Source organism: Rhododendron vialii, chromosome 4a (genome assembly GCF_030253575.1).
Source record: "Rhododendron vialii isolate Sample 1 chromosome 4a, ASM3025357v1".
NCBI lineage: Eukaryota > Viridiplantae > Streptophyta > Magnoliopsida > Ericales > Ericaceae > Rhododendron > Rhododendron vialii.
This window is the reverse complement of record NC_080560.1, coordinates 3,156,281-3,215,125: the sequence shown is the minus strand read 5'-3', so window position 1 is coordinate 3,215,125 and position 58,845 is coordinate 3,156,281. Positions and strand designations below refer to the sequence as shown.

Sequence of the window (58,845 nt, the reverse complement as noted above, 5' to 3'; positions counted from 1 at the left end):
AAGTCACATACTGCACAAGTGGAAACGCGAGCGTAAATCACATCTCAAATAACTAAAATCTATGAGAGCGAGAATTAAAAGTATGAGTGCAGTGCGAGAATTGAGAGTGGGAGCGTATGATATTTTGAAGACCAATTACTAGTATGTAAACGAGGAAAAAAACAACTCCATCAATATTTTAACGGCGGTTGAATCTTCTCCAATATTTGTCGGACCCATTTTATTAACTGCTCCGCCAATAATGTAGATCTCATTGAAACGAAAAAAAAAAGTGATTTAAATTATGTCAATTGGAGACCAATTAGTATGTCACCGGAGTTTTTAAAAAAAAATCAATAATGTTCTACGCACACTAAATCAGAACCTTCAAAATTCAGCTTCAATTTGTTTTTAAAATTCCGCCCACGTATATAGTTAACATGATTTTGTATCAAAAGTATGTGTTACGTGATTTACAATATGAATAGAACCGATTATTTGATTAGATCTCCGTGAAATCGCCAAAAACCCATGTTCTTCATTACTTGGCGTTTAGCGATTGCGTTGAACAATTTGAATCGGTAGTGCGGGAATGGTGGTGCAAGAAGAAAATATCCATCTATGTACGGTGAATTCGCATCTGATGACCCTGCTCAACTAGTTACATTCTATTTTTGAACGGCCTAGTGGACAAAAGAGTAATTTCAGACGGAATCGTGTTTTTGTTGTATGTCTATTCATCAGCATCGAGATATTTTGAACGCGATTTCGTATGGAGTTGTATTTCAAAATTGAGTGCCCATCGTTACTCTAGAAAAAACGAGTATTACAAAAGAGATCAAATGCCAAATTCTAATAATACTAGGGGTATATACATTAACATTATGACATAGATACGAAAGGGACAAACATGAACCTTTTTTTTCGTGCTGTATCTAACTTGGTCCATTTGTCGATTACGTTGGTTTAACGAACAAACATGAACATTATTTAAAATAGCTCGATGTAATATCCTAAATTGCATATTCGACTGAATCATCCCCGATAAGGCCATAGTTAAATTCTTTTCTCATTGACCATATCTTTGCAAGTTGATTTAGGATTTGAATAATGCCCGCCAAGGACAAGCCAAGAACATTTATTACTGCTAAAAATGTCATTGACGGGTATTAATTATCAAATACGTCCTTAGCCGTCATTTTCCCAAAGTCATATGCGAACTTCACATTTTGTTGCAAACATGAAGATTGAGAAGTGGACAGAACAAAGGATGGGGTGCGCGATTTGAAAACTCGGCACAAATATACCAACCGACAAAATATTCTTATACTGTACCTAAACGGATGAATTCGACAAAAAGTATATAAACGTAGGGAACCATAGTCTGTGTAGTGCAAGGGTGTAATCGGTAATGTACATTTTGAATCGCGCACTGAGGTGCACAACACCGTGTTGCTCACCTCCGAGCCGTCGGATGCACGATCCGACGACTCGGAGCTCACACCACTGCACGTCACCATACCCCAATTCGCACTGCAGGGTCCCCGATAAACGTAGTAGTAAACTTTGTAAATGTTAACAGCACTTCGGCTTAAGCTTGATTAAATGCATCTGTATTTATATTATCTTATAAGTAGGCCTGTATCCACTTGCGCATGAGGTTAAAATGGTAAAGATAAACAGTTTACTTGAAAGAGACCCAAATAAAACTTGGGTCAAACAAGAAAAAGAAAGCCCATTTACTTTTGTGCAAGTTACCAAAGTGTGATAGGCATGGCTCCGCAAAATCAGGGGAGCTTCATTTTCGGATTGAAGCATCAGAATTGCATGACTGGTGTGGTGATCAACATCCGAAGTACTCCTCATTCCTCCCGCATGAAAGGTGTGAGAGTTCGATTCTCCTCAAGAGTGCGAGTGTTTGATATAGCGGTTAATGTCCTTTGGACTTGGTCCGTCCGCTTGCCTTTTAGCGATATCCTTCTCCACCCTCTTAGGAGTAGGCTAGACATCTAACGAGTGGGGGAAAAAAATGTTCAAGGAGGAGTTACCGTATGCTCTAGTTCATTTGGTTGTCAATGTGAACCCATTATTTTGTGTCATTAGTATTTTTATGTAAAACCGTAGGGATGTTAATTGGTAATAACCATAGAGTTATTTCTGTCAAAGAACATTAATAGGAAAGTTATAGTATAGAGCCGAGGTTTGCTTGCGCTCTCGATTATCGCTCTCGCGAATTGTAGTACTTTGAGATAATTTTAGAAGACATTTTCATATTTTTGCTCCCGCTTACGCGCACACACACATCATGTGACTTAGCTATAGACAAAAAATTGGTTTTCTCTTTTTGGAACATAATCATAAATAATGTATATATTCCTTTTCTCCCATTTTAATATGGGTAGTTGAGTAAAGCACTTCAATGCACCATTCCCCATCACCGGATTTTTAGCGGTTCTCTGGTTCCCTAATTTAAGGCCCCATTTGATAGCCGGACTATGCTTTAGGATTGGACTATCGATTTAAGGGTTTTCCAAACCCTTATTTGATAACCGGATTATTACTCTATTGGCATGAGCAGTGAGCTCCATAGGGCGTATTAGCAATATCCCGTGGGACTTGGTATTCATAATTCAATTCCAACTCCTTCTCACTACCAATTCCTTTTTATTACTAATTTCTTTTATCAATCCAATCACATTATCTAATCTCATCTCAAACAAACATGATATTAATAATCTCATCATCTAATTCCATCACAAACAAACATACTCATTATCAATCACTTCTCATTAACAATCCTTCTTATTATCAATCTCAATCCTAATCTCATCTCCTTCTGAATCCCATCAATCTATCACTGTTATCAAACGCGGCCTAAGTGCACTTCTCTAATACTTAAAGAAAAATAAGACATAACTACCCTCGAATTTGATTAGTTTAATGCATTCTATAGAATGTCGATACGGCAAAACTCCTCTGGGTACTTTTGTCAAATGACGGTCAATTAATATCCTAATCAAGGATTTAATTCATGTCGGTCCGCGTTGTTCAAAAGAAGTGTAGTGAGCGGGTCCCACAAAGGAGACAACGCTGAAATGGCCGAAATGGACCGGCTGAGGACGGCAGGACTAGGCCGGGCTCAACTTGTGCTGAGAAATGGGGCCGTCTCGGATCCGCGAAAATTTATTTGGTGGTCTTGGGGCACCATACGCCCTTATACTTGGTGAAATCTGGTAACCAAACTCTTTGCATGAGCTTGAAGTGCGCTTGTATGGTCTGAAGAGGTTTATTTGTCTTGTAATTTAGCTACTTTATTTAGTTGTGGGTTCGTTGCGTGTTATTTTATCTGGTTCAATACTACCTCACCACACTTTTCTGCAGGGTTCAGTATATGATATGGTGAATAAGGGTGTTGGGGCACGTGGCCCAGCCCACCAAATAGTAATTAATCTCCAGATCCGCTGTATTAGTAGTGTCTAATTTTCATCCTCTTTAAAATTAGGTAAATATCCACATCACCACAAATCAAAATAAAATGACCAATATTACCAAAAATTATCTTAAGGCGGGACATCGCCAAGACTCTTTCTCCACTACGAATGTGTGGTGAAAAAGAAGCATAGCCTTGGCGTATTGAATAATCAATAAAATTTATTTGGAGGTCTTGGGTACCGCCGGTGCCTCTTGATTCTGTCCATGTCATTGTGAGCTCTAAAACATCTCGATCGTTTTTATTATTGGAGGGAAAAAAAAATGCATGCTTATGAAATGGAGATCTTCAATCTTTGTATTCATAATCACTTGACGCGTGGCACTTGCTCGATACTCCTCACCATATATTATTAAGAACAACTCTTTGTAATTGCAATATTTTAAGATTTTGTTAAAGAAAATTCACTATTTTCCTGTTGGTTAATAAGTTCAATTTTCTTAATAAGCATCGGTGGTCTTCATCATACTTTTTTTTACTCATAAACGTGACAAATATTGTAGATTTTCTATTATCTCCATCAATAATGTCGGACGTCGCCTCAAATACTTTTATATAAACTTTACTTCATATCTACGTATGTTTTAACGGGGCGGTTTCGGGGACACTTAAAAAAACTCTTAAACCCCCCCCCCCAAGTTCCTGATTGAATTTTGATGATCCGAGCCGCTCAATGTAATCAGAACGTGATTTTAAGGGTGGCCGTGGAAAATCAGCAAAAAAAATGACCGGGAAGGGCTTCATCCGAACAGTTTTTTATTAAACTTTATTGAACGGTTCAATAAAAAACTGCTCAAATCAAGCTCTTCCCGGTTAGTTTTTTTGCTAGTTTCTCTCGAGCACCCTTAAAATCACGTTCTGAACACATTGAGCGGCTCGGATCATTAAAATTTGATCGGGAACTATGAAATTAAGATTTGAAAGGTTTTTTTAAGGGATTTTTTAAGTATCCCCGGAACCGCCCCGATGTTTTAATGTTATAAATCTCACATGTCCGGACGCTTTATATAATGTATTCGATCTCCTTGGTTATCAATCTTGATTGATTCCATCAGTTACTCTAATGTGACCATTAGGTTATTCTATATTTCTTTGATTCCAATATTATTATGCAGGATTTAATATTCTACAAGAATGCAGGATATTCCATAAAACTTAAATATTTATATGCTAACTATATACGGTAGATCCCAGTATTATTATACTCAATTGATTTTAAATTATAAATTTGTTCATGCGAGTCCCAGACGGAAGATTTTGATGAAAATCTAGAAATAGGCTAAAACAGTAGCCCAATCTCCCACTTGCCTATATGGGAGATTAGTGTAATTGTAATTAACGTCGTTAACTGCATTTAACTTTACCTGAGTGTTCAAGTAAAACTAGATTTAAGACCGATTTCCATTCTGCAAATGACGAATGAAAATTGCTTCCTCGGTTTTATTATAGGTACGGAAAAAGAACCCGAATAACTAAAAATAAGACTTATTTGAAAATTTATTTTTTGAATTAAAGGTGAAGTCTATTGTATTATTATGAGAGAATGACCAGTCTCGTATAACTAAAAGTAAGTAATTAAAAAATAAGAACATTCCCCAAACTGGGTCTAAAGTCTTATAATTGGGTAGCAAGACACGATGTTTCAGTAGGAAAATAGTTGTTAAAGGACAATATTAAGGTATTTCAATCAAGAAAAGATATAGTAAATATCACTACTACTCTACAGTCCTATGATCAGTTGTCACAGCTAAGCCACTTCATCATGCATCTAATGTGGAAGAATTGATCCAGAGTTTGCCGATCCAGAATTGATCCACCTCTCCAAACCACCATCCGCCGCCCCTCCTCTGCCTCTTCCGCGCGTGCAGTCCGATGTCTTTTGGATGTAATGGCTTGCAGATCGTGATTGCCGGAGGCATCCTCCTCCCACCAAAGTGGGAGATCTAGGTGGGTGGCTGAAGTCTGCTCCGGTACGATAGACTCTGTCCGGTTTCGTTACCGGTTTTTTTCTTTTTTCTGGTTCTTTTCTTTGGTATCCCCTGTGGCTATGTGAGATTTCTCCTATTTGTAGGGCTTCTATCACCCCTATGTGGGTGTTTTTGGTTATTTTCTGCAGTGCTCCGTTTGTTTGGAGCGATGGGTTTAGTTAGAGTTTGGTGTAGTCTTTCAACTGAGTTCTCTACTATTTGGTTTCTTGATCCCTTGTTTAGAAATAGAGTTTTCTCTTGAATCTATAATATTACCTGTTATCGTTGTGACAAAAAAAATGCTTCTTTTACTTGCGAAAACAAAAAACAAAAAATAAATGCAAAAAAAAAAAAGTTTTATTGAACAATAATTCTAAATGTGGACCAGAGGAGACAGGATGTGAGGCTCTCAAACGGAGTGCAAGGGCCCAAAAAGGAACGGCCTAACCCTTTTAATAATTCAGAACAGGGACCCTTTCGTTGACCCTCTCTCGATATCTAGGGGAAGCTTCCTGTTTTTGAAATGCAAACCACTGAATAGCAAGAAGGGGTTTTCGTTTGATAGCCGCATCTTCGATAATTTGCACGCGCCTCGACTAATTTCGAGGTCTTGAAGTTAACGACCGGACAAATTTTCAGTAGCCCCAAGGTTTCGAATGTTTAGCCTTCATGGAATTCGAACTTGCGACTTGTTGGGGACAAACCCTTCAATTGCTTTCTCGTACCCACATGACCAAACCCATTTTGGGACTATGAATAACATGACGTTATTGAGTAGTGAGTATAAGATTAACTAGTCAAATAACACCGGCATCGTAGGAGAATTTTTACGCAGTGTCTTTGAATAATCAACACGGAAACCAGTGAGCCACACTCGATTCCGCGCGCGCGCACACAGAGTTAGTATTTGACATGAAATTCTGGAGTACACAAAGGACTATAGTATTATATTATTTTTAGTACTATAAGTACGTTTAGAAGTCTTCAATTTTCTTGGAGAGAGAACTTCAGTTTCGAAATGGGAATCGCACAGTGAAGTTGTTTGATTCTTGTGTTCACACTGTAAATCTCATTAGTGGGGTTAGTAATGGGGATATGCTTAACCTGAACAATTTAGGCTGGGAAGGTTTTGTTCGTGGCTTGTTAGATTGATGGGTGTGGTTTAGGTACAGTCGTGCAGTAACGGTACCTCAAAGTTTTTGGATTGTTAAGCTCGTGAATGAGCTCGAATTCGACTCAAACCTAGGTAAGCTTGGCTAGAGCTCGGTTTGTCAAATTTTCAATGAGTTTGAGCTCGAGCCTTGAGTTCGCCAAAAACTTAACCGACTACTCTGGACATTCTAAAATTCGGGTCATTTACGCCCCCTTGGCCTTTGACCACGGTGATGGGTATTGGGTTGACGGTTGTGGTTAGTGATAGCCGTGAAGCAACAGTACTACTGAGTAATGTTTTGGAAAGCGTTTTTTGTCAATGCCAACTTGGTTGAGCATGAAAACTTTCTTTTGTCAAAATTCATTTTCCATCTCACCAAACACCCAAAAAAAAAAACCTGAAAAGCGTTTCCAAAACAAATGGATTGGAATTGTTGAATGGACAGCTCGGATGGTACACAACACGATCCTGTGCACCACCCGCACAACACCATCCCTTGGTTCTTCTACCTCCCCCTTCCAAGTCACAAGTTAGTGTGATATTCACATGTATTGCTAACCTACACAATCCCGGGATTGCACGACTCATTCGATACGAGAAGTTAACTTTTAGTCATCATACACCAGCACTCGCTAGTGTTCTGTGTGAGATCCATACACAGTTCCATCAAGACACAAAGAGCGTGGCAGAAATGTGGCTAAGAGAAAGTGTTGGACCCAGGAGCACTGAATAATCTTACCTCCATATGCTGATACTTATCTCTCATGTCTTCCATCTTCGCAACCTCTACATTTAGTTCCAGAAAGAAGCACAACGAAAGGAAAATCTAGTGTGAATCACTGGTTATGAAAAGTCCCATGTACCCCTAGTTGACAAGGGGGTTGATTTTGAGTCACGAAAATCAACCGCTTCATAAAAAGAGGGGATAAATATCTCTGCCCACTACGTTTGCGTTCTGCATTCAAAAACCTTCGGAACCATATATGGTACCTAATCAGCTCAATCTAAAAAACGTATGCTTGAGCACAAACCGCTTTCTCTGATTTCGAGATTTCTATTTCAATACACGAATTAGTTGCAGAATGGTGTGCATCAAAATGCTGCACCATGTCCTTACAAGATATCAGCTTATGGTCACATAACCAACATAACAATGAAGAAATCGAGGATCCACCACTGTTCCGCAAGTCACATCTAGACATGCGAAACAACTAAACGGCAAAAACTGAAGCTATACCATTACTCAGACTACGCCTGCTGCCAGAAAAATGAGCAGATGGTGGGTTAGGGCTCTCATAATCCTCAGTCAGTCGCCATTAAGATGTCACAACTCAGTGCGGTATGGACGCATATCAAAATGTCTTCATACTTATCAGGCCCTTAGAGGTTAGAAGAATCCCAACTCGCAAAAATTGCACCGACGATTTTATCATGTAATGGTACCCCGCAACAAGCAATGATGCCACGATCGAGGCCTTCAAGGTACATTCCCTTTGAGAAGTCCAGAGGGCGTCCCCCTGCATCGGTCACCACACCCCCAGCCTCTTCAACAATGAGAACACCAGCAGCGTGGTCCCATATCTTCTCTTTGTATCCAGCTGTTGCAAACTTCATGAAAATTTCAGCATCTCCCCGAGCTATGGCTGCGTATTTCACCATGCTATAAACACGCAAGGGCTTCTTTCTGCCATCACCAGCCCAAGCAGAAATATATCATTGTTAATGTGTCTGACTATGAACTATGAAAGGGCCTGAAGGTATAGACAGTCACGGGCGATAAGAAACAACTTTTGAATGGACAATGGGAAATAGCACTTAAACTTTTAGCACCTAATGAGAGGCCAAAAGGAAAACATAGAATTTGAATGGCTAAAAGACAAGGAAATGAGTGACAATGAGAGGCTTAAAACGGAGTGTGCATATCACTTCCCTAACCATATTCTACAGTTAACAAGTGAAAGCAGTAAAATGACATTAGACAACAATAAGGTTGCTGCATCTTTGGAAAGGCTTCTCAACCTCACCAAGTAAATTCAAAAGCAAGGCGTGGAGCAAGACTATTTACAAATAAATCCCAGCTCGCAATATCTAAACTTCTACTGACGTTAAACTGAAACCAAAACATCTACACAGCTTAATTAGGGAACTGAAGGAATGAAATGCTGTTTTGAATTTGAGGAAATGAGAGCTTTTTTTTAAAAAAAAAAAAAAAAACTTCTGTTAAGAATATAGGTTAAAATTGATTCTTCATTTGGCAGATCTGTTTTGCACATCCAATCACCTAATCTCTCTCAGCCAATGACAATCCAGTCCCGGGTCCAGTCTCTATCTAAGTCGATAAAATTCAAACCAAAACTTTCAATTATCCAAGTAAACAGTTGTAGAATCTAAATCGAAAATTCTACCATATTTTTGTCCAAGTAGACAGTTAAAACCTCTAAAATGTAAAAAGTGAGACGAAATGTCAACACACCTAAGCCCAACGCTGTGAGCAAGTCCAGCGGTGAAGGAGTGGTTTGAATTCGCTCTCTCCATTGGTTCACAAAAAGTCGCCAGTGCTGGATCATCAATGGAAGAAACCTGAATACTTTTTGCAAAGTTTGGCCACTCAAGCGTCTCATCGCCGTGGATTAATGGCTGCATCCATGCTTTGCCACAACCTCTCCTCGTATACATCACACATCCTACATCCCAAGAATGAGGAGAGGGCAGCAATGACTCTGTCATAGCTCGATAGTGTTCGTGATGGTAATTTAGCCATTCCTTCCTCATTGGGTAATTAGGGCACCCAAGAACTCCAATAACAACTTTTCCATCCTCAATCAAGGCTAAAGCAATGGCATACTGGTCCCCACGGACAAACCCTAATGTCCCATCAACAGGGTCAAGGACCCAGTGCCTTCCTTTAGGGCCTCCACTTGAGTTGCATCGGCTGATGGCATTAAGAACTTGGGAATTCCCCAGAGTCTTGGCTGGCTTTTTAAGACCAAACTTTGGAGCTTCAGCTAAGCATTTGTTGACAGTGGTTACTACCACGTCTAACAGACCGGCTGAATCAGGATTGGAAAGAGTTTCGACATCTTCTTCGGCAACAATGGACACGTTTTGGCTACCAAAGTGCTCGGATAGTATCCAGCTAACCATTGCTTGCACACTCCAATCTGTTTATGAAGAAAGAAGCATTAAATGATTAACCGAAGTAGCCCAGAAGCCTATACACATTCACATTAGTATTAAACAAGACCAAGTAGATACCGACCAAGAGAGAAGAAGCTCTCAGTTTGTAGAAAGTAAACCAGTAACTTGTGCTCAGAACAGATACCATGGTTACCGGTCTAGAAGTATTGAAAAACAGATCTTTCCCAATTCAAGTTAACTATAAGTTCTATGCGTGGGTATCAGCTATTGAATTGGATAATGAACGTACCCACCGACCTCCCAAAAACCTTGCATAAACAAGCAATATGAACCCAAAGGAAACCTTATCGTACACCTAATCCAACATTAATCACTGATGGAAAATATAATTGAAATAGATAGAAAACTAGATATTAAGCTGTGATTGAGAATATTCAATCTAAAAGAAACGAAACCATACTAAGTCTCGCTTAAAGCAGAGTTAATTCCAATTCACAAGCTAAAATAAGTCACGGATTTAGAAGAATGGTCTCTAATTTCACTTTCACAATCCTATTACCTTGGTGGTTCACTGGATTTGGGAGACATCCAACCAAACACCAATGTGGCAGTAGCTGAAGTATCCCCTAAACTACTCAAGTCAAGCTTGGGTGAGTTACAGAAGCAGTTTGAACAAGTTGAATAAGCTCCGCTATGCGCAGCCCTACAGCATGTGGAGATGTATAGGGATACAGATGATGCGAGAGAAATATACTTGCCCCAGGGGAGTCAAGACCACACAAGACCTCTGATACAACATAGGAACTTTTGGAGTCATTATACCTACTAACTAATTCGAAGTCAGTAGAGACCCTCCAAAATACAGTACTCCACTCACCTCATTCGCCAAATATATCAAACTAAGCCATTCTGCACAGGCTACAACAATTCACAATCAATTAATAACCCATAAATTCCCAAGAATGGCCAAATAAAATTGAAATACGCTATGGCAAAGACAAGAGAAACAGGACTAACGTTAAGCCTGTCCTTCGTGGCCACATGAAGTAGCTAAAGAAATAGAAGCAAGAGCTTTGCAATACTTCGATATTAATGGATAATGTCAATGTATTTCTAGTTACATTAAATATATTCCTTGTTTCAAAATGTAGTTGACTTTGCTTGTTACATTGCCCAAGCATATCCAATTTCAAAGGGAGAAGAACAAGATCATATACACCAGTGAAACACATCATCTCATACCTAAAGGCTAAAACCCGAAGCAATACAAACACCAAACATTCAAATCAAAGCATATCCTCTGAACAACAGGTAACCATTTAGAAAAGAGGAACAAACTGTACCAACGGGCAAATCATCGTCCTTGGATTTAAGGTGATGACCGCTACTACAAACCAAACCCTCTTGATTATAATCCAATACTGAGAGGATATGACGAGCAATGGCATTTACAATTTTTTTTTTTTTTTTTGGTAAATGTCCAATTTTATAACCAACCAACTCAAACAACGTTGGGATTAAACCCACAATACAAGAACCTATACAAGGTAGAAAATGCCTAACAACAGATGCCTCAAATAAAACTAAGACCCAAGAGCTCTATAGGGGGCCGAAATATCCGAAGGTTCAAAAGGGGGGATGAGGGTTCACACGCTGTTTAACCCATCATAAAAGCTATCACAGTACACCTATAAATAAGTTTGGACATCGGCAGGACCGAAGGATAGACAGGACCACGAGTACTTCACCGAACAAATAAAGGCTATATCCGAACGTACGACACATAAGTTCGCTCGGGGTCTTATCGGGCGCACAGATACAAACTTCCGTTTGTTCGGCCAGGATGTGCTTCGGACGGGATATCCTGCGCTCGGATAATTCCCATGCCGGACGAGGGTCCCGCCGAACCTAAACGATTGTGGAACCTTCCATAAATATCTACTGATAAGAAAGCTGTCCTCTCAGACATTCGAAGTGACATCTCTGAACGATGTGACCATTCTGACATCAACCCATGTGGTTCTGAAAGACTAGGGAAGTGGTGTTCATTAACTGGCCCTGCTAGAAGGCGCCAACCGAGCAGAACGTGACACGTGGAAAGCATGGCCAACTTGCTCAGCACTTCACCTCTTTGCCTATAAATAGAGAAGCATGACCATTGAGAGGGGGATCCAAAAAATCTAATCTAAAAGAACACTTCTTTCTCTCCAACATATTGTTCTTACTAAACTTCTTCTCTCCACCTACTGACTTAATCATCGGAGCTTCTTCCCGGAGGAACAGCCCCCTCCGGTTCTGCAGATACATCAAGACCGGCGTTAGCATTCACGGTCCCACATTCGGGGGTGGCCGCACCAGAAGGAGCACGAAGAGATCACGCCCCCACAATTGGCGACTCTGCTGGGGATGAATAGAAAACAACTTTCGGGGTGTTCTTTGTGTTCTTCGCGTTCATAATCCGTTGAGGGCCTTTGTTCATCTCAGATCCTGTTTGTTCTTCATATTTGCACGGAACAAATGGCTCAACATCTCCCACCTCCGGGCCCAGAGAACTTAACCCTTGGGTTGGAAGGCTACGGATCTATCAACCTTGAGCCCCGTCAAACGGCTAGGGCGGTTCCACATGTAGCCCGCCAACTTTCTTTCCCACCGACCGAGTTGGATATCGCCTTGGCCGAACAAAAACGTCAGGCAGCGGTTATTACTATGCTGCAACAACGGCTAGAGGAGCGGGACGGGGGGTTGACCGTAACCCCTGCAAACGAACATCATGCCGAGCCCAGTCAACCAAAGAGATCCCACAAACGAAATCGACCGTCTCGCCCACCCCAAACGGCCGAACTCGCTGTTACCGAACGACGAACTGTCTTTGAGCGCCTCGATCAGGGGGTTTCACGACCTCGGCTGACAAGCATCATTCGAGCCGAGAGTACTAGATCCTCGGCAACGGGCTCCACAGCGGGAACCAACAGGGGAGGCGAGTCTGTCCGAACAAAACACCGTTCCGAACGAAGGATGAGTCAGAAAAGTGGAAAGAGGCCCGTGGACTTAAATGATCCACCTCGGCGACCCCATACCAGTAGCAACCGGGAATATTCATTTCAATCGCGACATGATTCCGAACGTCACGATGGGCGACACTCCGCCAACTCTGGCAGTCGACACCGAACAGAAAGCAGAGGAAACCGTTCGGAGCACGATAATACGATTGTCCTCTATGATCAATTCACGGGCCTGCCAACCGTGTACCAACCCATCGACCCGGCTCTTCAACCTCGGCACGCCCCATTGACGAGCTTGAGGGAGGCACAGGCGCCCTTAATGCTAGCTGCTCCACGACCGAGGGAAAAAGAGGGGCACCGTCGGCGGGAAAGAAGAAAGACTCCGGAGCGGCATACTGATGTTCTTCCCCCTGTCGCCACACAGATCGCAGCCGAAGGGCAGGCCGAAGACAATTCGAAGCTCGGGAAGGCAAAGGCTTCCCCCTTCGTGGATGCTATTCAACAAGAGCGGCCGCCAGACAGATTCGTCATGCCGAAGCTGAAGTGCTATGAGGCAAAAGAAGACGCAGTCGCGTTCGTTTGTCGCTTCAGGCAAACCATGAGCCTCCATAACTTTTCTGACGCTCTTATGTGTAAAATCTTCCCGCTCACTCTCAGTGAACCGATCATGTTATGGTACAACCAGTTGAAGCCCAAATCCATTTCTTGCTTTAACGAGCTAGAATTGGAGTTTAGCAAACGCTTCGTCACCAGCAACATTCAACCGAAGACATTATCGATGCTGGTGAACATACGAAGAACGGCGGGAGAAACACTGCGACTCTATACCGAGCGTTACTGGGAAGTCTATAACCTTATTCCCGACTGTGATCAAGGGGTAGCAGCCGAGTCTTTCATGAATGGATTGGACCCAACCTCAGCAATGTTTCGTGACCTCTCACGAAATCCACCTAAGACAATGGGGGAGCTCATGACAATAATCGAGAAAGATTGCGTTCACGAAGAAGCAATGGCCGAGCGACATACATCAAAGGCTGAACCTGCCAAGACGATAGGGCCGAAGAAGCAGGTATCGAACGTTCGCCAAGGGCAAGGGAGCCAGGGTAGCTCGGGCCAGGCCTCGAACAAATCGAACAACAAGGGCCGACCCCCGCAGCACCCTCAGCCACAATCCTGGACACAAACGAAAAGAGAACCCCGACCGGACGAATACGTCGCCGAACGTACGGTATTCACTGAACCTATTTATAAACTTCTTAACATCATTGGCAAATTGCCGTTCTTTGTTTGGCCAACGGTACTCTTAGGCACCGTCGGGAGCGGACCGGGGATGTGCACGTATCATAAGGAACTTGGCCATTACACCACGCAATGCCCACCTTTCAAAAGGTATCTAGAAGAGTTAGCAGCTGCCGGTCACCTCAATCAGTGGATCGACGTTCAGCAAAATCCACTTCCTCCACCTCCCCCTCTTGTTGGCAATCTCGTAAGCGTAATACAAGGACTTGTATCCGAAGGAAGGGCGGCCGAACTTCGTTCAGAAATTGACAGGGCTGTCGCCTCTGCGTCAGTTTGCAACGTGGGAGCTTCGGGAAAGCGAAAATGGGAAGATCCGAGCTTCGGCGGTATCATAACTTTTTCTTCCGACAACTTAAAAGGAGTACAACTTCCACATGCAGATGCCCTCGTCGTCACTATTGCCATTGAAAAATCAACCGTACAACGGGTATTGATAGATCAGGGAAGCTCGGCCGATGTCATGTTTTTCTCTACTTATCAGAGCCTCGGATTATCTCCCGCTCAACTTCGGACAACGTCAGCTCCCCTTGTCAGTTTTACGGGAGCCCCGGTTTGGCCACTCGGCCTGATTACCCTCCCTGTGCGAGCTGGATCACGTATCCTGGAGATCGAATTTGTGGTGGTCGCTTCGCCAAGTCCGTACAACGTCATTCTTGGCCGAACCTGGCTACACAAAATGCAAGCGGTTGCTTCAACATATCACCAGGTGGTAAAATTCGTCGGATGGAACGGACGACAGGAAAGCCTGCGAGGCGATCAAATCCAATCCAAGAAATGCTACATCAGCACTGTAACGAACAAACAGAGCTGCATGGAGGTACAATGCGTGGCTGCCGCTCCTATCCCAGTGATTGAGGATGTTGGTGTACTTGCCGAACAACGGTCAGCCGAGGAGCTAATACGTTTTTCCATTCCTGGGGAAGAAGGAAGATATTTTCTGATCGGGAGTTCATTGAGCACGGACGAACGTGAGGAGATCTATCAATTCCTGATTTGAAACATAGAGGTCATTGCTTGGACACCACAAGACATGCCGGGCGTGGATCCTTCGTTCGCCATGCACTCATTGAATGTAGATCCGAATAGGCGACCGGTTGTGCAAAAAGTTCGACGCTCGTCGGCCGCACACACCGAAGCTGTGATAGCAGAGGTGAATCAACTGTTGGAAGCTGGCGTCATTCGGGAAGTGCTATACCCCACCTGGCTTGCCAACCCAGTGGTAGTCCCGAAGAAAAATGGGAAACTAAGGGTCTGTGTCGATTACACGAACCTCAATGACGCCTGCCCCATGGATCGATTTCCACTTCCTCGGATCGAGCAGATGGTAGACGCAACGGCAGGATGCGAGCGCTTAAGCTTCATGGACGCGTATCGGGGCTACCATCAAATAGCTTTGGATCCGGAAGATCAGGAAAAAACGGCTTTCATCTCGCCTCGGGGAACCTTCTGCTACAAAGTTGTCCCGTTCGGCCTGAAGAATGCAGGCGCCACCTTCCAACGCTCCATAACGAAGATGTTTCCTGGCATGCTCGGCGTAAAAGTAGAAGCTTATATCGACGATTTAGTTTGCAGAAGCATATTCGCTCGGGATCACCTTCGGGATCTGGGAGAGGTCTTTGCTGTTCTAAAACATAGGAAGCTACGTCTCAATGCCGAGAAGTGTGCGTTCGGCGTTAGCTCGGGGAAATTCTTGGGGTACATGGTGAGTCGCCGAGGAATCGAAGCTGATCCTACCCAAATTTTGGCTGTGCAGAGGCTACGAGCTCCAACTACAATTAAAGAGGTACAGCGGCTCACGGGGATAGTTGCTGCCTTGAACCGTTTCATTCGACGTTCGAGCGATCTCTGCCGCCCATTCTTCCGAGCAATCACAACAAGCCGACGTAGATTTGTATGGACAGAGGAGTGCGAGCAGGCTCTGCAATCTTTAAAGCAATACCTATCTCACGCTCCTTTGCTCGTCAAGCCCCTGCCCGATGAAGATCTCTATCTTTACCTTGCCGTTTCCGACCATGCAACGAGCGCGGTTCTTGTTCGGAGAGAGGGGATGGACCATCAACCGATCTTCTATTCCAGTAAAACGATGACGGATTCTCAGACGAGGTATCTGCCTATGGAAAAGTTAGCATTGGCTCTCGTTTCTGCTAAAACGAGCCTCCTGCCCTACTTTCAATCCCATAGGATTGTGGTCCTCACTGAGTTTCCTCTCAAAGCTGTTCTTCGGAAAACGGACACGTCGAGCCGAATCCTGAAATTCTCTCAAGACTTGGCCAACTTCGACATCCAATTCGAGCCTCAGACAGCTATCAAAGGGCAAGTCTTGGCCGACTTCTTTGCCGAACTCACTCCCGGCTTACTAGACGAGGCCAATGCCCTGGCAACCGCTACTGATGAAGCTCGGATTCAAGAAGAAGAGGTTTTGGAAGGGACGTCCGTCTGTCAAACCGAACCACTCCGTGCTCGGTATTCCTTCGGACGCAAGAAACCCAAACGACAATGGAAGCTCTTCTCCGGCGACGCTTGGCGATTGACCGTCGATGGAGCTTCTAATGTTCATGGAGCTGGTGCAGGCATCGTCCTTGTCTCACCCAGCGGGACTGTTCATGAAAGCGTGGTTTCAATTGGGTACACGGCGACGAACAACGAGGCGGAATATGAAGCTCTAATTGCAGGCCTCCAACTTGCTCTTCGGCTGGATGCGGATTCGGTTCATGTCTTTTGTGACTCTCAGCTCATCGTGGGGCATTTAAACGACGATTATCAAGCCAAAGATCAACGTATGAATGCTTACGTGAGCCACGTCTTAGCTTTGTTCGGAAGATTTGGACGCGTAGAAGTGGAGTGGATCGCTCGGGAGCATAACGCCCATGCTGACGCCCTTGCAGGTCTTGCTTCAGTCTACAAGACCTCGGGTAGTCGCACCATCACCTTTGACGAGGTCCCCAAACCGAGCTTCGAAAAGCCGTCTGAATGGGTTATGGCCATCGCCCTCGGCCCAAGCCAGCTGGATTCTGTGGTTGCTTACCTGAAGAATCAAGTCCTACCGACGAACAAGCGCGAAGCGTACAAAATCCGTTGCCGAGCCGCCAATTTTTTCTTGGGACCGAATGACAATCTCTACCGACGGACTTTCACTGGCCCCGATCTGCGTGTCGTCCACGACGACCTTGTGCCAGCCGTTCTGGAGGAACTTCATTCGGGTAGCTGTGGGGCTCACTCAGGAGGACGGTCCCTTGCACAGCGTGCCCTGACACAAGGCTATTGGTGGCCGAAGATGGTCAAACAATCCGAAGAATACGTAAAGCTCTGTGTTCGGTGTCAAAAGCAAGCATCTCTCATCCACCAACCTGCATTCCCCCTTAAAATGATCACCAGTCCGTGGCCGTTTGCGGTTTGGGCTTTTGACATAGTTGGCAAGATGCCGAAGGCGCCTGGAGGATTTGAGTACATGCTCACTGCCACAGATTTGTTCACCAAGTGGGTAGAAGCTTCCCCCATGATCAAGACCACCGCCGGGGACGTGGAACGCTTTATTTGGAAGCACATTATCTCCAGGTTCGGCGTACCGTACGCCATCCTTTCTGATAATGGCTCCCAATTTGTTGCCTCCGCTCTCAAAGCTTTTTATGCGAAGCGCCACATTACCATCCAAAATTCCTCGGTGGCATATCCTCAAGGTAATGGACAAGCCGAAGCATCGAACAAGACAATCACTCGGGGGCTGAAGCGCCGTCTGGATCGAAAGCTCGGTAAGTGGGTGGAAGAGCTTCCACACGTCTTGTGGGCCTATCGAACAACACCTCGGCGGTCCACCGGCCGTACTCCGTTCGCTATGGCCTACGGTATGGAGGCTGTCCTCCCTTTATCTACTATGATCCCTACAGTTCGGACGGAGAATTTTAACCCTATCGACAACAGTGCTTTTGTGGGTACCGAGTTAGATTTAGCCGAAGAACTACGTGACAATGCTAACCTTCGGCACGCCGCGTACCAGCAAGAAGTTGCAAGGGGCTACAACCGCAATGTTCGTGCTCGACCATTCAACGTCGGGGACTTAGTCCTTCGGATGGTTACCGAAGCGACCAAGTTGACCAAGCTGAAAGACCCCTATGAAGGACCTTACCGAGTGGTTGAGAAGATCGGGCATGGAGTCTACAAGCTTGCTGAAATGGATGGCACGCCAATCGCTAATCCATGGAATGCCCAAAAGCTTAGGAAATTCCATGGCTAGTGTTGGCATCTTTTGTACAACTTTTTGCTCGGCCCATACGCCTTTGAGCGTTATGCACTTAATATAAATTCGTCCAGTATTCTGCTTTATTTTTTCTTGTATATGGGGTATTTCATCTAGCCCCGGTAACATCTTTTGTTCGGGTGAAATTCTCGAAGCCCATGCTAGTTTGATTGTTTGGTTTACGTTCTCGAAGCCATTTGTTTATTCGGGTGAAATTCTCGAAGCCCATGATAATTTGTTTGTTCTCGACGCCATTTGTTCGTTCGGGTGACACTCTCGCAACCATGATCACTCTTTCGGTTCAGTTTTCCCATCCTACTGCCTTATTCTATTCCTCTAGTAATACAATAGGGCAGGGGGCTACTATATGGGTAAACCTGAGTTCATCTCTTATTAACTTCATCTCTTATTAACTTCAGTCACATAAACAGTCCTTCCGAATGGAAATACTTCGAAAATTTCTGAGTTATGATGTATATGATGTATATACCGAATAAAAAGACTTGGCAAATATTTATATACTTAGAAACAACATCCATACCGAACGAATAGACGACTGTCATTCAAAAAGAAATTCTCCATGTTTTAGTTACATTCAATGTTCGGCAGGGTTCCCATTGTTCGGAGCCAACCATATTCAAAAATATGCAACAAAAAAAAAAAACAAACAAAAAAAAACACAGAACTAAACAAGAACAAATCTAATCCGCTGCAGCGTCGGCTGGGGCTGATGGGGTTGGAGCGTCGGTTTGGGCCGGTGGGATTGGAGCGTCGGCTGGGGCTGGTAGAGTGGTCGAGTCGACAGCATCAGCTGTTGTCTCCTCTGCTGTAACTTCGGCAGGGGCGAAGGGTGGTATTTCCACCAGACTCCTCCTTTCGTCGCCAGCTTCAACGCCTGCATCGTCGAGACCCATGTTGTAGTCGAGCATAAAGCTCTCTTTGTGCTGGGCCTCCTTCATCTCATCCTGCACTTCAAGGATTTGATCGGTTACGTCTTCTTCGGCCTGGGCGTATCCTTTCTCGTACTGCCCCTGCACCTCTTTCTCCATCTCCTTCTTCATTTCTTCCCTCCCCAAGGCTCTCCCCTCGGCCAGCCCCTCATCTTTTCCCTCGGCTCTGGTCTGCTCGGTAGACTCCTGCAGCCCCTTGATGAGGTCGTTTTGATTGGCGACCTGGACCTCGAGGCTTTGCCTCACGAGCTCGGATTGCTCCAAGCCCTTCTTGTACTCCTCGGCCAGGGCCTTGTTGTATTCCACCGACTGCTTTTGCAGTTTTGACTTCTTGTCATATTCGGTGAGATGAAGCTGGGCACTCATTATGGACTGGGTGGCCTGTAAACAAAGCAAAACGAAAGTCATTCCGACGAAATAAGGCATTTGTGCAAAAACAAAACAAATTTGCAAGTGTAAAAGCATTTACTTACCCTTCCTACGTGATAGTAGTATTCACTCAGGGCTGCTTTCAGAGAGGGGGGATTCTGTACATCCCTCGGCAAAGCTAGCCCCGAGTGGAGAGTGAAAGCCAGGGAGGGATCCTCCCTCAGGCTATCCGATTTGAGAACCTGCTTCTTGCCGGGTGTGATGAAGCTTGGCACCCATGGGGTGTCAAGGTCGACGGCAGTCACCCTCCCTTCTCCTTCTGCGGCGGCTTCCTTCGGGTGCTCCACTTCTTGGCCCTTTCCCTTAGTGGCCGCCCTCACCCTCTTGCTCGCAGGTGGTTCCTTCGGGGAAGGAGGAGCACTCAGTGGTCGCTTTTTAGAGGGTGGGGGAGGTGGGACTTTCTTGCTCGGGACCGAGCCCGAAGCGGCTGCACCTCCAGCCTTCTGCAGTCGGGCCTTCTCCCTCTCTTTTTCCTCCAGCTTCTTCTGGAGAACTTCCTTGATATTTCTCGGAGGCATAACTTCTTGTTGTTCAAGGAAAGGCTCTTCTTCAGTCGGAAGTCGGATTGACCCTCGGAGGGGTTTGTCGAAGCTCGGTTGGAGCTCTTGTGGGATGTCCTCGGACTGCTCAGGCTCGTCAGTTACCTTTCGTCGGATCCGACCGCCGTAGGTAGCTGTATATTTGAGGATGGTTGAGGCGTCTCTTTCCTCCGCTGGGATAGTGAGCAGGGAGTCGGCAAGACCGCAACCTTTGGCCGCCCTTAACAGTACCTTGTTGATCTTGGTGGTATCTGCCGAAGAAAAGCATGAAATCGTTAGTTAAATTTTGACAACTGAAATCAGAGCAACAGAAATAAACATTTGAAATAACAGACAAGTGTTCTTACTCGGCGTTCCTCTGCGTGTGGCTATTTCAAACTGACCGTATTCGTGTTCGGGGAATTGGAAATTTCCTCGAACCTCGACGTAGTCAGAGGCCCATTTCTCCGAGTCGTACATGCCCTCGGGAATGATCTTTTGCATCTTCCTCCGGGAGCAGAGGTAGTATCGAGAGTACCGAACGTTTCTCGACATCATATAATTTTCAAAAAAATGAAAGGCTTCTAGGCGGAACATCTTCACCTCAGCAAGGGCGATTACCGAGTGAATGATGCGGTAGGAATTGACGCTCAGCTGGCACGGAGTGAGATTGAAACGATGAAGTATCTCTCTCAGAACTCTGTGCATCGGGAACCGAAGGCCCCCTTTTGAGATTGCCATCAAGGGGACGGTGACATGTTCGTCACTATATCTTATTCGGTTCCCTCGAACTAGTGAAATGATAACGTCGTCGGGGATGTCGTAAACGGCTCGGAAGGCGTCCAGGCTCGTCTTATCTTGGAAGCATTCCAAATAAGGGCAGGGGTCCTTCCCCGTTCGGTCAGGGATCACATCCGGGTCCATCGGGACGATCTTCCTCTTCACCTTCGGCGGATGCGACGAGGATTCCCCAGCAAATCCGGCCCCTTCATCCGCTCGGCCTGACGAAACAAGTGGAGTTCCTGGTCTCGACTCGATTTCGTCATCTCTTTCGGCCTCTTCTTCCTCTTCTGCTTCGTCATGAGGATTCTCGGATGACGACTCACCTATATCTATAATATCGGGGTCCGGCCCCACCGTTCGGAGAGGAGCCACCATGGCGGGGTAGTCGACTCCTTCCACGCCCTCGGGGATCCTTCCACTTGATCCCGTTCGGTAGTTTCGGGCGAAATCTCTTATAGCTTCGGCTAACCCTGGATCGGATCTACCAAAATCCGAATCTTCGGAATCCACCGACCGATAAGATTCGCCCGAAGAAGGTGACTTTGCAGACTCCATACCTAGAAACAGATAAGTGCATGGGATAAAACCGTTAGCGATTTGCACGGCCAGGAATCTAAGTGCCTACGTTCGTTGTTCTGTGTCGTTAGGAGAGATCCCACCTCTGCTCAGTTATTTCCCGAGCGATATCCCCTCGGAAGAAATTCCGAAGGAAGAACTTATACCGCTCAGGGAAACAATTGGGAAACAGAGATTGAGAAACTTAACAGGGCTTGTGAAGCTTCTTAAAGACTGCCCCTTTGGAAAAACCTCACGTTTGAAGGTGTTCACGTGTTCGGAAGAACACGATTTGAAGGTGTTCACGTGTTCGGAAGAACACATGAACACCTGGGTTATCAGGCGATCGTTTCAGTCCAAACGAAATGAAAAAGCCAATAAAAGGGGGTAAAAACACTCAAAAAACACACGAATCATATCACGGGATGAAAGAACTCGAGAAATACCTGAGAAATCAAGAGAAATCTGTGATCGAAACCTTCAAATCTGCAGATTTCTGGCGATTTTGGTCTGAAACGGCGCTTGAACAGAGATACGATCGAGATGGAGAGAGAGAGTGATTTTCTCTCTCCTCCCCTTGCCCTTTTTATACTGAGTACAGGATTCGAAGCGGTTTCTCACCCTGACCGTTGGATTTGGGCGGGAGACTGATGTCCCGCTCGATGAACGACGCGTGGCGGGTCTGAAGCGTGCAGTATCACTACCCAGTGAAATCTCGACACCTGGCATCATTTCAAATCGACGGTTACAGAAGCATTTAATGAAAGGCTGCGCGCACATCTCGAAGCGTTTCAAATAGTTTCTGTCCGTTCAACTTTGACGGTTCGTCTGGTCGATCGCTCTTCGGACTTATGGTTCTTCGGATTTATGTCTTCGTTCGGCCAGGTTCTTATTCAACTCCTCTTTCATTTCCGAGCAAGGAAAGAGGGAGTTGAGGGGCTATTATAGGGGGCCGAAATATCCGAAGGTTCAAAAGGGGGGATGAGGGTTCACACGCTGTTTAACCCATCATAAAAGCTATCACAGTACACCTATAAATAAGTTTGGACATCGGCAGGACCGAAGGATAGACAGGACCACGAGTACTTCACCGAACAAATAAAGGCTATATCCGAACGTACGACACATAAGTTCGCTCGGGGTCTTATCGGGCGCACAGATACGAACTTCCGTTTGTTCGGCCAGGATGTGCTTCGGACGGGATATCCTGCGCTCGGATAATTCCCATGCCGGACGAGGGTCCCGCCGAACCTAAACGATTGTGGAACCTTCCATAAATATCTACTGATAAGAAAGCTGTCCTCTCAGACATTCGAAGTGACATCTCTGAACGATGTGACTATTCTGACATCAACCCATGTGGTTCTGAAAGACTAGGGAAGTGGTGTTCATTAACTGGCCCTGCTAGAAGGCGCCAACCGAGCAGAACGTGACACGTGGAAAGCATGGCCAACTTGCTCAGCACTTCACCTCTTTGCCTATAAATAGAGAAGCATGACCATTGAGAGGGGGATCCAAAAAATCTAATCTAAAAGAACACTTCTTTCTCTCCAACATATTGTTCTTACTAAACTTCTTCTCTCCACCTACTGACTTAATCATCGGAGCTTCTTCCCGGAGGAACAGCCCCCTCCGGTTCTGCAGGTACATCAAGACCGGCGTTAGCATTCACGGTCCCACATTCGGGGGTGGCCGCACCAGAAGGAGCACGAAGAGATCACGCCCCCACAAGCTCTGTTTGAGATGTTCCAATGGCTACATAGCCTTTGGTTCTCAAAAGAGTTGGGGTACTGCTTCCACGTGCAAACTCTAAGACGAACATTATCATCAATACAAGCTAAAACTTCACTTGAGCTTCTATGTTGCAAAGGAAATCCAAGCTAGAGGTTGTTATATTTATAGCAAAATAATGTTAAAGATTTTTAACTGAGTGAAACATATACTTACGTTTGCCACATTTGACATTTCCAACCATACCCAATTGGAAACAAGTAAAAATATCATCATTCAAACCTCAAAAACCAAAACCAAATCAATCTCAAACATCCAAATCAAATCATACTCTCTAGCACTAAAATCAAGAGCCCAATTCAGGAAAAGGAAAAACAGAAACAAATAAACCTCATTTTTTTTTCAAATACCTGCAACAGTGACAGGCGAATCATCGTCCTTGGACTTAACATTATCACTGGTCGCAGAAACCAAACCCTCTTGCACTCTCTGACACAGAGAACAGGCCAAGTGAACAACTCTCACGGCCACATCCAACTCTTCCGAGTAGTTCTCGGCCTCCATGAGATCAAATCCGCCTGACCCAGATGGGCAATCCGCGTTATCAGGGAGACCCTTTTCTGGATTTGGTGACTGAGACTTGTATCTACATGGTTAGGTCATGAAAGTCGCTTCCTTTCGCGGGGTGGCACAAACGATTCCGCTTCCTCGACAATGGCCCGCAAAGTACTAGGTGGAACGAGAAATCAAATACAATAAGCATTCTATCTACTTTCAAAACGAAAAAAAGAAAGAAAAGCAATCTATCATTTGTGTATTTATTTTTGATTGCCTATTTTTTTGGCATTTGGTTTTGGTAGGGTGTATACTCCATGATGAGACATGATGAGACGTATTGTACTCCGCAATATTGATGACGCATTACATTGTGCCCGAAAGGTAAAGCACTCCGTCGAAAAGTCTTAAAAAGACAACTAGACACTGTCCTAGGACCGAGGGATTGTGTTGTGCAGTTTCATGTTGCACAGCGTGCTGCGTAACTTTTGGTGAGGCTTTCCTGCATCGTTCTAACGATCAGAGACGTTCACCGCGTAGAGCTCGTTGAGTTATACATGTGCACCAAAAATAAGCTCGATCAAATATCGTTAAGTACATCATCGGAACATATATAACTTGAAAAAAATGAATTCTAATTGATATGAAACACTGGATCAAAACCACTAAATCTATTTTTTTTCAAGTTATATATGTTCCAATGAGACACTTAACGATATTTGATCGAGCTGATTTTTGGGTGCACTTGTAGAACTCGACGAGCTCTACGCGGTGAACGCCACCGATAGCCGAACCGATGCCGGAAAGCCTCGCCGGAAGCTACGCAGCATACTGGGTAGCATGAAGCTGCAGAGAACAGTCTCCAGTCCGCAGACATGAGACTTGAAGAGTATAAAGAATATTAAGGGCAAATTTCACTGACCTCCCCTGAGGTTTCTGAAATGACATTGTCCTCCCCTTCTTTACCTGACAATACGAAGGGACCCTCCCACTGTTACCTGCCCGTTAGAAAATGGATGGAGAAGGTGATGTCATTGTATTATACTTTTTACAATACATATACTATCCTCACCAGACTCTTTACCTCTCTCATTTATAAAATATAAAATACAAACATCTCTACATTTTGTGCTCGTTTCACTTTGAAATTTTGCCCTTATTTAAAAGGATTCATATTTGTTAATTTTCTGTCAAGTTTTTGTGAATTATTGGTTCATCTCGATAAGATGAATTGAAAAAAGTAAAAAATTAAGACTTTTACCAAATATTTTGAGAAATTCAATATTTTTGGTAAAAATAATAATTTTATACTCTTTTGATTCCTTTCGTCGAGACAAATCAAAAATCCACAAAAATTTAACGCAAAACTAGCAAATACGAAAAAAATTCAAATATGAACAAAAACCAAAAAGCCTAAAAAATCCCATAAACAAGCCCGCACAAAAAAAAATTGGTGGGTTTGTTTGTGGGATTTTTAGGCTTTTTAGTTTTTGTTCATATTCAATTTTTTCATGCAGGCTTGTTTATGGGATTTTTAAGCTTTTTTATTTTTGTTCATGTTTGAATTTTTTTCGTATTTGCTAGTTTTGCATTAAATTTTTATGGTTTTTTAGTTTGTCTCAACGAGAGGAATCAAAAGAGTATAAAATTATTACTTTTATTCAAAATATTGAATTTCTCAAAATATTTGGTAAAAGTTAATTTTTTACTTTTTTTCAATTCCTCTAATTGAGACGAACCAATAATTCACAACAGTTTGACAAAAAATTAACAAATATGAATCCTTTTAAATAAGGATAAAATCTCAAAATGAAACGAGCATAAAGTGTAGAGATGTTTGTATTTTATATTTTATAAATGAGAGTGGTAAAGAGTCTGTTAAGGGTAGTATAGGTATTGTAAAAAGTATAGTACAATGACATCACCTTCTCCATCCATTTTCTAACGGACAGGTAACAGCGGGGGGTCCCTTGGTATTGTCAGGTAAAGAAAGGAAGGACAGTATCATTACAAAAACTTCAAGGGAGGTTTCTGTTCGTATCAGAAACCTCATGCCAGTGAAATTTGCCCGAATATTAAAGATACGACACAAGCATTTAATACATACGTTTTTTTGAAAATGTTAATACATACGTTCACATCCATAAGAGTGGAGGGTCCAGGGATTTTTATTTATTCATTTATTTTTTAATTGGCCTTTTTCCAAAGCTAAAATACTTTAACAAAAAGTTTATTTAATGAAAGTCACGACACACACATACTTGCACACACACTCATAAACATGTTGCTCTTTCCATTCCAATTTGATTGTTCAATTTTAAAAATTCAACTTTTTTAAAATACTTTAACAAAAAATTTATTTAATGAAAGTCACGATGCATAGATATTTGCACACACTCATAAACATGTTACTCTTTCCGTCCCAATATGATTGTTCAATTTTAAAAATGGTCTTGCTATTGTCAGCCCACCGGGCTGACGATAAACAAGCTAGAAGACAAGGAAAACACGTATTTCTGTGCACTTTTTACACCATTTAATATACATTCATACATTCACTATTGTCAGCCTATTAGGCTGATTTTAAAATTTTCCTTTTAAAAATTTAACTTTTTAAGAGAACTCAATAATATTACACAAAAAGATGCAACTTTTAACATTTGCCCTTGAACATTTTTAAAATTGAACACTATTCGTCATTTATTACCACCTCCGTCCCAATTTAATAATTATTTTTGAGAGTTCGTGCCACTTTTTAATTGATTATATTTTGTAATTTCTACTAATATTTTACCGTAAGTAATTTTAAAAACATTGTATTACATAACTAATCAAGATCTATCAAATGGAATCCATATTAGATATAAAATCCATCACCAATTTAAAAATATAACTAAATTTTTATCCGGTTATAATAGAACGAGGGATTATAAAATTGGGACGGAGAGTATTAGTTAGTGATTCCTTATGTGGGTGATGAGATGTTGCCACCGTTACACTCATTCTTCTGTTGTCGCTAAGGGCCTATTTGAATGGGGGCTACCGAAGGAGTATTAGTAATACCCCTCCTAAGATCGTGAGCCCATGGTTTGAGAACACATTTTGCCGGGATATTAGCTAAGCATCGGATTCTCTTGTATCCCATAATACCCCTGGCGGGGGAATTATTTATGAGGAGGTTCTAAGATGTTACTGTATTACATAATATCACCGGATAATATCCCCTCTCTCTTCCATTTCAACTATAAAACAATCTTATCCTTTCATTTTATCCCTTATCCAAATCAAGTACTATTTAATCCTTTTATCACATCAATGTGGGTCCGCCTTTCTTATATAATACCCTTTACTATCTCATCCCTCTATCCAAATCAAGTACTATTTAATCCTTTTATCACATCAATGTGGGTCCGCCTTTCTTATATAATACCCCTTACTATCTCATCCCCCTTCATAACTAATTCCCTTAACCCTTATCCCGCATCCAAACGGCCCCAAAGATTAGAGATTCTCTATGACCTCCTCCACTCTCCCCCGCCCACCAAACAACATATCGGTCGATGAAGTATTAAAAAGTTCTGCCACATTTCTTTCTCACATTTTGTTTTTAAAAAGAGAGAGTTTAGCTGCTCCATCCTAAGCTTTTAGATTCGATTTTTCATGCTAACAATTCTTAGAGTCACCTCACCTCTACACATAAGCGTGTGAAAAAACGGCTGTGGAAAGTACTGTAAGGATTAGTCCGAGGTACACGCAAGCTGGCTCGAGACACCCTGTATTACAAAAAATGAAAAAAGAGTTTAGGTGTTGTGCCACATGGTGTTACTAGTAGTACTTCTCTTGTTTTGTTTTTGATAACAAGGGATGAAGTCAGAGCCGATCAAAACAAAAGCAAATCTCTTTGCGCGCCCCCCCCCCCCACACCACCACCGGCCGACCCCACCCCCCTGAACTAAAATGCCCCCGCAAAAATTCAACCACTCAACCCACGGCATTTTTTTTTATTTACTTAATACAGTAACTTTTATATCTTTTTTCATTTTTATTTATTTAATATTATTTAAGTGTTCCAATTTTCAATCCGGTTAAATCGATGCAAAGATCTTGTTTTTTTTAACATTTTGTCTTCAATGATCATAATGAAATTTTGGCTCGAAGGCCTTTCAACAAGTACCCTAAGACTTATTATTTAGTTTCAGGTCTCTCTTAGGGTGCTCATTGAAAGGCCTTAGAGCCAAAAATTAATTACGACCATTTAGGATGAAATGATAAGAAAAATAAGATTTTCGCACCGGTTCAAACGAATTAAAAATCGGAACACTTATTTTTTTACTCTTTATATGTATTTTTAAATTATTTAATATTATACCCTAGCAATAATAACTTTTATATCTTTTTGCATTTTTATTTATTTAATATTATTTAAGTGTTCCAATTTTCAATCTGGTTGAATCGATGCAAAGATCTTGTTTTTTTTATCATTTTGTCTTCAATGATCATAATGAAATTTTGGCTCAAAGGCCTTTCAACAAGTACCCTAAGACTTATTATTTAGTTTCAAGTCTCTCTTAGGGTGCTCATTAAAAGGCCTTAGAGCAAAAAATTAATTACGACTATTTAGGATGAAATGATAAAAAAAATAAGATCTTTGCACCGGTTCAAACGAATTAAAAATCGAAACACTTATTTTTTTTACTCTTTATATGTATTTTTAAATTATTTAATATTATATGTGTGAATAAATTTTTTTATGTTATTGAAATTTTACTCTTATTTTTTTACTCTTATTAAAATTTTATAATTCTTTTATGTTATTGAATTCATTAATTTTGTTTTTATTTATTTCTTTTATCTATTTTATTTCTAACCACTTGTTTAGATTTCTTTTTATCTTTTTATCTTCAACTATAACCACTCATTTAAATTTTATTTTTATCTTCAATTACAACAACACATCCAGTAAAACAAAAAACTATTAAAAGTAAAACAAAAAAATAGTAAAAGTTAAAAGTTAAAAAAAAACAAAAACAATAATTAAATCTTTTAAAAGAAAAAAAACTAGTAAAAGTTAAAAAAAAACTAAAACGGTAATTAAAGTATTTTGAAAGTATTAAAAAATTAGTAAAAGTATAAAAAAACAGTAATTATTTACTTTTAAAAAACAAAAAAAAAACTAATCAAAGTAAAAAGAAAAAAAAATCGAAAAAGGAGGGAAGGAGGGGCAAAGGGGGGAAAGGTGGTGGGGCCGGGGGGAGGGGGTGTGTCGGGAGGTGCGAGAAGAGGCTTTCAAAACAAAAAAGGTATGAAGTCAGACACCCTCTCCAGTGGTCCCTCTTGTCGGTGGCGGGAGTTGAGCCAGGCAAACTTTGGGATTACGTCTCCTCTTAACATGAAGTACTCTCTCATTACCTTGATTCCACCTCGAGAACAAAAATAAAATTGGATTGATTTTTTCTTCCAGACTTTTGGAGAAAATTTTGAAGGGAACTGATTTTCGCGCTTCAAGATTTACTGCAGGCGCTCCACTTTTTTGTTTTTATATTGTGATGTTGCTGGCAACATCAGTGTATATTTTGTTTTTACACTGTGATGTTGCCGGCAACATCACAGTGTAAAAACAAAAAAGTGGAGCGCCTGCAGTAAATTTTGGAGCGCGAATATTAATTCCCAATTTTGAAATAGAAAGTCTAGGTACCACGAAACCCGACTGCTGACGTGGTGGGGGACCACTCTTTTACTGGCAAAAAAAAAAAACGTGCCCTCAAACACCCCAAATCCTAAGAGGGTGTTTGGAAACTTATTTTTGCATTTTCGGATTCTCATTTTTTCATTTTGAGTGTTTGGCATCCCATTTTGAGAATGGATTGTGGGAGAATGGATTTTCGATTTTTGGATTTAGAGGCAAAAACCCAAAAGTAGGTCTAGAGGTGTTTTTCACATTTTTGCATTTTCGGATTCTGTGGTCAATTACCAAAATACCCACTTTCCTCTCTTTATTTTCGACAAAGTAATAAAGACAAAGGGCAATATGGTAAAAATCTAACCCATAATTCATTTTCGACAATCATCTACCAAACACTACTACATTTCAAAATACATTCTGCACAGATCTTTCAAACATTCCTACCATACTAAAAATACATTCTGGTCATAATCCAAAAAACTGAAAATGAAAAGCCAAAAAGTAGGTTCCCAAACACCCATAAGTCTCATGCAAACGGGGAGAGAGAGAGAGGAGCTGGACAGGTTCAGAGGGGCTACCACCGACGACGAGATGATTTTTGTTTATCACCAAACTATTTGCCCTTGTTATTACCTACTCTATATAAGTTACATGCTTAACATTAAGAGGAGTGTTAGGGACAAAGAAAATGGGCAAAGAATTGACCCTTAAAGTGTACTTAAACGGCTTAGATTTACTGCACTACTCTATATAAGTTACATGCTTAACATTAAGAGGAGTGTTAGGGACAAAGAAAATGGGCAAAGAATTGACCCTTAAAGTGTACTTGAACGGCTTAGATTTACAGTAAATCTAAGCCGTTCAAGTACACTTTAAAGGTCAATTCTTTGCCCATTTTCTTTGCATGTAGCATTTCTCTAACATTAATTCCTTTGTCACAGGATTACTTGCCATCACTCAGCCCCAACTCAATTATTCCACTCTGAGTTCCATCTGGTTACCTACCTAGTTGTCGGGCAGGCATTTAATGCATGATGGTGACCAGGCTGACTAACGAGGTATAGTGTGCTCAAAATTCAAACTCAATTGCGTTTGTATAAAGTAAATTTAGACCCCATGAATATATGGAGAAAATGATGCTAATTCATGCTGTGTTTGAATTTGGATTTGAAATTTTTTTTAAAAAATAGTAGGGGTAATAAGTAGAGAGAAATAGAGAAAGAAATATTAAAAGTAGGAAGTATTTTTTGAAAAATGCTTTCTGAAAAGCAAAAAGAGCAAGGCAGAAAGATTTAAAATGGAGGATCTAGTCATTACTTATTGGTTGGTTTTTCTGCCAAGTGAATCATAGGAACGATCAAGATCTTCCATATTCTTGTTCTGTCTTTTAAACAAAAAAAAAATTACATACACTTTTAACACTAAAAAAAAAGTGTGGATATAAAAAAAAAAGAACATGAAAATCACTCATCGAATTAATACGTAGGGAAGTAAAAACTTGTGTGCATAGCCGTCATCTAAGCTTTTTCTCATGAAGAGAGTTCCAATTGAACTCCTCAACATTCAACCTTCTATTTATTGCCCTTTGCCATGCCATGATGACCCAGGGTGCTGTACCCAATTGGTGGTCCATTTTTTTGGGCAGCCCTAAACTATATTCATTGACTTCTACTAGCTCCTTCAAATTTTCGAATCATTTTAGGGGATAATTATAGTTTCATGTTTGGTTCTGCTTGTGGTTTCTGTAAATACTATGGGTACTAGTACTCACCCAGTGGGGAAAGGAATTAATCCCAGACCAAGGGGATTTTACTTTCTAAGTCTAGCACTCGCCCTTATAATTAGGGCAATTCCTGTGTGTCCCTTTTGCAATATCATTTTGATCGCCTATCGTCTCTAGTCTATACCTAAATTTTGTTATTCACACCCATATATTTTTTGTCAATCAATAGAAGAGATTATTACATCATACTCTATATGAAGTACAAAGTACAAACTTGGAACACGCTATATCAATTGTGAAAGTTCACGAGAAAACTAAACCCAATAACTCAACCAATACAATAAATAAGCCCATTATAAGATAGGAAAAGCTCCTAAGGAAAGAACACATGTACACAGGTGAAAAGACTCGAACTCATAATCTCCTAAACTCCTAGTGAGATGCAAGAGTCTTGAGACCAACTAAGTTAACTCTAGTTAGTTTATTCAGACCCCTACCGAAGAAGTGGAGTTTTTAAAGTAATTCTCAAATACATGAGCACCTCATGAAAGGTTTTTGAGCCCGTTCCAGAAATCTTCTTATTTTATAAGTATTTATTTTGGAACTTCTTAAACAAAAATAAATAAATACTTATTTCACATTTTCAAACTCAAAAATAATGTAAATGAAAAATAAATTTTCAATTTTTTTTGCACCATATTAAAGATCTCAATGAAATCTATCAAACGAGATCCATATTGATAGAAAATTTATTTGCGTAAGCACATGATTTTTAAGCTTCAAATTATTTTCTTAAAAAATAAATACTTATTTCCCTTTTGTGAAACATTCCTCATCATTGAATAAAAAAATAAGTACTTAAACCCGTTCTGAAACGGGAACTACTATAATTTGTAGAAAAAAAAATTGAAAGGTAGCTAAACTTGTGCGGCCAAATATGTACTGTACTATTGAAAACAAGTAGTTACCTTACTGGCTACGGTAGTGGCACCGTCCGAAAGCCAACAGCTGCTCACTTTCACAAACCTCTCTCAATCACAAAATTACTCAAAAACCTCTCTCAACCACAAAATTACTCAACACCCAACAGCTGCTCACTTTCACAAACCTCTCTCAAATCTCAATCACAAAATTACTCAACAGCCAACTGTAACCAACACGCGGCGTTCACCCACATGATTATCTTGCAAGGCTAGTAGGCACCCCTCTACATATACATGAACACATATTTAATCTCCTAAAATCTAGTTAAGCTCAAAAGTTCTATAACCACACCCGAAACACGCACCCAAATACACAAATACTCAAGTAATTCGGGTGTGGTCGTAGAATTGTTGCTAGCTAGTTTATTCCCCGCGCATAAAGTTTACACACAGTTTTAAAACACATCTCCAGACACTTAACGGTGCGTGACGTAATTTTTCGAACTATTCAATTTATGGTCTATAACTTTAAGCCAAATATTTGCCTCAATAGAATCGTTATTATAATCTAACGGTTTTGATCATTAAAATGAGAATGTACGACTACTATCTTTTAGAGTGTATCTGGCTCAATAGAACTGTCATTATAATTTAACGGTTTTGATCATTAAAGTGAAAAATGCACAACAATCTATTTAGGGTGTCTAGCTAAATGGAATCAGCGGTGCTACACCCACTGTACGATTTCATCGCTCTCTCAATCTCACTGTCGTTCCGGCAATCAATGGTCTGGATTTTAAACAAACTCCGTTCACATTTGGACGATGAGATTGAGTGCGGTGGGGCAACGGGGAGGAGTCGGTGCAGACTTTTCAAAACGGAATAGCACACCCATAGGGCCTTTGACGGCATGCCTTGTATATATATATATATAGTGAGATACTAGACCGTTACTTACAAGGAAAACTTCATTCGGTTGAGGGCGGGCTATGGTTTGTTTCTGCTTTTTAGTGGATCAGAAGAGGACGATGAGGCGGAGCAAACCGGTGGCGGGGACCTGTTCGCGGTGCCGCTGCGGCGCGAGCGTGGCCGACATGAGGACGGCGACGAGGTTTTGCTTCGTCCCGATTTATTGGAAGTCTTGGAAAGCTATTGTGTGTACTTTCTGTGGAGCCGTTCTTAAGTCTTACAGATAGAAAGTTAGGCCAGGCCCAGGCACTTTTTGCTATAATCTCCATTTCCGTTTCTCTTTCTCAAAATTTCTCTGCATCCATATTTGTATACATCGTGTATATTATGTCACATAATACATACAGTATATTCAGGTTTTGGGGATTTTGGAAGAATCTTTGTTGACATGGAATCCATGATGAATTGGGGGGAAGGTATCTGCCTACAGATTTTTTATTCTTGGTTTTTGTGCAAGTAAAACCCAACCTGAGATGGCTGTTGTTTTTATGAAGATCCTAGTTTCTTTGAATGATAAAGCTTAGTAGTGTAACTGTTCAAAATGCTATGCGCTCATGTTCATTCTCGCTCTCTCAAGTAATTCGAGATGTGACTTTGAGACGCTTTCACGCTCCCGATCACGCTTGCGCTTGGGAATTATGTGACTTAGGTATTGGTGGTTTAGGCAATACCCTTAGTTACATATAATCCTTCAAAATGCCCTACCCTTGCGCTTTCAATTCTCGTACTGTGCTCGCGCTCTCAATCTTTTCTTTGACGGATTTTAGTGGTTTATGATGTGGTTGAAAGACGCTCTCATGCTTGCTCTCGTCACGCTCGCACACACAAGTTTCATTGGATCAATAGGCTTTGGTTTAAACATCATCTTCCTCAATTTGTTTACACACACAAAAGGTTAAAAGGCTAATTATGTCACGTGTCCTGATATCCCTGTTCAAATTTGGATGCATGTCGCTAATTTTCTTTACCTAACGTTTGAGGGAACACAGTAGTCCCGGCAGCATATATAGTAGGCTAGTCAGAGTTTATGACTGTGTTTTAGGACAACTATTCAGTATCCTTGGAGCATCGGCACGTGATCTTTCATACTCTCTTTCCCGCAGATTAATAAGAAGTTTAAAAATTTAGTAATGGACTCCACACCAATGTGTTCAGGAGGAAGAGGACATTGAATAATTTTCTTTAGCAGATTTTGGGAAGGTCGAGTTGAGTTGGTTTCTATCCCGTTAAAAGGGAGGTAGTGGGAGAAGGAAGAGATGGAAAGAAGGGTTTCGATGTTTTGGGGGTCTTAGCTAACCCCGCCCTCACACAACCCGTAGGCCTTGTTGTTTCTGAACAAAGACGCAGAAACTAATCTATCAGCTTTGCGTATAATGTCCTATTGTCAATTGAAGATTCATCCCCCTCCGAGGGTCTTATCTAACCGCCCTCACATCACCAGTAGGCCTTGTTGTTTCTGAACAAAAGATGCTGAAACTAATCAATCAGCTTTGTATAAAGTCCTATAGTCGAATGAAGATTCCTCGCAATCCTTGTTGTTTCTGAACAAAAAGATGCAGAAACTAATCTATCAGCTTTGTGTATAATGTCCTATTGTCGAATGAAGATTCATTCCCCTCCAAGGGTCTTAGCTAACCCCACCCTCACACCACCCGCAGGCCTTCTTGTTTCTGAACAAAAGAAGCTGAAACTAATCAATCAGCCTTTTTATAACGTCCTATAGTCTAATGAAGATTCCTTGCAGTTGCGTTGTTATCGTTGTAAATGTTACTACACACACTGACATGAAGGGAATGAAGTGACTCTTCAGTAATGATGCCAAGGTGGTTTATTTACTGGAAATGAAAAATACTCCGCAGAACAGGCTAGGAAGGAAAAACTATTATAGACATACCTTGATACCAATCATATACTGTATTTATCTGAGGGTGTCAATTAATTTCCTGTTTAACTTTCTATTGATCATTATGAACTCAAAATTGAAGAGTGGTGTGCAGTATCTACGCATTTTTGTGTCTCACAAGAAACGTTTGACATTTGTGCAAGATTATATTTATATTCTGTTCATTAGTTCGACGACCATACAGGTCAACCATACATTTATTCTACGTTCCATGTATAATCTCCTAGGTACTTCCAACTTACGGAGAAAGTACGTATTCGAGAAAATGTAAGGTATCATTTCTTGCAAACAATTCCATTTCCACGAGACGAACCACCGGTGCAGTCCAACTTGCCGTTATCCATGTCCCGTTGTTCCACCAGACTGCCTGGCAAAGATAAGCAAGACTTGCAATCTGCAGAGAGAAGCGAAGTGGTTCTGTACTTGTCCTCGCCACCTACAACAGGCATTGACACACCTTTTTTAGCCGGGTTCTTAAAATCAGGCTGGTAAGTTACACCGAGCACGCCTTCAACATGTGGAGAAAGGCTAAAGAACTTAAACTGCACTTCCAAGTGAGCAAAACAGTCATTAGAAGGTATTTGGTATTTATGCATCTTGTCGTCCTCTTTGGTTACCGGCACCACTTTAACTGCAATCTCCATTACATCTGGTATAGAGAAAATCGCATTGTTCTTGCTTGATATTCTTTCTAGTTGAAAGTTATTGCCCGGGGAGTTCCATGAGGAGAGATGGTTTTCACGTAGGAAAACCTCACTGCCGTCGTAGGAGAATTTGAGATGGTCTGTGGTGTTGTCCCAAGTTGTTGCCTTGGTGGCCTCAAGTGTGAAAGTGTGTGAACCAAAAATTATACCCAAGGCTTGAATCCATGTGTAGTCCTTGGCTCGGCCTTTTGGTCGGAATCCAATGAAGCGGGCGTTGATTTGGAGGTTAGTGTCGGATACTAAGCAGAAGTGCTCGTTGCTCTTGCCCCTGAAGTAGAAGATAACTCCATCTCCACCGACGAAACGAGGGTCATAGCATAAAGCTCCATAGCCATTGCAGTTTGCTACTCGGCCTGCAGTTAAAAGTGCACCATTTGCAGTTAAAAGCGCACCATTTAGAAAACTGTCCCAAAATATCACACGCGTAAAGCACAAACACAGATGTGCTCCTATCAATGAACTAGAAAATAATCGATCAAAATAAACGTAGTGCTGCAAACAAATGTAGTATTTCGTAGTTCATTCGATTTGTCCATAGACTTGTTAAGATTCCTTACTTTCACACCGAGTACTGCAGGGGCGAGAGTTGCAGTCGGCGAAGCAAGCTTTAGCTGTTGGATCGGTTGGCTTCAACATTGGGCATTCAGGTGGGCACGTCAACAACTGGAGAAAACACCGCGACCCTGGTCTGATGCAGACAGCCGTCTGAGTTTTTCCCGCATGTATACATGTCGAACCACACACAAAGAACAGCAGAATGATCAATGACGAATTTCTGCCTAGTACTACCTCCTCCATAGCTCCCCTTGATTCCAATGGCAGAAGAATTGTAAGGTGGCCCTGAATAGCAGAACTTGTGCGGGCTTACATAGCTTGAACTCTTTCTGCTCTTGTTTATAAGTTTCAGAAAATTGACAGTAGTTTTCATATCTTTATTGGTAGTTTTTCTTGTTTTGTAAAGTAAAATTTAACTGCATTTTACAGTTGGATGTTAAAGCTCCGTTACGCAATCTTCTTTGTCAATGCTTTGGGAGACAAATGCAATGGGGGTAGTACTTATTTTGTTAAGGCAGAACGCTTACTTTACTTGGCGATACCGAAAGCGTGTTAGAGTTGTGGTCAAGGCTTGTGTCCTGTGGGTGTGCTTTCTCCTAAGTAGGAGTAGCAAGTTTGAAACTTCACATGTGCTATTAACTTCTTTGGAGTCAACTCATTCCGAGCTTTGGCCTAGTTTTAATAGGGCTCTCTCAAGTGGATAATGGGATTGAGCTCCATAATTAGAAGGGGTGCATGTAAGTTAATCCGGGCACTCGAGTTATAAAAACAAGAGTGGTAGTTGACGTTGACAATGTGCCTTAATGTCAACCAAAGAAGAGTGTTAACCTTACACTTTACCACAGTTTGAAGTAAATGGACTGGCAAGGACGATCCCTTCAAAAAAAAGAAAAGGAAAAAGGACTGGCTAGGATTTCAAAAACAAAAACAAAAGGACTTACTCTCTCAATCCTCTCTCTCGCGGATTTTAATAGTTTGAGATGTATTTCAAATACACTTTTCGCGCTTGCGCACCCACACGCTAATTATGGGACTTGTCATAACCTAATTAGCAAGGTTATGACCCATGTAGGGTTGCAAATGAACTGAGCAGCTCGCGAGCTCTGCTCGGCTCGACTCGTTAACGCTCGGTGACTCGAGCTCAAGCTTGAGTTATCGACATGGTTAGTAAACGTCCACTCGGCTCGTTAAGTGAGGCTTGGGTCGATTAAAGGCTTGTTTAGTAAATGACTTTCACTCGGCTCGTTAAGTGAGGTTCGGCTCGATTAAAGGCTTGTTTAGTAAATGACTGAGCTCGGCTTGTTAAGGGTTCGGTTCGTTAAGGCTCAAGTTGAGCTCAAGATCAAGTTTTTGACTTGTTCACTAAAAGAGCTGAGCTCGCGCTTGACAAAGCTTGGCTCGTTTACCGCCTAAGACCCATGTAACCAGTTTTATGCACAGTTGGGCTCACAAATTTAGTGGGATCGATACAGACACACAGTTGGTCTCCAAGAAAGGGCCTATGATTCTTGGGCTACAATTTTCAAGCCTCGACCCGTCTACAAGCCAGGCCCATTTAATTTGAGCCCCGTTTGCAATTCCCTCCAATAATTTCCCTCCACTGAGTCAACTCGTCGACACGCCTTCCCAGACAATTACCAGGGAGGAAAAAAAACCCTAACTTCCAACTCATAACTATTGTCCTTCAAAATTCCGACTCAGCGAATCCTCTCCGATCCCATCGGTACGTCCTTACTTCTCTCGCCCTCTTCCATCATTCTTACATGAACAATTTTGTCTTTTTTTTCTTGAAATAAAATTGGGGTTGAAAATTTGTCCGTACCTTTATGCATAATTGTGGTGGGTATCTCGGTTAGTTTTTCGTGGGTTTGGATCAGTGAGTTTCTCTAAATAGCAGATGGGTTTGTGGTTAGAACATTGATTCGCGTGTTTTTTGAAGGCCTCATTGGAATTCTTTTGTAGTTGAGGTTTGTGTCTTTTTTAAGAAGGTGGTTGTAGAAGTTGCAACGAAGGGTAATTCTTAATGGGTTTTTGGTGAAGTTGATAAAGAACTATATACCCTTTTGATTATTGGTAGTTTAAATTTTTCTATGGGTGTGGTTACGGTTGTTAATGGAGTTGTGAATGTAGTCTTCTTGAATTGAGCTGTCCAGCAAGGGGGAATGACTCGGGAGAGATTGATGGGTACCTCGGGTTCAGAAGGGTCTGTTTTAAAGAGGTCATTGAGAAAGAAAGTGGGCGTACGTAATTATGATGAGAATTTGATGGATGACCTCATGGAGAAGCATTTGGGTGGTTCTTTGAGGAAGAGGAATCGAACAAGGGAAGATATGGAGAAAGAAACCGAAACCGAGGCCATGATAGCCCTCTCTTTAGGCTTCCCGATTGATGCGTTGCTTGAGGAGGAAATCAAAGCTGGGGTAGTGGGTACATTAGGTGGGAAGGAGCAGAACGATTACATTGTTGTAAGGAACCATATCCTCGCTAAGTGGAGAGACAACGTACGGATATGGCTTTCAAAAGGACAAATTAAGGAAACCGTAAGCAACGAATATGAACACTTGATTTGTTCAGCTTATGACTTTCTTTTGTACAATGGGTACATAAATTTTGGGGTTTCTCCGTCATTCACATCTCATATTCCAGAAGAGGCAAATGAAGGGTCTGTGATTATTGTTGGTGCGGGACTTTCTGGGTTGGCAGCAGCAAGGCAGCTCTTGTCATTTGGTTTTAAGGTGGTTGTGCTTGAAGGTAGGAACAGGCCTGGGGGTAGAGTTTATACTCAAAAGATGGGGCAAAATGGCCAATATGCTGCTGTAGAACTTGGTGGGAGCGTAATTACTGGTATCCATGCCAATCCTTTGGGTGTTTTGGCTAGACAACTTTCTATTCCTCTTCACAAGGTTCGAGACAATTGCCCTTTGCACAAACCTAATGGAGACCTTGTTGATAAGGAAGTTGATTCCAAGATTGAACTCGTTTTCAACAAGTTACTTGATAAAGTAACGGAATTGAGAAAAATGGGTGGGTTTGCAAATGATATTTCATTGGGTTCGGTTTTGGATACACTTCAGCGATTGTACTCCGTGGCCAAAAGTGCCGAGGAAAGACAACTTCTTAATTGGCATTTTGCAAACTTGGAATATGCAAATGCTGGATGCCTCTCGAATCTTTCTGCTGCCTATTGGGATCAAGATGATCCTTATGAAATGGGTGGTGATCATTGCTTTCTTGCAGGTGGAAATTGGAGATTAATTAAGGCATTAAGTGAAGGGGTTCCCATTTTTTATGGAAAGACCGTTCATTCTATAAAATATGGAAATGATGGGGTTGAGGTGGTTTCTGGGGATCAAGTGTTTCAAGCAGATATGGTCTTGTGCACGGTTCCTCTTGGGGTTTTGAAGAAAAGGAGCATCAGATTTGAGCCCGAGTTACCAGAAAGGAAGCTTGCAGCAATTGATAGGTTAGGGTTCGGGTTGCTTAATAAGGTTGCCATGGTATTTCCTCATGTATTTTGGGGCGAAGACCTGGACACATTTGGCTGTCTTAACGAGTATAGCCATAGACGAGGAGAATTCTTTTTGTTTTACAGTTACCATACTGTTTCAGGGGGTCCAGTGCTTGTTGCACTCGTAGCAGGGGATGCTGCACAATCTTTTGAATGCACCAATCCATCCGCTTTGCTTCATCATGTTCTAAGCATCCTCAGAGGTACTACACATGTTTAGACTGCAGGTGACAAAACCTCGGTTTTTAATAAGTTGTCAATATCAGTGGATGCTGTATTTTTGTAGTCTGGTTTCCTAATATGGAACTTAAAGATATAATTTTGAATTAAGCATGGCGATTATGGTTGGATATGGGAAATCTGAATAGAAGAATAAGAGAGAATAAAGGAGAAGGAGAGAATAAAGGCAACCGGGAAACAATATCAACTCTATATGTCACAATTTAATCAAGTCCAAGGAACTCCATTATTTATGGCCGACCTACAGGCAAAACAAACTTCATCTGAAACAAACAATAAGGGATTAAGGGGTAGAATCCTAGCAAATCTGGACTTCCTAAAGAAGTTAATGTTCCTGAATAAAATTGTAGATTTTCCATATCCCAACATAACCGCTGAGCATAATTAAAGATAAAGATAGCAGAGAACTCATGCTATACTGCTATGCACGGCACGACAAAAATTGAAATTATTTAATGATTTGAACTACAGTGTAATTAGATGCATTGATCTTTGTAGCCCTCCTCACATCAAGTATCGTATGAGAGGTAAGTTTACACACAGGATTTAAAGGAGTTGAAAATAGCTTGTCTTGTATTGCATATTCTAAGGTATTTTGTAGTGTATAGATTGTGCCCTTAATTTTTTCATTAGTGTATGTTACAATGTTCTAAAAGCTAGGTGCTAGTCGTGCGGAAAAGGGGCGCCTAGCGCCAACTAGTCGGCCGCCAAGAGCCTAGGCAGGGACTAGGCGCCGACTAGTTGGCTGCGTAATCTAGGCATTGGACCACCGTCTAGTGCCTAGGTAGGGACTAGTTGGACTAGGTAGCCGACTTTTAGAACTCTGGTATGTTGTTGAGGTCTCATAACTATTCAAGAAAACAAAGTAAAACTTTTACAATCTGATCTAAAATAAAACAATCTAGTTCATGAACTTCCAATAATTATATCGTCAAAGTCTAAAATAAGGTGGTGTATGATCATGACTTGGAGAGGATTTCTAGAGAATTCAAAAAAAAAAAAAAGAAACCAAAAAAGGTACTCAAATATATCCATTTTCTATGTGCACTTTCTCTATCAGCTTCAATTCCTAGAAGCAAGTACCTCCCACAAAGAATTTTATAATTTAAACACAACCTCAACATGAATCAAGTACCAAAGCAAAACTATTCAATTATTTGTCATAATTAGAGGGTGAGTTAACTCATTCTTACATCAATTGAACATAGTAAACCACCTTCTGCTAATCCTTCGCATTAAATAAATGTCAATAACAAATTAACATGTAATTGCAATCTAAAACCAAAGATGGAAGTTTGCAAGGAAAACTTAAAACATGGGAAGCTTAAATGTACTTTTAACTAGATGAAATCAATAGTACATTTTTGTCATAAATTTACATATAACCTGTTGATTCCAATCTACTATGAAGAAGAATTAACTGCTATAACAAACAACTCGTACAAACAATTAATCCTAATAGTAACACATAGGTAATAATTTAGTGAAAACGTTTGATTAGTAGAGGCTTAAAGTGAAGCCAATCCATTGTGGAGCAAAAATGATTTTTATGATAAAAACAAAATGAGTTATGATACAAAGCCAGTCATATCATTTTCGGGGAATTAAATAATTGTGTGTACAAATGGAGAACTAAAAGAAGCATACAAAAAGAAAAGTGTAAAGCACTTATCGTAATCCTCCATCGAAGTGAGTATACAGCACTGAGCGAGTGAAATCGTAGAAGGCTCCAAGAAGAAGCCCGTTGATAGACTAGTTATATAAGATCACGCTTGCAAAAAGAGTCAAAAATGAAAAAAGTCTTTGTAGTAGTATTCAAACCTGGAAATAGATAAAATAAGCAATTGCAAAAAAAAAAACGAATAAAAATTTAATAGTACCGCTCCTGAAGTGTGGAGTCGAGCAAACACAAGTCCTTCTATGGTACACCATTTGGGCTAAACCATTTGCAAACAGTGTTGTGTGGGACCCATCTCAGGGTTCCACACAAATAATTGGAGCCACTCAATTTGTTTAAATATTTTTTAAGAACCTCTGTAAAAAATCAGCTCAGTCGGATGTAGAGGGCTTGGTCGATTCTTTGCTCAATTTCTTGTCACACAATTGAGTAAAGAACTGATCAAGCCCTTACCGATATCCGACTGAGCTTATCTTTTAGAGGATTCCTTAAAAATACATTTCAAACAAATTGAGCGGCTTTGATTATTTATGTGGGACTCCAAGATGAATCCCACAAAACGCGGTGTGCATTTGGTGTACACCAAATGATGTACCCATAGGTTTATTGAGCAAACACTGGCCTTCTATTGACACAACAAACTAAAAGATGGAGTATATTGTATGTAATACAAACAAGACTGTGTGTACATATATATGTTTTATGAACTATTAAGGTTTTTGAATTTCAAATGAAGACAATAAGTGGGAAACCTTATTATCCCTTTCTAAACTATATAATCCCAAAAATAAAGGGATGACTTGCAAAAGTGACTAGAATAGAAAATTTAGTGGGATAGTTTTGTATAAGCGAGAAAGAGGCCATTAGTAATTGGGTCTTGTTAACTACCACCCATTAGGCGATGGATAATATGCATATATTACCAAAGAAGTTAGAATTAAAACACAAATTTCACAGATAGCAATACAATTTTTTTTTCCAGATATCAATGCATTTTGTAAGTATTATCCGCCACCGTAAGGGTGGTGCATTTTCCTTTGTAATTTTGACCTTAGGATTTCATTTCAAAAAGTTGTCATATGTGTCGTTTGGAAGACGCATAATGTGCTGAATTTTGAACAAACTTTGACATTAAATAATAAATATAAAATGAGCCAATGAGACTGTAGCATGTATATTTGTAACATATAAAAAATATTAGAAAAACAAGGAAAATCAAATGGGACTTTTTAACTTATGCACCATATATAGCATTGATTATTGGTTTAATAGCTTCTCCTTCGCAATCCATAAATCACATGATAATAGTTATATGTTTCGGTGACTAAGACCATCAATTGAATGGCTAACTAGGCATAGTCTAAAACTCTCGATCCTCTACGAATCAAGAAATATGTAATTTTGAATTGAGGGTGAAAGAATAGGGAGTTGAGATAAATGGTGCTAGAAATAATAGTCATATAGGGAGATTTGACATCCAACGGAGAAATTCTTTTTATAGTATGTTTTCTTATCCCCTCTATACTAGAAAGGTAATAAATGATGGTCTAATAAAAGCAGTAAAGATATTGGTACCGACCACCACCATTCCAAAATCGTACCGACGGCCTCGCTAGACCCACTCCGGCCACCGGACGGCTGATCCGAGACGTCCAAAAATTCTATAAAAAAAAAATCGAGGGGGCCCTCGGGGGAATCAACGGCATCCGATGCGCGTAGGGTGCTCGATCCAAACATATATATGCAAAAATGGGGTGTTTAGATCGAGCACCCGACACGCATCGGATGCCGTTGATTTCCGCTAGGGCCCCCTCGGTTTTTTTTTTATAGAATTTTTGGACGGCTTGGATCGGCCGTCTGGTGGCCGGAGTGGGCCCGTTGAGGCCGTCAGTACGATTTCGGGATGGTGGTGGTCGGTATGTATAGCACTACTCTAATAAAAGTGAACCTACCATGTTTAATGAATCAATAAATAGAATTTTTTAAATATTTAGAAAATAAAAAACATCTGTAAATTTAAAAGTTCGTTTGCAATCCTATACGTGGTAGATAGATTTGAATTTGAGATGTAGATCGGCTAAGCCCTATAAAAAACATCTGTAATTTATGGGATATGGAATAGGAGGGAAAGAAGATTTATGCTTCCTCTTTAATTTGTAAAAATAACCTCACCAATATGGGGATTAGTTGACGATCGACTTTTGTGTTTCCTTATCGAAGAGATTGCATTTTATTATTGTTGTTGCCATACGATAGAAGAACCTTCTTTTACTCTAACCCCATCCCAACCAATCACAATAGATATCAAACTCCTCTCCAATTATTTGAACTTGCAACCTTACAACACTTACCGTTGCTACACAACTTCTAGGCCAACAGCCCGTCTCTCAAAAATTTGGATAATGAACCCATCAAACTCATGCCAATTGTTGTTCACGATAAGTAGCCGTCCATTACTTTATAGTATAGATTCACTCTTTACAAATAGTTTCATCCTCTTTTTGATCAGCGCAGTCTAGTTTCCATTTGTTATTAGAATTACTCATTTTGTTTCGGTTCTCCCTTTAGAGAAGTTTATTTATGTGTTTATCATACGACTGATTTCACAGGTATATATGGTCCAAAGGGTATTGATGTGCCTAATCCAATTCAAACAATATGTACAAAATGGGGCAGTGATCCCCTTTCATATGGTTCATATTCTCATGTTAGAGTACGATCATCCGGCAATGATTATGATGTACTTGCAGAAAGTGTTGGGAGCAGGCTGTTTTTCGCTGGTGAGGCCACAAATCGGCAATATCCAGCAACCATGCACGGTGCTTTCTTGAGTGGATTAAGAGAAGCTTCATGCATTTTCCGTTCCTCAAGGGGTGGTCAAAGTATTCCCAGGAAGTATATACAAAAGCCTGTTGCACCAAGCAATGATGTTTTGGGTGACCTGTTCAAGAAGCCTGATTTAGCATTTGGAAACTTTTTATTCGTATTTGACCCTTTGACAGAAGATGCAAGAGCGATGGGTGTTATGAGTGTCACCCTTGGAAGTTCTAATATTTGTGAATTAAGCAACGGTGATCTTTGCGAAGGGGCAACAGCGAACACTTGCCACCAGTCCAACCAACCACTTCAGCTATATACAGTATTATCTCGTGGACAGGCACATGATATGCAACTGTTGAATGGGGATCAGAACAGATTGTCGTATCTGCTAAAGTATCTTGGCTTGAAATTGATGGGAGCTAGCGCGGTAGGACTCTTTGGTAACTCATTGATCACTAACATTTCAGCTGCAAGACGAGGCAGGGGCAGGAATCGCATGTTTTCTGGACAGCAATGTGCCCCATAGAAATTCTACAGTACTGTTACCCTCATTTTGTACATAACCTTGCCAGAGGGTTATTCACTGACACAAGAAATCAATTCGTTTTGGGCGGAGGTGTCCCCTTATTTTTTGGTAGCTTAGCACATGAACCAGGATTTGTAGAGTCTGATCATGCAGCAGCAACTGTTGATTAGCTTGGATCCTACTATCAAACTAGATCACCTTAGTTGGGACGAAACTTCGCAAAATAACCCAAGGAGCAGTTTTGGATGGGATCTTGGTAATTTCTTGTATTCCAGCTCTATCATTATGGGTTTACATTAGAAAAAATTCTCGTATTTTTGGGCCTTTCCTTTTCCTGCAGCTTGTATTTGTACACTAGAAATTTTGGTTTTTCTTGCTTTGTAAAAGCATCTTGTTAGTTTTGAAAGGAAATTTTGTTTTCTCGATATCTCTATAGTGTTTGAAATGATGCCTGGAGGAATGGAATGTCATGCCGCCCTGCCTCTCTCTCTCTCTCTCTCTCTCTCTCTCTCTCTGCTAGTTCTTTAAAGTTTGTTCCAACATCATCAATTTGTATCAAGGTAACCGTGAAGGTGTGAAGAAACTGGAGGCGGAATTGTGGTGCGCTAGCTTGTGTTATGGAGAATTTTGAGACTGGGATTCAATAAGAGACGCCCAGCTCTTGGGGATGTCTTCTTACTGCAGTGAAGTTCACGTAGTGTGCCTAACCAATATCGGTCAGCCATGTGTATTTCTTGTCAAGAGAAAAAGAGACAAGATTTGTACAGGACTACTCACTATTGATTGAACACACAATGTTGCCGTGTTTACAGTCCTAATTTACCTCAAGGGTACCATATTAAACTAATGGAATTCGCGTACATCGTAGCTAATTAAACTGGTTGATCATGCCATAGAATCTAAATGAATAGTTTTCATACGTGCATATAAAAATAGGACAAAAACTATCGAACACATCAATTTTGACTTTTATTGTCACAATTTCTCCCACGAGTGATGATGTGACCATCCCGAGCCCATAGATATGCGAGAAAAGCAGTACAAAGAATGTAAAAGTGGATCATAGCATTGCCTATGTACCTTGACGGAATTCATATTCCGAAGAGAAATATACCCAAAATGGCAAAATGTAAATATTCTACTGGAATCTCTCCTGCAAACAAATTACCCAACCAAAAAAGAACGTATATTGGTAATAACAAATTAAAACCAAATACTTTGCAAGGATTTCTGATTGAAAAACTGTTAAATGACTAATTCCAAGGTGGCCCGGGTTCTTAACGAATTTAACCCCTCGTAAGCACCTCTTATTTATTTCATCTTGAGAAGTTTTTCGGTGGAAGTAGGGTATGTGACATGGTACCAGCGCGCATACGAGCCGTCCAAACGTGTTTTGGACGGCCAAAATTTGAAAGACAGAGAAAGACAAGAGAGTGTTTGGCTGAGGGGGGAGAGGGAGAGTGTTCGGCTGAGGGGAGAGAGAGAGTGTTCGTATCTGAGCCGTTGACGGCTCGGATGCTTGTTGGGTACTGTCACGTGGTATCCAATTTGCACCCAAAAACTTCTCATTTGATCTGTGTAAACGGCCCATTCTTATTGGGCTCTGCACAACTTAAAAGATATAGGCTTTGCAAGATAATTTGTGGGCCCATCATCGGTCTTTAAAGCTGTAACTAATCGCTTCTCTTCTATGACGCTGCTGCGAAAATGGTGGTTATGTCCTGCGCACACTCTGCTTGTCCTGCGCACACTCTCGCTCTCAGAGCTCGTAGAGGCATTAATCCACTGCGGTCGATATCTCCGGTCTCCGTTTCCGTGACCCATCATCACCATGACCATCCCTTTGTACCAGAGGTACTCTGTAGCATTTTCTAATCAGCTAGTAGTATTTTCTTGTTTTGGAGAAGTAGATTCTTGATACTCTTAAATATGATAAAGGAAGAACACTGGTTATGTTCAACTAATTTTTATTCCATGAGGAGCTTTGCTCCGGCTTTAATTGGGTCCTGCAAGTGGATGGTGGGATTGGTCCTGGGATTACTGTCGAGGATGGTGGGATTGGTCCTGGGATTACCGTCGAGGATGGCGGGATTGGTCCTGGGATTACTGTCGAGGTGCTGGTAAGCTGGCCCGGACACTGACACTGAATTATTGAAAAGAATTCTCTCCTGAATTACAGCACACTGTAGTTCTGTGTTTGGTTGTCGAGAAACCGAGAGAATTGAAGTGGCAGTGAAACCCTTTTCAAGATTCACCATTTATCCTCTTTTCTTCTATTTCTCTCTGGTTTCTCAAGTGAACCATTGTTTCACTCAGCTTTTTCGTGGGATTTTTGGTTTTTGTCCTTATTCAATTTTTTTTCGCATTTGTTAATTTTGCTTCAAGTTTTTATGGATTATCGGTTTGTCTCGATGAGAGGAATTGGAAAAGTTAAAAGTATGACCTTTACCCAAATATTTTGGAAAATATCCAAGATAAAGCCCTAAACAAAACTAACAAATGTGAAGATTTTTTGAATAAGGACAACTGAGTGAAACAAGCCCCAATGTTTTCCCTAATCTGTTTCTACATCACCAATCTATAAACGGACCTTATAATTAGCTGCAGGGATAGTTTAAAATTATTGCCATTTTTCAAAGGTGGTATAAGGGAAACTAGTTTTTCTTGTTAAAAGGAATGATAGAGATTGGTGTTCTTGAGCTGCTAATACTTTAACATTGTTCTTGAGGTGCTAATACTTTAACATTCTGTTTACTGGTTCTTGATGCAGGTTGAAAAGGCAGTGGACTCCTTGTACTCGGAGTTTCGGGCTGTGGATAATCTGGTTGCAAGAAACACTGCCCGTGTTCTTAGAGCTTTCCAGAATGCACGGGTTGGATCACATGTAAGGAGAATTAATTTGGATGCGGTGTGGTGTGTAGGTGATATTTTGATTAGCTAAGCCAGGTCTACCCTTATGATTTGAAAACTTGGTTGATGGGTATAAATAACTCAGTCATTGAAGCATATGCTGATACCTCAATAAGGCCCATGTTATAATCCATAGTGTGTTGTATCAGTCAATGCACTACTTGGATTCCCATATGCATGTGCGCACATATTCGGCAAAGATCCATTTAGCATAACATTTAAAAACTTACATTCCCTTCATTGATATAGTTTGTTAAATTTCCACCCCTCATAAACTTGAATAAGTTATTGTGTTGCAGTGAGACACATGAGCTAACTGAACTCTAAAGGAATCTCAGTGAAGCTAGTAGTGAATGATCGGCTTGTCAAGCGAGCCTGTTTAGCCTGTTTAACAGTTAGGTTGAGATTGGTTTGTGGAAAAACCTTGTTTGTTTGTGGTTAACCTTGAATCATTCACAAGGAGCTGGCTCATTTGACAACAATAGTCACTTTTCCATCATCATCTTGTGAGCATGTGCACCACCACTCACCACCGCCTCCAACAACGGAGGGGGAAAATTCTATGGAGTCAGATTAGATGACAGGAGTTACACACTGATCATGAGCTCAAGAATCATGTATGTCATGTAGTGCCGTCAACTGTTCTATGACATACTATAAAAAAACTCTCTCATTATTTATTGTCAAAATGCTAATCTTCACAATCATGTGGGCATCAGCATTTTGGTGGTTCCACAGGCTATGGACATGAAGATGCTGGAGGACGTGAAGCGCTTGACCAAGCTTTTGCAGAAATTTTCGGTGCTGAATCTGCAATAGTCCGTTCGCAGGTTTGCCCAGTGTTACTGTCTGTTTCCTTACCTATTTGGGCCCTCATAAAGCTTTCTTAATAAGCTCTTCGCCATCACAATCAGTTTTTCTCAGGTACCCATGCCATCACTTGTGCTTTGTTTGCATTTCTTAGGCCGGGGCATGAGGTGGGCTATCATTCCAATCCCGTTGTATGTAATGGTTCCATATTTCTTGCTAGATTATGGGTTGTGCTAAATTTGTTATCAGCTTTTGGCAGTTGCTGGTGCTCCATATGATACCTTAGAGGAAGTTATTGGAATTAGGGACTCTTATGGATTGGGTTCCTTGACAGATTTTGGAGTGAAGTACCGCGAAGTGCCTGTAAGTCACTACTTTTGGTGCTAACAGCATTTTTTTTTACTTTTCTGAATTTCTGTTTCGAATCTTTTTCTCAGCTTGCAGAGGATGGCGGGCTTGATTGGAATGCACTTGAGGGTGCGGTGACAGCTCAAACAAGATGTGCACTCATACAGAGGTCATGCGGTTATTCATGGCGTCGTAGCTTAAGTGTAGATGAGATAGCGAGGGCAATCAAGATGATCAAGGTATCCCTTATAACTCTTAAAGCTGTAGTGTTGTCTAGGTTGAGAGCCATAAGTGGTCCCGTTGCGACGAGGATAATTTGAAAATTGCTTAATGATTGGATGCATCATACTCATCTACTGGTATCAACTCAGTTTTTCTTTTCTTTTCTGTAGTTTTGAAAGTCTCTTACTGGAGTCATACATGCTTTTATTGTCATTTGTTTTTGCTTTAGCATAGATACTTGGAACTTCAACCTTGTTAAATGTCCTCAAAAATGTTTCTATATAGATGCAGAACCCAAACTGCGTGGTCATGGTTGATAACTGCTATGGCGAATTTGTGGAGACCATTGAACCTCCTATGGTGGTATGTGACGTCATTCTTGTTTCTCCCGTTTGGTAAAAAGAGATAATCTTTCTGTTAATGGTGCGCAGGGTGCAGATCTAATTGCTGGTAGCTTAATAAAAAATCCTGGTGGAACCATTGCACCATGTGGTGGATATGTTGCAGGGAAGGAAAAATGGGTCAAAGCAGCTGCTGCTCGTCTATCTGCTCCAGGGCTTGGGATTGACTGTGGCTCGACCCCTGGTGACGTAATGCGTGCATATTTTCAGGGTTTGTTCCTTTCACCTCAAATGGTTGGGGAAGCAATGAAGGTATTAGTTTTGCATCTTCTAAGCTTATGATGGCTTTTGTTACTCTAGCATACTATGTTGATTTTCGTATTATTATCTGTTACAAGGGAGGCTTTCTGATTGCTGAAGTCATGGCTAGTAGAGGGTATAAAGTACAACCACTTCCTCGGGTACCCCGTCATGATACAGTGCAGGTTTGTATATTCAGCATCATCTTCAGGAATTAAAATTAGCTGAGTGCTGTTTTTTAGATTTTGGTTTGCTAATGGACCTATCAGCCAATAACAATTCATTTTGTTCTGGACCTTCTGGTTTTCTTTGTATGCGTTCATGAAATGGTAAGGGGTACCAATTTACTAGGTACTGACTATTGGTCCAAACTCTCTTTTCAATATCTGTTACGATTTAGTCAGTAAGAATTTTAGCAAAAGAAACCAAATTACTGCATGGTACATTGCAGGCGGTAGAGCTGGGAAGCCGTGAGTGTCTCCTTGCTTTCTGTGAAGCTGTACAGAGAAGCTCCCCAGTTGGTTCTTTTACCAAGCCCATTGCTGGTTCGACTCCTGGCTACGCATCCGAGGTTTGGCTACATTTGACTTCAATATCATCTCAGTTTTCTTCATTGGATTTTTTTCCTACACAATCTCTTTCTTTTGTTTCTTTTTCCTTGTTGCTATTATTATTAATACAAGAAATGTAGGTGGAATTCACCCCCAACCACCCGCATGCCTGTGAAATAGATGTTGAATGTATATCCTCAGTGCAAAGGGCATTCCCTGAATCCTTGATAAAGTTGAGGCAACTGGAGATTACCTTTGACTGCTCCATGAACCCATGATTATCAAGCATTAGTTTAGCCGGTGACATCCATGTAGGACAAACCTACCACCATGTGATAGCAATTCCCGTCTCTTCCTTCCATTATCATTATCATTATCAGCTTTAGTATCAGTATCTCTTCCTTGCAATGCCGCTGCCTCCACTTTTGTTTTGGTATGGGGCAGAGCCGTATAGTCCTCAGTTAGTTCTTCCTTTTACTACTTGTTTTTTCTCTCATTCTTTTGACAACGAAGTGATATTTTGAGGAAGTATGGAATTAAAAAATACATGGAAGTCGGTTGGCTTTTTTACTAGGAGGGGGGCAGAGCTGCAAAAGATTTTAAATTCTCCCTTGCTGGTTTATTTCACTTATGCTGCTTATGTGTTCAAGTAATGCATCTGGTTTTGACATTGAGGGATTGTGATTGGAGCACTAAAACACGCCTAATATGTAGGAAACGGATTGCTAGTTGTAATCAGTTAATCGTGTGCTTTTCCAAGGCTCATCCTGATATTTGTGATTAACTAATTGTGTTTCAGGTGATCTTCGCTGATGGAACCTTCATTGATGGTAGTACGAGTGAACTCTCATGCGACGGACCACTACGGGAGCCATATGCTGTGTATTGTCAGGTGAGTCACATTGATGGAGACTAAGCACTGGAGGTTGTTCTTTTCAGATATCTTGAAAGTCGAAACCTTGAATTGCCAAGGACATATTAGTCAACAATGACCGATTTTCGTTTCAAAAAACATTTACCGATTTACCGAAATTATTTGGTCTTTTGCCAATTCAAGAAAATTCTATTTGCTCCTGAAAAATGCATATATTTTGTAATTTTTGCAGGGTGGCACCCATTGGACCCAGTGGGCGCTAGTTCTCGGAGATGTACTGAAATCTATATAACCGACCAATCGACATGATTTTGGGCAACGATTTTATTACTGGACTGCGCTCACCAGACTTCCAGTTGAGCCATTCACTTACGGCAAGAATTGCAGTAGTCCTCAATGAGATTGCTTATGTGCATGTTAAGGGAAGAAGGGGGCATCAAGCCCAACTCCAGTTCTACACGGTGAATGGGCTCGCAATTCATAGCAATGCAACCATATGAATTGCCAATGTAAACTGTGGGATTGATCCCATGAATTAGTTGGTTCATTGGGTCGGATACCGAGGTATTCAAAAACACTTTACTGTTTGCAATACCATGTTTGTGGCTCCATTTCTCAGTAATGCAGAAGCTCTCTGAAGCTGCAAGGTTTTCCAATTTTGATTTCGATCTTTGGTGTTATGGTTTTGGCACCCAGCAGGTAATTTTTTTTTGGTTGTTGTTTTAATGTTAGTACGCATTGAATGATTCAAATTTGGAAGGAGGGGAGATGGAAAGAGTTATAAATTGGATTGATGACAAGGGAGAAGTGTTCGTTCTCGTCGTAAGGTGGTCTTGTTGTTTTGCTTTGTCCATCAAATTATTGCGTGCTAAGACTGTGTCATGTGTCTTGTTTTTTCTTGAAATTAGACGATGTTATGTTCAGATCTTGAATTTTTTAAATGCGAAAACGGGAAAAAAGTGAAAAATTTGTCTTCCACATCAATTTGTTTCGATAATCTTCAAAGTAATACTGGAGTAGTAGTTATTCTCGACAAACGTAGGTGCACTCCTTTTAAGGCATAAGCTGGTGACCCCAGGTGAGGGGAAATGGATAGAACAGTGAAAATACCAAATGCTATGGGAGCAAGAGTATTTACTCCAATAAAACTTGTAGGATGGAGCATATACTAATCATATGCCTCAAGAAAATACAAGTTGATTTTGTTCAATTTGCAATCCTCTTGCTTCTGTACATTATTATAGAATTAGTCCTGAGGGCTGAGACTTTCTATATAGAGATTGGAAATTGATTTTAGCACTCTAAAAATTGATGGAGGGGCTCCAAAACGACGTCATTTTGTGTATCAACACAGTTTAATTTTAAAGTCCCTTTTATCAATTTTTGAAGTGCAAAAATCACAATCCAAAGAGATTTCAGCTCGTGGTTTTATTTGTTGAGAAAATAGAGCAGAAATGCTATTGATGGCTTGATGAGACTCCACTGATGAGTTGTCAATAAAGTAAGAACACAAAAAAATACACAATACTGCTATTGGTACCGATGGTACCGTAGAGAAAATGCACCGACGGCTACTGGAAGGCCGTCTCCGGCCACCGGACGGCCGATCCGAGCCGTCCAAAAATTTTAAAAAACAAAACCGAGTGGGCCTTCGCAAAAATCAATGGCATCCGAGGTGTGTAGGGTACTTGATCCGAGCACCCTTTTTTCGTCTATATATGTATATACGTGTATATACACGAAAAAAGGGTGCTCGGATCAAGTACCCTACACACCTCGGATGCCATTGATTCTTGCGTAGGCCCACTCGGTTTTATTTTTTAAAATTTTTGGACGGCTCGGATCGGCCGTCCAGTGGCCGTCGGTGCATTTTCCCTACGGAACCATCGGTACCAATAGGATTTTCGTTTTTTTTATGTACTCTTAATGCTTTTCAAAGCACTTTTTTTTTTTTTGAAAAGGTCACTGATATATAGAACGAGATCAACGGATTACATCATAGTTAAGAAGACATTGAAGCTCAGAAGAAATACAACCTAATGAAAAAAACAAAATTCCTATTAAGACAATTCGTGGCCAACCAATGTGCCACTTTGTTCATTTCCCTCGGGCACCAAACAAAAGACCATTTCTTATTGGATGCCCAGCTTTTAATATCTTCTATCACAGCTCGGATTTCCCATGGAGTAGTAGAATTGGACTCTTTCAAGCAGTTAATGAGATCTAAACAATCAGATTCGAAGACCATCTCATAGATATTTAGATCCATAGCAGTTCTGCAAGCAATTTTAAGGGCCCAAGCCTCTATGGTAATTGCAGAGGATGCCATTGCTTTTCTTTAACGCCAAATTTGAGCTAATCCACCATGATCTCTCGCGATAAAACCAAAGGTAGCAGCGCTGCAAGAGGATTTATAAGCTCCATCTGTGTTAAACTTTAGAGCAGACCGGGGGGGGGGGCGACCATCTTCTATCTCTGGGTTGTTGAGCGGTACCAACTCTAGAGCAGACAAAGCACTTTAACAAATAAAAAAGTTGTGTTTTTTGGGGTCATTTTCTACCTTATTAACAGTGTAGGAGGTCGAAATATCCGAAGGTTCACAAGGTCCAAAAAGGGGGGATGAGGGTTCACACGCTGTTTGACCCATCATCAAAGCTATCACAGTTCACCTGTAAATAAGTTTGGACATCGGCCGGACCGAAGGATAGACGGAACCACGAGTACTTCACCGAACAATTATAAGCTATATCCGAACGTACGACACATGAGTTCGCTCGGGGTCTTGTCAAGCGCACGGATACGAACTTTCGTTTGTTCGGCTAGGGTTTGCTTCGGTCGGGATATCCTACGCTCGGATAATTCGCATGCCGGACGTGGGTCCCGCCTTACCTGGACGATTGTGGAACCTTCCATAAATATCTACTGATAAGCAAGCTGTCTTCTCTAACATTCGAAGTGACATCTCTGAACGATGTGACCTTACTGACATCAACCCATGTGACTCTGATAGACTAGGGAAGTGGTGCTCATTAAATGGCCCTGCTAGAAGGCGCCAACCGAGCAGAACGTGACACGTGGAAAGTGACCAACTTGCTCAGCACTTCACCTCTTTGCCTATAAATAGAGAAGCATGACCACTGAGAGTGGGGATCCCAAAATCTGGTCTAAAAGAACACTTCTTTCTTTCCAACATATTGTTCTGACTATACTTCTTCTCTCCACCTACTGACTTACTCATCGGAGCTTCTTCCCGGAGGAACAGCCTCCTCCGGTTCTGCAGGTACATCAAGACCGGCGTTAGCCTTCACGATCTCATCTTCGAAGATAGCCGTACCAGAAGAATCACGAAGAAATCACGCCCCCACAAACAGCAAGTCGGGCAATTAGAATTTTCTACGAAATAGGGAATCTTTTACTGTAACATTTGATTTGGTCATGAAAATCAAATCATTTATCGGTAGTTCTTGAACCGTTTGTCTCTTCTGTATAGTTATCACATGTTACGTCTAATTTTGGGGTATGATTCACTAAAGTTATTTATTCATTCTCCAATTCCAAAACAAATACCAACACTTTTAAGGTGTCTGATCTTTTCTATTCCGAAAACTTCTGTGCTTCTGTGCCGAAAGATTTTCTAGCTGCTGTTAGATTGTGTATTTCTAAGAGCAACAACATCAGCATAGTTAAAATGAGAATTTCGGTAAAGTAACTAAGCAAATCGTAGAAAATCTCCTACACCAGATTAGGTACTCGGGTATCTATTATACATTTCGCTTCCCTCCTTCGGTACTTGTGGTGAACCTCTGTTCACAAGCCAAAGAGTAAACAAATACTTTTAATTCTTGGACCCACCTTATCACTCATCTCTCTCCACGTTATTCTTTTTCTCCCTTGACTTTTCAAAGGAAAATGCTAGACACACAACGTACGGACACACAACAACTCACACAACCGTTGACGTCATCATCAAAACGACGTCGTTTTGATTATTTAAAAAAAAAAAACACACCTCGTTCTTTCCTGGTTTCCCCTTTCCCTTCCCTTCCCTTCCCTCCCCACCCCACTTCGACGCTCAAAAATTCCAGAGAAGAGAGAAAGGGGCGACTGCCACCACCACCGATCAGAGAGAGGGGGGCTCCCACCACCGGCGACGACGCTTCCCACCTCCACCAATAGAACCCAACCCCAGCGCTCCCCACCGCCGGCGAACGCCACCACTACCGACTTCTAGGCAGTCCGACTTTGCCCCACCACGAAGGTCTCTCTCTCTCCTTGTTTCAATTAGTATCCTTAATTGAGTTGCTGAAAAAAATTGAGTTACTGAAAAAAAAAACCCCAATTCGAAAATTAGGGCTTCAATTTGAAAATTAAAGTTTCATTTTTTCTGGCAGTGAAAGAGTTTATACTTTGGATGGCTGTTAAATATCGAGATATGGTTGAAGACTGTGCTTGGGTATTTCTCAAGTTTTTGCGCAGTAAAAAGGAATAGATCTCACCTGTAATTATGAACCCACGAACTTTGTACCCAGGAGAGAAATAAGCTGCAATAAGTATGTACTATGGTTCAGTTAACGGATCAAAGGTAGTTCCATAGAAGTAATGAAATTATGACTCAGCTGTCTAACATGCATTTACAAGTCTTACCATAAATTTGTTCCATAGAAGTAATGGAATTCGACTTGCAACGAGACCAATCTCGCACCCAAGAGGAAGGAAATTCGTCCCCTTCTTAAGTAGTAATGTTTGTAAGGGAGAAACAATCACCGTGCTATTATCGACCAAGTTGACCTTCACTAGCTGTTTTGCTTTAGCATTTCAAGTGCTATAGATTGGCTGTCAAGAGATAATCCCGTTTTTTTTCTAATTTCTTGTGCGGTCATCATATAGTTCAGCTTTATATGCATTATGTGATGAAAAATTTGCTGGTAGACTCGTAATGCTCTCTTTCTTCAAGAAGTAAAGTCTACACAGCCAATTTTTATGCATAAAAGAGAAGTAATTTTTTTGTGATCTAAGTGTGAAGCAATACTATCACCAAATTGTAAGCAGAAAGAGTTTTTGTTGGGAAAAAGCTGCAGCGACCAAACTGTAATTCTACAATGAGCACATTTATGTGTTACACAAATTTCATAGTAGAACTGTAATTCTTTCACTCCCTTGCAAAGAATAACTTTATTGGCCAAAAGCTGATGAGCTTTATCAGTGGAGGCAATGGCTAATCTATTTTTCTCTAAAAGTTTTCAATGAACCATTTTCCTGATATTCTACAATGACCATAATTCAAATGTTGATGTGCATTCGAATCCCACTGGCTATACCATTGGCAGCTGAGAAATGGATACGAAAACAAGTTCTGAAATACCTACTTGTCATTTGTGCATTCTTCATTTGTTTACCAAGAAGCAAATTTCTGATGGCCTACCATTCAGGTATTATGATTTGAAGTTCGAGGGTGGAGCTGAAGCTGTGAAGGGATCTCGAATGCTGGCTAAAACATCACCTGTTGCTTCAAAGAGATCGTCCTACCCAAGAAGAGATCGCCCTAGCTGAAACATCACCAGTTCCAATGCCGGCTTCTCATGCAGAGGGAGAGCCTCCACTCTCTCTTCCTTTGCCGCTTCCATTGGCAATGACTTAAAATGCAGCTCAACATAAAAACTGGGACCCATTTTCCCCATATACAGATACTTGGAGCAACAAAAGAAGGGTTTTTGGTTGGAAAATTGGATGAAAGAGATTGAAGCTATGATCAAATATTTGTTGTAATTTGGAATATGAAGTTGTAATTTGTTGAAATATCAAGTTGTAGTAACAAGTTTGAGTTTTTTGAATCCTAACTTCGATTGTAGCCTAATTGTGTGACTATATTACTTTATGGTTTTTGTTGTGAATGGATAATTCGGCAATTGTTTTTTGGCTATGAACGTGACTTGTGAATGGTGATTTAGAATAAGAAATGTTCGATGTGGGCTTGTGGGTAACCTGTTGTTGTTATTGCTGTACTGACTGAGACGCGAGACATCGGGTTAAGACCAAAAAATAGGGGAGACTCTACCAAATTTTTTCCAGAACGTACTTGTCTAAGTCCATTTCCATAAATTGATTCAAACTTGTTCCGGTTGGGCATAAAGTTGGAGATGAACATAGACATGGTATAATGTCAAAACTAATCACAAAGGTAGGTTTTGGAAAAAATTTGACAGAGTCTGCCTTGTTTTTGGTCCTAGCCCGAGGTCTCGCGTCTCAATTAGTAACAACAATAACAACAAGAACAACATCAGCTTACGCACAAGCCCACGCCGGGCATTTCTCATTCTACATGCTCATAGTTTGGCATGTCATAAACTGCATGCTCAGAGTTTGGCATCTTTCACATGTGCATATATAGTGGAACAGAAGCACAATATCAAGTAAATGAACCAAGCAATGGCAATATAAGTTGCTTGATCGGCAACAAGATTTTATTAAAAACTCGACAAAGGGTACATCGAGACGAGACCAAATACTAGCCACAGAGGATAAGGCATAGTAAAAGAAGGAAACAAAAGAAAAGAAAATTACATCCAATGGGAAAATTGAATGAGCCCATAACCATTACAACTTTCTACATAAACGGACACAATTAGCCACTCCTCAGGATACATATCAGCAGCAATTGAACTAAGTCTTGGCAGCACTTGAGTAACTCCATTCACAGCATATGACAGAGAATGGACATTATCATTGCAGAGCCTTAGAACTAGCAGAATGCAATAACTGTAGCCAAAACAGGAACTTCTAGCCTCTTAGCCCTCCAAGTTTGGGAGTTAGAAAGAGGTATCAAAGAAGATACATCAAAATTGCAGGATGTATGCCCAGCAAACACAGCAGAGAAGATTTCACTTTTAGCACAACTTCAGCATTTTCATTCATTCGAAACCCTCTTAGCCCTTCCAAACTTTCTCTTGAACTGAAACTTCCACTGTCTTTGGTTTTGGTTATCCACCATATCTGCTTTCATTGCATCTTTTTGGGTGGAGAGCTTCTATAATCTTGGGAATACAGCTTGCAAAGAATCCTTTCCCAGCCACATCTGTTCCAAAAATTTGATAGAAGTACCAGAATAAACCTTGAAAATGAAATCTTGAATAATACAATCACCCATATCAGCACCCAAATTACCAACTGAACAAATTCCTTTCCATAAGTTGGATGATTTCCTACTTGGAAGATGGGGTAGCCAAGCTCCATCACACAGATCATACTTACTAGAAACCACAATCACCCACAATGCAATCTTCTCTTTATTGAAACTCCACCACCAATTAGTCTACCAGTCAGTTAAAGATTTTAGTGCCTTTGCAAATTAAAGGAGCAAAGGAGTTAATAGAAAAGTCAAAAGCAAGTGTGATTGTGAACTTTGGGGAATCAGTAATGTTACCCTTAAGGTCTTGAACTTGACTATTTAGGGAATCAGTAATGAAACCCAATTCAG

General features: G+C 41.2%; 5 protein-coding genes across 8 annotated transcripts; 3 read left to right on the top strand and 2 right to left on the bottom strand.

Annotated features, from left to right (window-relative positions):
• Window positions 1-7,608: 7,608 nt before the first annotated feature.
• On the bottom strand, window positions 7,609-24,095 carry LOC131323327 (PAP-specific phosphatase HAL2-like). Of its 2 annotated transcripts, none has more exons than XM_058355059.1 (3): window positions 23,639-24,095; window positions 9,063-9,750; window positions 7,609-8,273 (listed from the first exon to the last, which is right to left on the bottom strand). In XM_058355059.1, exons 1-3 carry the CDS (start codon window positions 23,790-23,792, stop codon window positions 7,970-7,972), a joined length of 1,146 nt encoding a protein of 381 aa, XP_058211042.1. In that variant the 5' UTR covers window positions 23,793-24,095; the 3' UTR covers window positions 7,609-7,969. The 2 variants fall into 2 exon arrangements, with proteins under 2 accessions (XP_058211042.1, XP_058211043.1); XM_058355060.1 differs by lacking the exon at window positions 23,639-24,095 and adding an exon at window positions 10,287-10,641.
• Window positions 24,096-33,042: 8,947 nt separating this feature from the next.
• On the top strand, window positions 33,043-33,519 carry LOC131323325 (uncharacterized). Its single transcript, XM_058355057.1, has one exon. The coding sequence runs from the start codon at window positions 33,102-33,104 to the stop codon at window positions 33,306-33,308; it is 207 nt and encodes a 68-aa protein (XP_058211040.1). The 5' UTR covers window positions 33,043-33,101; the 3' UTR covers window positions 33,309-33,519.
• Window positions 33,520-35,117: 1,598 nt separating this feature from the next.
• Window positions 35,118-36,486, bottom strand: LOC131322653 (uncharacterized). Its single transcript, XM_058354050.1, has 2 exons — window positions 36,246-36,486; window positions 35,118-36,041 (listed from the first exon to the last, which is right to left on the bottom strand). The coding sequence occupies exons 1-2, from the start codon at window positions 36,484-36,486 to the stop codon at window positions 35,260-35,262; spliced, it is 1,023 nt and encodes a 340-aa protein (XP_058210033.1). The 3' UTR covers window positions 35,118-35,259.
• Window positions 36,487-37,729: 1,243 nt separating this feature from the next.
• LOC131323324 (lysine-specific histone demethylase 1 homolog 2) lies at window positions 37,730-45,442 on the top strand. 2 transcript variants are annotated; one of them, XM_058355056.1, is made up of 2 exons: window positions 37,730-39,954; window positions 44,420-45,442. In XM_058355056.1, the coding sequence occupies exons 1-2, from the start codon at window positions 38,406-38,408 to the stop codon at window positions 45,013-45,015; spliced, it is 2,145 nt and encodes a 714-aa protein (XP_058211039.1). In that variant the 5' UTR covers window positions 37,730-38,405; the 3' UTR covers window positions 45,016-45,442. The 2 variants fall into 2 exon arrangements, with proteins under 2 accessions (XP_058211039.1, XP_058211038.1); XM_058355055.1 differs by having other exon boundaries at window positions 37,732-39,954; window positions 44,279-45,442.
• Window positions 45,443-46,652: 1,210 nt separating this feature from the next.
• LOC131323323 (uncharacterized) lies at window positions 46,653-52,189 on the top strand. Of its 2 annotated transcripts, none has more exons than XM_058355054.1 (12): window positions 46,653-46,869; window positions 47,786-47,899; window positions 48,645-48,755; window positions 48,840-48,902; window positions 48,985-49,098; window positions 49,173-49,322; window positions 49,597-49,668; window positions 49,737-49,958; window positions 50,045-50,131; window positions 50,398-50,517; window positions 51,297-51,389; window positions 51,604-52,189. In XM_058355054.1, exons 1-12 carry the CDS (start codon window positions 46,723-46,725, stop codon window positions 51,661-51,663), a joined length of 1,353 nt encoding a protein of 450 aa, XP_058211037.1. In that variant the 5' UTR covers window positions 46,653-46,722; the 3' UTR covers window positions 51,664-52,189. The 2 variants fall into 2 exon arrangements, with proteins under 2 accessions (XP_058211037.1, XP_058211036.1); XM_058355053.1 differs by having other exon boundaries at window positions 46,655-46,869; window positions 49,591-49,668.
• The last annotated feature ends 6,656 nt before the right edge of the window (window positions 52,190-58,845 follow it).

Excerpts from the sequence above, each read along its gene's own strand:
- LOC131323327 (XM_058355059.1), bottom strand. The coding sequence starts at position 23,792 with ATGGAGGCCGAGAACTACTCGGAAGAGTTGGATGTGGCCGTGAGAGTT. Across the intron at positions 9,751-23,638 it reads TTCGCCTGTCACTGTTGCAG|ATTGGAGTGTGCAAGCAATG; the intron begins GTATTTGAAAAA and ends CTTCATAAACAG. Across the intron at positions 8,274-9,062 it reads GCTCACAGCGTTGGGCTTAG|AAAGAAGCCCTTGCGTGTTT; the intron begins GTGTGTTGACAT and ends TGGTGATGGCAG.
- LOC131323325 (XM_058355057.1), top strand. The coding sequence starts at position 33,102 with ATGGTTTGTTTCTGCTTTTTAGTGGATCAGAAGAGGACGATGAGGCGG.
- LOC131322653 (XM_058354050.1), bottom strand. The coding sequence starts at position 36,486 with ATGGAGGAGGTAGTACTAGGCAGAAATTCGTCATTGATCATTCTGCTG. Across the intron at positions 36,042-36,245 it reads CTGCAGTACTCGGTGTGAAA|GCCGAGTAGCAAACTGCAAT; the intron begins GTAAGGAATCTT and ends TTTTAACTGCAG.
- LOC131323324 (XM_058355055.1), top strand. The coding sequence starts at position 38,406 with ATGACTCGGGAGAGATTGATGGGTACCTCGGGTTCAGAAGGGTCTGTT. Across the intron at positions 39,955-44,278 it reads TGTTCTAAGCATCCTCAGAG|GTATATATGGTCCAAAGGGT; the intron begins GTACTACACATG and ends CTGATTTCACAG.
- LOC131323323 (XM_058355053.1), top strand. The coding sequence starts at position 46,723 with ATGGTGGTTATGTCCTGCGCACACTCTGCTTGTCCTGCGCACACTCTC. Across the intron at positions 49,323-49,590 it reads GGGCAATCAAGATGATCAAG|ATGCAGAACCCAAACTGCGT; the intron begins GTATCCCTTATA and ends GTTTCTATATAG. Across the intron at positions 49,669-49,736 it reads CCATTGAACCTCCTATGGTG|GGTGCAGATCTAATTGCTGG; the intron begins GTATGTGACGTC and ends AATGGTGCGCAG.